General features: G+C 42.5%; 1 protein-coding gene and 1 long non-coding RNA gene across 3 annotated transcripts; both read left to right on the top strand.

Annotated features, from left to right (window-relative positions):
* The first annotated feature begins 11,801 nt into the window (after positions 1-11,801).
* bckdhb (branched chain keto acid dehydrogenase E1 subunit beta) lies at positions 11,802-58,594 on the top strand. Of its 2 annotated transcripts, XM_076096451.1 has the most exons (11): positions 11,805-12,027; positions 12,886-12,963; positions 14,536-14,604; positions 17,796-17,929; positions 20,219-20,374; positions 22,353-22,461; positions 26,245-26,342; positions 27,935-28,045; positions 48,468-48,554; positions 56,416-56,570; positions 58,149-58,594. In XM_076096451.1, exons 1-10 carry the CDS (start codon positions 11,832-11,834, stop codon positions 56,554-56,556), a joined length of 1,179 nt encoding a protein of 392 aa, XP_075952566.1. In that variant the 5' UTR covers positions 11,805-11,831; the 3' UTR covers positions 56,557-56,570; positions 58,149-58,594. The 2 variants fall into 2 exon arrangements, with proteins under 2 accessions (XP_075952567.1, XP_075952566.1); XM_076096452.1 differs by lacking the exons at positions 56,416-56,570; positions 58,149-58,594 and adding an exon at positions 29,318-29,359 and having other exon boundaries at positions 11,802-12,027.
* Positions 29,369-48,235, top strand: LOC142955094 (uncharacterized). The gene is made up of 2 exons (XR_012955791.1): positions 29,369-44,580; positions 44,677-48,235. It is a non-coding gene; the product is annotated as an uncharacterized LOC142955094 (long non-coding RNA).
* Positions 58,595-72,089: the final 13,495 nt, after the last annotated feature.

A 72,089-nucleotide genomic window follows, 5' to 3' on the forward strand; every position in this document is an offset into this window, starting at 1 on the left:
CTCCATCAACCTGCACCGCTGCCTCCTCTCCTATCGCCATGTGAAGACCATAGAGGAACAGTAGGGACCGATGAGGACGATCCCTTCTACCAGAGCTGTGTACCAGAGATGCTCCATCCTCCTCCACATCCTGCACATTCGCCACCGACTCCTGCTGCTCCTCTCCCAAACTGAGAGCGCCCCTCCCTGTCTCAATTCCACCACCGCCAGATTAGTGGAAGTCTGAAGGATGCAGAGACGGCCATTTAGCTCGCTCTGTTACTGTGCACGTGTAAACCTTTTCACTGTTGCTCAATAAATGTCCATCATTCTCTGCAGTCATCAGATCAGTCGTTTGTGTCCACAAGAGTTAACATAAAACAGACACATTCATATTTGAGATCATAGTCAGTTTTTTATGTTTTCTGTGAAAACAAAATGGACGTGACGGATTCCATAGTTGCTAGGTTACGTCTCAGCCCTTCATTAATATACGATCATCATATAAACACAGAAAAGTGTCTTCTCAACTTTCACCCAACGATCTGTTGCAAAGTGTCGCTTCTACTGACAACTTGGTACATCCTGACAAGAACTAGACTCACAGAGACTGACGGAAGAGATACGTCTGACTTCCATCATGGAAAATGTGAGATTTAAACACTTTGAGAGGTTTTTAATGTGTTTTAGCGTCGAGACGTTTAGCTAAGCTAACGTTTTAAGCTAGCTAGCTAGCTAAACTAGCTTAAAATATAACTTTTAAGCTAGCTAAACTTTAGCTAAGCTAGTGTTTTAAGCTAGCTAAACTTCAGTCGGCTCTGCCATGAACTCTCCCCCACTGAAACAAAAAAAAATAAAAATGTACATTATCATTAATATGATTCATATTATCATTATAAACATTGTAGGAGACGCTGGTTTTTACTGTAATGAGGCACACTGTTTGGCTAATGGATCAGGTAGACTACAGTACTGTACCGACTCAGTTCATCTAGTCATTATAAATACATTAAAATCACTGACTTACTATAATGTTTTATCATATTATTATATGTCTTTTATCAAATAATTCTTATCACAAATTCATATCAACCAGCTCCAAGCTAACACATTGATGTTGGGTGTGTAAATATAGCCATTTAAAAGTAGGCTCTCAACTATAAAGTACTTGAACTTTTATATTTTTTAATGTAAATATTATCTGATAATTATATTTTCCTACAGTATGGAAATACTATATGTATAAGGTTATATATAAGGAGGGTCCTGCTTTGTTATCTGACCTTGAGGAGGCTTTAACTCCTTCACTCTTCCAGTTCTTATGAGAACATGCTGCATATTCCTGTAATCATGTTTTTAATGAGGCTACCCGCAAATCTGAAACCAGCTAAAATAAAGCACAGAAAACCCGTCCACACTGTGTCAGAGTGTGAGGATCAGGGGTCAATAGGGGGAGCAGCTCATTGTAGCCCTGGGGCCTCCTGCTAACTTAATGTGGCCTCCATGAACTCTTTCAAGGGTTGAATGGACTGATAGGCTCGTTATGTTTGTGACAATAAATGTTATTATTCACTTTATTTAATGCCAGATGTTTCTTTGACTGTACTAGTGAAGCCTCATTCTAACATGTGTGTCGTTGCAGTGTGATGTTCCTGTCCACCTGCAGGACAACCAGAGAGGAAGGAGAGTCTCCGCACGCAGACAGTGTCCATGCTGCAGGGACGACCAGGTGACACATTTAGATCCTCATATTCAAATAGTTCAGTGTGAACCCTCCAGAGAGTATTAGACAGGTTTTAGTTTGACATCCTCTCATGTGCTGCTCACCAGGTGATGACTTTGACCCGCAAGCGCCAGCGCTCTGCTGCTCCTGGAGAGCGACCCCAGAAGAGGAGGAGAAGCTCCGTGGCCCGTCCTTCTCAACCTGCTAAGACTCCAGAGGTGTTGAACCGGGTCCCCTCTCCCTGCACCACAGCTCTTGACTCTCCTGTCTCTGTGTGTTTTCTTCCAAAGCCTCGGGACTCCATCCGGCCTGCAGACCTGCCGGTTGCCTCCAGTGTGGCCCCCGGCCCCCGGCCCTCCTCGACTCCACTGCACCACGACGGCCCTCTGATCCACAAGCGCTCTGAGGAAGAGTACCAGCTACTCTACCACCAAGTTGTGGACAATATGCTGAGGTGTGTTATGTCAAAAATCGATCTGATGATTATCACATTTTCCAATCACTTTACTTTTTCACTCAATTTATTCCATGTATCAAATTTTGAATCTCTTGTCTCGTTATGATTTAATCTCTGTGTCTTCCTCTCGTCACAGGTTCAAGAACGGCCATCTGCGTCCGCACAGCTTACAACTGGGACGTCTCATCAAGCAGAAGCTCTGGGAGAGACTGGACCGTCCCACGTTGACAGAGACAGCTGACAAGGACGGACAGGTGCATGTGGACGTCTCATACGGGGTCGGGGTTTATCCTCCTCTTTATTTTCTGGACACTTCGGAAGAACCCATGAGCTAAAATAATGATCAAATATGATCAGACCTGTAAATATTATTGTAGTAAATGTTTAAATATAATAGTTTAGGTTAAGTTTAGGTTAAGTTTAGTTATGTTATGTTATGTTATGTTATGTTAAGTTTAAGTAATCTTCTTCACAGCTGAAGAATCCTCTTTTTGTTTGAGTCGGTAAATGCAGTCTTTGTCCACAATCTTTTTATTCAGCTTCAGCCTCAACAGTTCCTGAAATCATCTTCTAGAAAACAAACAGCCTCTGACAACCAGCTAAAGCACCTTCCTCCACCCTCAACCTACAACCTCCACCATCAGCCTAAAAACAAACCATCCATCTTAACCTGCTGCCTCTGAAACAACTAACCCACCTCCACCTACAGCCTCTGCCAGCAATCTGCAGGTGCCGCCTCCACCTGCAGATTCTGGCAGACAGCTTAGGTCACGCCTCCACCTATCGCCTCTGCCAGCAACCTGCAGGTGCTGCCTCCACCTGCAGATTCTGGCAGACAGCTTAAGTCATGCCTCCACCTACAGCCTCTCTCAGTAACCTGCAGGTGCCGCCTCCACCTGCAGGTTGCTGGCAGGCAGCTTAGGTCAAGCCTCCACCTACAGCCTCTCTCAGTAACCTGCAGGTGCTGCCTCCACCTGCAGGTTACTGGCAGACAGCTTAAGTCATGCCTCCACCTACAGCCTCTGCCAGCAACATGCAGGTGCTGCCTCCACCTGCAGATTCTGGCAGACAGCTTAGGTCACGCCTCCACCTATCGCCTCTGCCAGCAACCTGCAGGTGCCGCCTCCACCTGCAGATTCTGGCAGACAGCTTAAGTCACGCCTCCACCTACAGCCTCTCTCAGTAACCTGCAGGTGCCGCCTCCACCTGCAGGTTGCTGGCAGGCAGCTTAGGTCAAGCCTCCACCTACAGCCTCTCTCAGTAACCTGCAGGTGCCGCCTCCACCTGCAGGTTACTGGCAGACAGCTTAGGTCACGCCTCCACCAACAGCCTCTCTCAGTAACCTGCAGGTGCCGCCTCCACCTGCAGGTTACTGGCAGACAGCTTAAGTCATGCCTCCACCTATAGCCTCTGCCAGCAACATGCAGGTGCTGCCTCCACCTGCAGATTCTGGCAGACAGCTTAGGTCACGCCTCCACCTATCGCCTCTGCCAGCAACCTGCAGGTGCCGCCTCCACCTGCAGGTTACTGGCAGACAGCTTAAGTCATGCCTCCACCTACAGCCTCTGCCACCAACATGCAGGTGCCGCCTCCACCTGCAGATTCTGGCAGACAGCTTAGGTCACGCCTCCACCTATCGCCTCTGCCAGCAACCTGCAGGTGCCGCCTCCACCTGCAGGTTCTGGCAGACAGCTTAGGTCAAGCCTCCACCTACAGCCTCTCTCAGTAACCTGCAGGTGCCGCCTCCACCTGCAGGTTACTGGCAGACAGCTTAGGTCAAGCCTCCACCTACAGCCTCTGCCAGCAACCTGCAGGTGCAGCTGCAGCTGCAGGTGCAACCTCCACCTGACAGCTGCCATCTTAATATCCACCTACAGGCTCTACCAACAACCATTACCTCTGCCTCCACCTGCAGATCCTCGCAGACACCCGCCATCTGAACCTTCACCTGCAGCCATCAACCTCGGCCTCCACCTGAAGACGCTGCCAGATGACTCTAGCTCCACCTGAAGCCTCCTCCATCAACCTGCACCGCTGCCTCCTCTCCTATCGCCATGTGAAGACCATAGAGGAACAGTAGGGACCGATGAGGACGATCCCTTCTACCAGAGCTGTGTACCAGAGATGCTCCATCCTCCTCCACATCCTGCACATTCGCCACCGACTCCTGCTGCTCCTCTCCCAAACTGAGAGCGCCCCTCCCTGTCTCAATTCCACCACCGCCAGATTAGTGGAAGTCTGAAGGATGCAGAGACGGCCATTTAGCTCGCTCTGTTACTGTGCACGTGTAAACCTTTTCACTGTTGCTCAATAAATGTCCATCATTCTCTGCAGTCATCAGATCAGTCGTTTGTGTCCACAAGAGTTAACATAAAACAGACACATTCATATTTGAGATCATAGTCAGTTTTTTATGTTTTCTGTGAAAACAAAATGGACGTGACGGATTCCATAGTTGCTAGGTTACGTCTCAGCCCTTCATTAATATACGATCATCATATAAACACAGAAAAGTGTCTTCTCAACTTTCACCCAACGATCTGTTGCAAAGTGTCGCTTCTACTGACAACTTGGTACATCCTGACAAGAACTAGACTCACAGAGACTGACGGAAGAGATACGTCTGACTTCCATCATGGAAAATGTGAGATTTAAACACTTTGAGAGGTTTTTAATGTGTTTTAGCGGTGAGACGTTTAGCTAAGCTAACGTTTTAAGCTAGCTAGCTAGCTAAACTAGCTTAAAATATAACTTTTAAGCTAGCTAAACTTTAGCTAAGCTAGTGTTTTAAGCTAGCTAAACTTCAGTCGGCTCTGCCATGAACTCTCCCCCACTGAAACAAAAAAAAATAAAAATGTACATTATCATTAATATGATTCATATTATCATTATAAACATTGTAGGAGACGCTGGTTTTTACTGTAATGAGGCACACTGTTTGGCTAATGGATCAGGTAGACTACAGTACTGTACCGACTCAGTTCATCTAGTCATTATAAATACATTAAAATCACTGACTTACTATAATGTTTTATCATATTATTATATGTCTTTTATCAAATAATTCTTATCACAAATTCATATCAACCAGCTCCAAGCTAACACATTGATGTTGGGTGTGTAAATATAGCCATTTAAAAGTAGGCTCTCAACTATAAAGTACTTGAACTTTTATATTTTTTAATGTAAATATTATCTGATAATTATATTTTCCTACAGTATGGAAATACTATATGTATAAGGTTATATATAAGGAGGGTCCTGCTTTGTTATCTGACCTTGAGGAGGCTTTAACTCCTTCACTCTTCCAGTTCTTATGAGAACATGCTGCATATTCCTGTAATCATGTTTTTAATGAGGCTACCCGCAAATCTGAAACCAGCTAAAATAAAGCACAGAAAACCCGTCCACACTGTGTCAGAGTGTGAGGATCAGGGGTCAATAGGGGGAGCAGCTCATTGTAGCCCTGGGGCCTCCTGCTAACTTAATGTGGCCTCCATGAACTCTTTCAAGGGTTGAATGGACTGATAGGCTCGTTATGTTTGTGACAATAAATGTTATTATTCACTTTATTTAATGCCAGATGTTTCTTTGACTGTACTAGTGAAGCCTCATTCTAACATGTGTGTCGTTGCAGTGTGATGTTCCTGTCCACCTGCAGGACAACCAGAGAGGAAGGAGAGTCTCCGCATGCAGACAGTGTCCATGCTGCAGGGACGACCAGGTGACACATTTAGATCCTCATATTCAAATAGTTCAGTGTGAACCCTCCAGAGAGTATTAGACAGGTTTTAGTTTGACATCCTCTCATGTGCTGCTCACCAGGTGATGACTTTGACCCGCAAGCGCCAGCGCTCTGCTGCTCCTGGAGAGCGACCCCAGAAGAGGAGGAGAAGCTCCGTGGCCCGTCCTTCTCAACCTGCTAAGACTCCAGAGGTGTTGAACCGGGTCCCCTCTCCCTGCACCACAGCTCTTGACTCTCCTGTCTCTGTGTGTTTTCTTCCAAAGCCTCGGGACTCCATCCGGCCTGCAGACCTGCCGGTTGCCTCCAGTGTGGCCCCCGGCCCCCGGCCCTCCTCGACTCCACTGCACCACGACGGCCCTCTGATCCACAAGCGCTCTGAGGAAGAGTACCAGCTACTCTACCACCAAGTTGTGGACAATATGCTGAGGTGTGTTATGTCAAAAATCGATCTGATGATTATCACATTTTCCAATCACTTTACTTTTTCACTCAATTTATTCCATGTATCAAATTTTGAATCTCTTGTCTCGTTATGATTTAATCTCTGTGTCTTCCTCTCGTCACAGGTTCAAGAACGGCCATCTGCGTCCGCACAGCTTACAACTGGGACGTCTCATCAAGCAGAAGCTCTGGGAGAGACTGGACCGTCCCACGTTGACAGAGACAGCTGACAAGGACGGACAGGTGCATGTGGACGTCTCATACGGGGTCGGGGTTTATCCTCCTCTTTATTTTCTGGACACTTCGGAAGAACCCATGAGCTAAAATAATGATCAAATATGATCAGACCTGTAAATATTATTGTAGTAAATGTTTAAATATAATAGTTTAGGTTAAGTTTAGGTTAAGTTTAGTTATGTTATGTTATGTTATGTTATGTTAAGTTTAAGTAATCTTCTTCACAGCTGAAGAATCCTCTTTTTGTTTGAGTCGGTAAATGCAGTCTTTGTCCACAATCTTTTTATTCAGCTTCAGCCTCAACAGTTCCTGAAATCATCTTCTAGAAAACAAACAGCCTCTGACAACCAGCTAAAGCACCTTCCTCCACCCTCAACCTACAACCTCCACCATCAGCCTAAAAACAAACCATCCATCTTAACCTGCTGCCTCTGAAACAACTAACCCACCTCCACCTACAGCCTCTGCCAGCAATCTGCAGGTGCCGCCTCCACCTGCAGGTTACTGGCAGACAGGTTAAGTCATGCCTCCACCTACAGCCTCTGCCAGCAACATGCAGGTGCTACCTCCACCTGCAGATTCTGGCAGACAGCTTAGGTCACGCCTCCACCTACAGCCTCTCTCAGTAACCTGCAGGTGCCGCCTCCACCTGCAGGTTACTGGCAGACAGGTTAAGTCATGCCTCCACCTACAGCCTCTGCCAGCAACATGCAGGTGCTACCTCCACCTGCAGATTCTGGCAGACAGCTTAGGTCACGCCTCCACCTACAGCCTCTCTCAGTAACCTGCAGGTGCCGCCTCCACCTGCAGATTCTGGCAGACAGCTTAGGTCAAGCCTCCACCTACAGCCTCTCTCAGTAACCTGCAGGTGCCGCCTCCACCTGCAGGTTACTGGCAGACAGCTTAGGTCACGCCTTCACCTATCACCTCTTTCGGCAATCTGCAGGTGGAGATGGCACCTGCAGGTTACTGGCAGACAGTTTAGGTCAAACCTCTACCTACAGCCTCTGCCTGCAACCATTAGAGAGCTTTGCGTGGAGGAGGGATATTTTGAAATATAGTATTTATAATTATACAGTTGTAAAATAATTAACTAACTGTGTAAGATGTTGGGATTTACTCTAACCTCCTACATTAGGACAGTGTTTTCATGCTCTCATTCACTCACTCTTTGTACATTCTCTCACAGGCTTCTATGGATCATCGTTATATCTGGACACTGGTCTTGCCTCTAACGTAGTTGTGACATATGCAAGAGTAATATCCCTGGTTGCCCTGATCGTGACAGTGAGCGTGAACTGTCGGGGAGAGACAGTCACGTATCTCCTGAGTGAGAGTCCTGTACGGTGACATGTCGCTGTGTTGGGCTGCTGTTTCAGTAGTATCAAAAAAGGGGATGGCCAGTCTTCAAATCATGTGCCAACATGCGTTAGGGTACTTCCGGTGTCCGATGTACGATGATGGGGTAATATACTCTCACCAAACTCCTGTCGTGTAAACCAGTAGAATATCTGACCTGTAACATTGGATTCAGAATAGATTTTGTCCGTTAGCACTTTTCGTAATTTAGCTTAGTATGTTTGGTGCCACTATAATAATTTAAGGATTACCAAATCCCTCCTTGAATATCAAATTGTTAGCATTGATTATTTACTGAGAGTTAAGTACAGTACAACTTAGAGGAGTGATATTTTGAAATATAGTATTAATTCATTTACAACTGTATGATTATAAACTATGTAAAGTTTGGGGATTTACTCTAACCTCCTACATTAGGACAGTCTTGTTATGCTCTCATTCACTCACACATCTCTCTGGCTCTCGCTCTCTGGCTCCTACTCTATCAGCTGACAGTGGGCGATTTCGCCACGGCCTCCCTCAGCCAATCATATATTTCCCGTCAAACTTTAAAGACCTGTTCTCTTCTGTGCAGTCAGCTGTCATTTCAGAACCGATGTGACCCTCCTCCCCATTCATCATCACATCGGTGCTCAAGGTTTCTTCCACTGAGGTCAGTCCCACTCAAACATGCCGTCATCTAGATCTTCAATCTGCCCCTACTGTCTTCAACAACTCCACAGAAGACACCTGGAAAGCTCTGAGGCAGGCCGCGGCAAAACCACTGGTCATAGCATCTGCACAGTCAGCATGCTGCGTCTGACGACAAAGCATGGCGCTAATGATTTCTAAAGTTATTTCATTCAACTGTGGTCAGGCTTCCTGGGGGGGCTCCCCACCCATTGCAGTTATGCTGGGATGGTGAACTTCTGTTGAGGTGAAGGTCTATCATCTGGCTAATTGACTGATGAACTTACAAGCTTTTCAACCAATTTCAGTCGGGTGTTGTCCCATCATGTTAGCAGATACATGCTCATTGTGTTGAGTAGATTGGGGAGTGTCCTGCAGAGTGTAAAGATGGTCGGCCAGTCTTCAATGCTACCAGGGGGCAGGAAGCCTGCGTGCCAGTCTGCCTCAGAGCTCACTTCAGGCTTCCGGTGTGACGATGTAGGCAGCTGTGGTAAGATACTGGCACCAAACTCCTGTCGTGTAAACCAGTAGCATATCTGACCTGTAACTTTGGATTCAGAATAGATTTTGTCCGTTAGCATTTTTCGTAATTTAGCTTAGTATGTTTGGTGCCACTATAATAATTTAAGGATTACCAAATCCCTCCTTGAATATCAAGTTGTTAACATTGATTATTTACTGAGAGTTAAGTACAGTACAACTTAGAGGAGTGATCTTTTGAAATATAGTATTAATTCATTTACAACTGTATGATTATAAACTATGTAAAGTTTGGGGATTTACTCTAACCTCCTACATTAGGACAGTCTTGTTATGCTCTCATTCACTCACACATCTCTCTGGCTCTCGCTCTCTGGCTCCTACTCTATCAGCTGACAGTGGGCGATTTCGCCACGGCCTCCCTCAGCCAATCATATATTTCCCGTCAAACTTTAAAGACCTGTTCTCTTCTGTGCAGTCAGCTGTCATTTCAGAATCGATGTGACCCTCCTCCCCATTCATCAGCACATCCGGTGCTCAAGGTTTCTCCTACTGAGCTCAGTGAACTCAGTCCCACGCCACATGTCATCATCTAGATCTACAACCTGCCCCTACTCTCTTCAACACCCCCACCAGTGTCGACTCTCCAAAATCTTTACTTTGCACAATTTAATAAATGTATTTGTTCACTGTAAATTAAGTTTCTCCTGATTGAGCAACCTTTGCCTACCTGTATAAATGTGTCAATTATCTCCAGTTTGTTTCAGTTCTCATATTTGTTATGTTTTATGTTATGTTTTATGTTATGTATGCTATTTTATTTCAAACTAATTTGCAATCATAAGAAGGTTGGTCTCGAAAATATAGTAGAGAAAAAAGTATTTTAAGTGTGTTTTCTAGACTTACACTGGTTATGAAAAAAAGTAGGAAAATAATCCTTGTGTTGATTTTGGAAGTTTGACCAAGCTTCAAGATCTGAGAGACAATCATGATTTAAGAGTCTGCTTTTGAACAGCAACCTCCTGGCTTCCGTGTAGTATAACTCAACCTATCCACAAACATTTAATTAAACGTTGGAACGCCTCACCTCTACTGCAATGAGTTCGGTGGTATGGGAAGTAAGGGTTGTCTGGGCCGGTACAAAGAACGTAGATGCAACAGCACAATACTGTGGAAGAATAAATATCAGTGCTAACAGCAACAACTCTGTGAACACAAAAATGACTTTGATTAAACTAAATTACAAACTGTATCGCATCAAACAATGAATTCAACAAAATGGAAGTTGGATGTTCATGTGTGTACTGAGGAAGCTTTAGACGCTGTTAGAGACGTTAAATAAGGAAAAACATGAATTGAGTTTGTTTTACCAGGCTGCTGCTGTTCTTCTTTGACTGGTGCCATTTCTCCAGTAGTTCTCCTACTAGAGAAGAAGATATTCTATCTTCTGCTGACAATATGTTAACTTATGGTCACAATATAATTGATCTATCTCGCGCAGGAAGAGTGTAAAATCAAAATATTAAATCTTTCAGGACGTGCAGCACCTGATGCGTCCACACTGAGCATGAAGGCATCATGTTGAGAAGAGCCAACTCAAAGTGAACCATGTTAACACAGTGTGACTGCACAATAACCACAGAAATAGAAAGTTTGACTCTAGAATATTCTGATTTTTCTGATTGTGGTGTTTGCAGATGGGATGGGGTTATGTGAATATAATGTGTATTGTTTTATTTTAAAGAAGATTATAAACTTCATGTCCTCACAGTCTGCCATGACACATTTTAATTTCGACCTGTAACATCCACAGCTGATAGTCTTTGTGACGTGTGACAGTTTATTAAAGAAAATGAAATCTACTCAAACTGAGGATAGATAAAACGGCGCTGATGCCAACTTAACAACGTAAACACCCGAGAATGAAACTGCTGCTTGATGAAGACGTGATTTGGCCACTGCCATGAAAGTGACCGTATCCAACACCGCCCTCCTTTTTGACCAATCACGATCTGCGCGTGGAGGCCGGCTGGCATAGAGAAAAAGCAACAGGGGGTCTCACTCTGACCCTATTCCTGGGTATCACAGAGTGCCGACGTTCCTTCTCTTCCGAAACTTCTCTTTCCACTTTTCGATGGTCTCTCGGCATGATAAAAGGGATTTCTATCCCCAATCATCGCAAAATATGCATGTACTTTAATAGCCAATACAATTCTATTTCAAAGATATTGAATTACATTTAATTTGCATAGCCCAATAAAAAAAAAAAATCACAAATTAGCATTGGAGGGCTTTCTATCCGTGTGATAGATGTCATGTGTACAGAATGAACAACACAATAAAATAACAATATCGAATCCAAAATGATACATATAATAAGAGTATTAAAAGCAGTAGTAGCACAAATATTAGCAGAAATAATAATAAAAAAACAATACAATAATAGCAGCTGTGGATTAATACAATGATAATGACAATAAAGGTAGCGATCTATGTTACAAAATATATTGTTCATGGGATAAAATTGTTGAACGAGTATTATATTCTTTTGTTTTGATCCGGTACTGAAATATAATTTGTGAATCTAATTTAGAGTACTGATAAAACCCGTGTATCATGTGTCGGATGTAAGAAAGATTGTGGGCGGGGTTACGGCTAGATAGCCTCTATTGAGAGTGATCCCCTCACTTTAATAGACGATCTTCGCGCTTTGCCCTTCCTGGTTAGTTATAACAACAGCGATGGCGGCTGCTGCACGGTTCTTCGTCCGAGGCGCACACTCGAAACTTTCCATCTCTGGCGTTGGCACCGGCCCTCAGAGCTCTTTTGCCGCCACCCTGCTGAAACTGTCGCCGGGCTCCAGCTCCAGTACAAAAACACAACGGAGACATGTCGCGCACTTTACCTTCCAGCCTGACCCCGAACCCACACAGTATGGTGAGTGGCTGGTTAGCCGGCTAACGTTAGCTACTTTAACAGGACATACTTGTGTAGCGCTGGAGGTTCTTCACAGTTTAACTGTTAAGAAAGTCAAGTGACTCGCCAGCATTGAGAACTAGATGTGAAAGGGTTGTATTTGTGATGTTTACTCAGCTGTCAAACCGGGAAAGAGACACATCTGTCACGGCATTTGACCGACCTGACGCGGTGTGTAGACAGCGCTTCTCCCTGTTTCAAGATGTCAAGTTCTAGGTGAACGTGCATTTTGAGTGTCCTCGTATGACCTGTGTGAGTTGCACGTTAGACCATGATTGTCTCCAAACTAGCTGCGATGTCCCAAAAACCATCAGGTATAAACAGGTGTTCAAGGTGAGCGCAGAGAAACTTTCCCCCGGATGAATGTGGAAACATCCCTCTACTGTCAAAACTCTTCACATGTCACATGTGTGTGTGTATATGTGTATATATACACACATACATATATACACACACACATACATATATACACACACACACATACATATTTACGTGTGTACTCTCATAGTGTGAGACGGTCCCATGAGCTCATTGTTTCCTCTACATTTCAGTTGACCAGGATGTTGGCACTCAACACATTGTTACTGGATCCAGTCAAACAACCTGTTGGAATGTCATCTATTCCTTTTCTATAACAAAGAATTGTTTCTTTGATTGAAGGCAGTTTGCCAAATTATCTCAATGTGGTTTATTTCCTGCTATAACTGGTATGGTCACTTGCAGTTTGTGTACTTTTGTTTGTCAAATGCAAAATAATGAATTATTGCTTGTGTTAAGTCCTTATTTTAAATGTGTTTTCTCTTTCTTAAAACCTTTTAGGCCCCACCGAGAAGATGAACATGTTCCAGTCGGTTACAAGTGCTTTGGACAACACTCTGGCCAGTGATCCGACAGCAGGTAGACATGTTACAGTGTTTATTAGATGGACATCTGTGAAGGGTCAACCCTTTGATCGCTTTTTAAATCATTCTCTTAACCTTGTAAGACGAGACACACGCGAGCCATGCAGAAATGTTGCACTACAATGCCTCACATTTGAAGTATTTAAAGGTTAGAGATGTCTAATAAAACATTGCACCTTTTAAAATACTTGATTGTCCTGCTAAATTAATCTGAATCTGTGTCGCAATGGGATAACTGTGTGTCCAATGATGTATACATCACTATACAAATACTAGATATAATAAGATATAAGAAATGTGAGCATCAGCCCAACAATTAAAAAATAATTGGGATGACCTAGTAAATATGCTAACTTGAGCCTGTTGTACAAAGTATGTCACCCATGACATCCAGGTCTGGAAGAGGAGATCGCACGACAAAGTGCATTCAGCCCGTCAGCAGAGTGGAATATAAGTCCAGTTCACATCAGACAGCTACACACTTTATTTCAGCAGATTCTAAGAACCTATACAAGAAGGGGAACTTATCATACCATTAGACTATAATGGAATTTGATGTAACCGGTTGTGGGGTCATGTTTTATTCAGGAAATGTTCAAATTCTTAAATTGCATTCTCATAGTAATGAGTCCTCGGTGTTACTCAAACCAACGGGCCTCATGCGAGAAACCACTCGTCAAACACAGCAGCCACTCTGATTAAGTGGCTGCTGTGAGGGATTTAAGAGAAGTTGCTGCGTTCACTCATTTTCTCGTTTTTAATTTTCTCTTGGGTATGAACACGATTAACGAGTGGGCGAGACTTGTCTTAATAGCCTTGTGCAAACAGTCTGCTCTTATCCAAGCTTCAGTTTGTCACTAATGGATTGTATATTTTATACAGTTCTAATTATAATACAATTCACAATTGGCTATTGATGCTATTGTATGATATCAATATGAAGATCTTAAGCTGTAAAACCACTTCAATTCTGCACTAGCTGAAGGTTAATTTGTCTCTTTATATAATAAGATCAGTGAGAAGTGTAACCATGGATGCCTTAGCGCGTCCGGCCCTTGATAAGAGAGAGCTTGTGTTTAGACTGCATCCTGATATTGGCAGAGGCGGATGGATGCTTCTTCATATGCAGGTTTATGTACGTGGGATACACAATGCCTGACAGTGCAACATCACCTATTATGACACGTGTTCTGTAGTCTATCTCCGGGATGGAAACCTTCCCTTTACCCCCTCCCGTTGCAGACGTTTTTTTCACATCGCAGCATTTCTTTTTTTTTTTTCTGCCAGTGACAGTATGACCCTCAGGTAGACGTAGCATTGCAGCGCTTGTTATTTTTCCCCATTCCTTGAATTCAACAGGTCCTTTAATTCCACTGCTGACGGTGTTCAAACATAGATTTTCCTTTATGGATCTTCCATGTTGCCGTGTTCATGAATGAAGACGTCTAGACATGTAGGACAGGATGCGTAAATGGTGTCATTGAGGGTTAATTGTGCTCATTTACACTTCTGGTGAACGTGCACTCATTTATGCATTCACAATCCTGTGTTGTGTGTTTCCCTGCAGTCATCTTCGGGGAAGACGTTGCCTTCGGTGGAGTGTTCCGATGCACAGTGGGTCTGAGAGACAAATACGGTAAGATGATCTGTTCTCTGCCTGCATTAGAAGAGTTTGCCACCAGGTGGCAGCAGAGGACTGTGAACAATCTCGCCACTTCCTCTCTTGCGAGGTCATATCCCCGTTCACTGTTCACCTCGAGGACCAGAAGGATCCGTTTGCACTTATTTGTCGTTTGTAGCAGAGGAGCCTGACCAACGAGACACAGTGAGCTGGTGAGGAATGTCAATGCCCACGTCTGAGTTTGTTTTAGGAAACTGCTCCTTTTACTCTGGTGTTCAAATGTTGCTCGAGACGTTGCTAAAATCAGGCCCACCGAACTAGTTTAATATGCCTCATGTGAATATCATAAGTCTTTTAAAGGGTAAATCAGCTCTGAGTTACACACAGAAAAGACTGTTCTCCATGGATTCATTCTTTCCAGCAGGTAGCAGTCGTGGTACACGTTGGCTTATTACAGATGTATCAGAGTTGGCGCATGTGTCGGCTAACGAGTAGCAGGAACCGGCAGTGCAGACGTGCCGGAGATGTGTTTGAGTTCATTTAACTGATGGGCCTTTTTCACAGCAGACATTTTGACTTGTCACAGTAGGAAAAAACAGCGCAGGTGCTACTTATAGATTTAACAATGGCTCCATTCAAGTGTCCCGAGTGAGCGGTGACATTGAGCCGGCATGCACGATACCAGGAACCTGAAGCTGAAGCAGCTAAATGGAATTCAGCCATCAAATCATAGTTCCTTGCATTAGGATGTTAATAATTAACCGTGGCTATCAGAAACAGTTACAAGAAATATTAAAGATTTAAAAAAAGCTGAGCAAAACTCAGAGGAGCGGCTTGTCACATAAAGGAGAATATTATGGTCCGCTTTAAAGGTGTGCACACCTTAAGTGCGCCTGAGCTGGAGCTGTTGCTAACATCGGGGCTAACCCGCTTCACTTCAAACGTCAGCTGGCTGACGAGCAAGACACGGGAACTCAGCTTGGGTCTCCTCACGATTCTCGAGGAGCGGTAGCATTTATTCACCAACAAACAAACTGTACACACACACTGCACTGCTACATTCACAGCTGGAACGTTACTTCACACGAGCGGACGCTCCCCAACGCTACGCTGGGGTTGCAATAAAGATTATGCCAGGCAGACTCCCAGCTGACAACCTCTCAGCTGAACTAATTGATGAGGTGGAAAACTTGCTGCCTGTTTTTGCACAAATGCTGCAGCTGGCGAAAAATGATGGATACAACCTGTTTGCATCAGGTGAAGTTCGGGTCGCGTTGCTGTAGTGGTATTGGGTGCGGTTGTATCAGATGTAGTTTTACAACCATGAGCACAGTATCGAACCCGTCACCCAAAACTGGTATGGGTGCATTCTTAAGTCTGTCGTTGACAGACAATGAAAAATCCATGACAAGACATGGCAACAGCATTGAGCTGTTTTCTATATAGAATAGGCTATGGGCAGGCTCAAGCTGGATGCCGAGTAGACCATATATATATATATATATATATATATGTATGTATGTATATATGTATATATGTATGTATGTATATATGTATATATGTATATATGTATATATGTATATATGTATATATGTATATATGTATATATGTATATATGTATATATGTGTATATGTGTATATGTGTATATGTATATATATGTATATGTGTATATGTGTATATGTATGTATATGTATATATATATGTATATATATATATGTATATATATATGTATATGTATGTATGTATGTATGTATGTATGTATACTGTATATATATGTGACCAATTTTCTCTTGATTTATTGAAAATTCTGTTATGTTTTGACCCAAATGATTTTTGTATTCAGTAAATCTGGGAACAGCCATTTTGCAGCCCGATGTGTCTTCAGCTAAATTCCGATCCTCTAAAACTAGATGACTAACCAGAGCACAGAAACGCTGCAATGAGGGTACTTAACTGTTCTTTCCTTGTTTATCCTGGCATAAAAGCAGCATCGCCTAGATGTCAGTAGATTGACTTTTTTGTGTGCGCGTGTGCGCGTGGAGTGTCGAAACCACCCCACAGTAGCTGGCTTTGCCTTTTGTTTTCATTGACGTCAGAAGTGTTGACCTTTTTGGAGAGGGATCATTATTTTCCATCTCGTCCTTGTGTACAGTGACGAGCGCAAATCTGTTTTTATCCCCCTCACCGCTGAAAGGGATGGCGCACACCTTTTGCCACTCGCATCCATTATACATAACAGAGGTTAATGCAGGGCGGACACTATATGAATGGCTTTTTACGAGGCGGATGCATTCGCCTTGGTGATCCAGCCCTTCCGACGCTGGCTGCCGGCTGCCTCTGACGGCCGTTTCTCTGAAAACAACCGCACAGATTGACCCCATACGCTCACGACGTGCTCTCCCTGATGTGTGCAAACATTTTGACTGTTAAAATATGCATTCTAGACTCGTGTGAACAGCTGAGGCGCAAGCGTCAACCCAACGATGCACGTGATATTCACACATTGTGATATTGTTGCATCCCTTGGTTGTGTTTTTCTCGTCATTAACTGATTTATTTCTCATTGTTTTGATGACACAGAACCACACACACATATTAGTTGGTGTCACTTTCACATGGAGCTGCATATTTGAGGCAAAGCACAGTATTTGGATCGCTTCATTGTTGGTTCCTCGCAGGGTTTTGGGTGCTAATCGAACCCCGGGGCAGAGCAGGGCACGTGAGCGCAGAGTTTCACTGCTGAGAAGACGGAATCTTTTTCGCGAAACCGAAAAAGACTGGATTAGCAAATGAGATGAGAGCAAAAAATAACAACTCTCGACCCAAATTTAGAGTCCCACTCTTGCGGCTCTTTTTCAGATTATAGGGTGGAGGATGGAATTTTTAATTTATTTCTTTTTTCTGTGGATGGATTTTCGGGCTGCATGGCACTTTGAGAGAGTGTTCTTTGCAGTGTCATTACATGTGCAGCGTGGGCCTTGTTCTGTTTTAAGAAGAAAGAGAAAACCTGCTATTCCTTAGACACCCTCTAGAGTTGTGGTCAGTGTTCTCAATTACATGATGAAGTACAATGCACTGTTTGGTGATCCCAGCCTGCAGTGATCTCTTCCTCCCTCACCCAGCAGCCACAGGTCCACTTCCACTACTACCGCTTCATTTACTTAAAAGTGTTCTCCTCCTCTCCACCACTGTCTCCCCCCCCCAGGTAAGGACAGAGTCTTCAACACTCCCCTTTGTGAGCAGGGGATTGTGGGATTTGGCATCGGCGCAGCTGTTGCTGGGGCCACAGCCATTGCCGAGATCCAGTTTGCCGACTACATCTATCCTGCTTTTGACCAGGTAAGTCGGGCGGCAACTAACGATTAATCTGCCGATTTTTCTTTTTCTTGATCGGTCTCTTTGTCTGTTAAATGTCTGTGGAAAAACAAAAACTGTGAAAAGTGCCTTTTTCTTAATTTCTTAAAGCCCAAGGTGACGTCTTCAAATGTCAGCAGTCCAAAAATCTAAAGATCTTCACTTTACACGATTTCATTTCTTTCACATTTTGGAAGCCCAAACCATAAACGTTTGTCCTTTTGCTTAAAAATTGACTGAAACAATCTAATAATCAAAGCAGTTAAACTTTCTGTCAATCGCCTAATCTGTAAATCGATCAATCGTTGCAGCTCTACAGGTTCATGCTGTCGCAGATTAGTACAGTGCAACAGAACTATTGATGTCGTAGAGACAAGAAGTCCCCTAGATATTTGTACACGCTGCAAAGTGCCACCTGCAAGTTGAAATGTAATTATCTTATGCGTGTTTTAATGTTGACGAGGTCCAGGAAGAAGCTCTCTCTTTGCAGCGGCACGTTGCATGTACTCTCGTTAAAGGGTTAGAGCGGTGGAAAGTACGCTGACGTAACTCCTAAAGCCGGCCTCGTGCACCAAAATCCTTCTCGGAGTCATAACTTGGACTACGAACTTGGAAAAGCTGGACGCACAGACATCATGCAGTTATTGTTGGATCAGAACACTGTGATATATGATATGGCTCAAGGAAGAAATTAAATATAATGGAGCCCCTAAAAACCTCAGATTATTTAATGAAAAAAAAACGTCCTGTTTGCATCCCCCAAAGCATGATGACAACTGCAAAAATCTAAATATATGAATCACTAATGGCAAAAACGCTGTGAACACATTTTATGTTGGTACGAAGGCTCAGAACAGCCCATCTACATGGTTTTTAGATGCAGTTCCCTCACACGCTATATGATGGCATATCTGAGTGACCTAACTATTCCTATAAAACACCAGCGGATGGCTGGCCAAGACATCGAGTGACTACGCCAAAGGCCAGTGTAAAAGCAGCTTTTTAAAGGCTGAAAATGTCAACAGAAATATACTGTGGCAGCTGTCTCTAATCAGAAGGTTTCATTTATGTGTGAACGATACTACTACTACTTCTTTCTATGCCGCGAGAACGTAGAGCTAAGTTGTTCTCTTCATACCTGCCTGATGTACGAGAACACACATCTGCAAAGGCGCTGGACTGAGAGCACGCAAACAAACCTGGTCCAAGTCGGCGGAATGATGAATCGGTAAAGAACATGGTTGTGTAATATATCTTTGCATCCATGTGACGCGTACCAGACCAGTCCTATGTATGTGATAACCCCCTATGCAGATGCAGTTTTATTTGAGGAGGGCTGAGGCTTCCTTGCAAAGGTCACAAAATTCCGTATCTACAGAAACACTTGAAAGAGAGAAACTGCTAATCCGGCAGCCGCTTATGTTCTTGATTTTATTTATTGTTCCGACTCGTCTTCTGTCTCGTTTGTACATCATATTCCCTGTTGCGTGCAGGTGTTTGATAAACAGACCTCAAATTGTCTATCGTCTCATGTTCTACAATCTAACTCTGTAGATCTGTTGACAAAAGACGCCCGTTCTGTGTCTTTCCCGAGGAAGGTTAATGTGGCGTTAACAGGCTGAGCAGGACATCGGGCGGCGCTGCTGTTTTACCGTGCACAGCACACATGCCGAGTATCCTTGCCCCTCCACAAGATGAATGTGAGCCCCCGCTATGTCGAGGCAACATAACAGAATGTGTGATAATGGGGCCAGTTTCTAAGAGAAATCCTGCTGCGATGCAGAGCCACAGTAGATCAGATCTGGTGCTGCTCTCCTTCTGTGTTCTCACTTAAAAAAACGGCGCCGTCCAAACTGACCTGAGAGAGGCATAAAAGCTGAATTAACAGCCCACCTGAGGTTCAGGGTGGAAAACTTGGGACACCTTTTTGGAGGATGCCCAGTGTCAGAAACTGTAGAAGTAGGTAAAAACCAGACACTTGAGGTTATTGTACTCGTTAAAAATATAATACGGTTTGTAAAAGCTTTAATAAGGGGAACAGCAGAGAGAATGGCTCGGCACATGAAGTACCCACAGGTGTGGGTTTTTTATCCATAAACATCTTGTAGGGGGCTTTTTTGCTAAATAGATCTGCAATTGATTAAACCAGGATACACTTGAAAGAACCTCATAATGTTTACGACCCAGATGTCCCATAAGGATCACTAACGTTTCTTCTTCTTATGTCAACCAATAATGTGTGGTTGTGTTAACCTGAATTACATTGGTCTCCAGATCGTCAATGAAGCAGCCAAGTACCGCTACCGGTCTGGCAACTTGTTCGACTGCGGCAGCCTCACCATCCGAGCTCCGTGGGGGTGTGTCGGCCACGGGTCACTCTACCACTCCCAGAGCCCCGAGGCCTTCTTCGCCCACTGCCCTGGCATCAAGGTCAGCCATGTGGTTCATTCCAGATTCTCTTTTCTATTTGATTTCCTTTTTAGAGAATTGTTGTTGTTTTTTCTATTTGTGCAAACGTCTTGCTCCAAAACATGTGAAAGAAGGTATTCTGGGAGACCATCAAGGTGTATACATAGCTCTGATTCCATTTGTGAAGCGCACTCCCAATTTGAAGTCCTCAGTTAGAGTCACGCTAACACAACCACAATACTGAAAGTCACTCGACAGAGTAAATACAATCCGTTCTAATTATATTGATTGACAGTGTTCCAACAAGTAAAAACACGAGAAGAACGTCTTCAAGCTGAAACAACAAGTTCCCGGTTTCTCATTTTTCCCCGAAACACTTCACATATGGTCGGCACACAAAGAGGAAACCTGCTGAACGTTCGGAAAAAGTAACAGGAGGACTATTTAATCAATGTATTACTTTACTACTTTATTCAATCACATTGTCATTGTTTCAAGAAGGGACTAAAGAAGAGCAGAACCAGGGCCACCAGACGCCTAGTGAATAAAACCTGCACCAACCATGATCTAGAAGGACAACATGTTGGACAACTAGAAATAGTGAGGAGATGAGATGGGGGGGTCAAGGTGACAAGGGTGAGAGGGAACCCCAGGATTAAACCACTATCTAATCTTTCTTCACGTCAAAGCTTACATTTACTCCCAAGAAAAGGTGCTCTTGCTCTGTATGAACAGAAAGTACTGTGGCTCTTCTCTCCCCCACAGAGCATCTTGGTGTGTATATACTTATTTAAAAAAGAAATGCTTTCGCTGAGACACTTTGAACCGTAGAAGCAGTTTTTACTACAATTCCTTGTTAGAACTGTCCACTCAACCATTCATTGCCTTCAAAACTCCTCCAGACTCAAACACTGGAAGTGTGACACGGTGTTGGTAATTCCTAATAACAAAACCTTGAAAGAATATTTTGGAAACGCCCACGGCAACTTCCAAACCTTATCTGGAGACGACCTGTCATGTTTGTTTTCATTTGCCAATGGAAGCTCAGCTGTTTTCTGCTCCATCTCAGCTAAGTCAAAGTTCTTCAAAACAAACTAGAGGATTTGTTTCTTCCCCGTTCACTCTGACCTAACAAGCTACGGGGACTGGAAAAAGAAAAACGGTTGGTTGTGCACCATTGTGGTGGCAACTGGAGAACAATAACTATCCAGTCACATAAATATAGTTGTATCTAAAGTTCATGCTCAATGCTAAACACACCTGTAAGCTTCAGGCTTGTACAAAGTCAAGAGAGAGCTTGCTACTTTGATTCTGTGTGAGAACAATAACTCACTCACACACAGACGTCTTAACTCCTCACAGAGATTTGATGCAGGAAGTTTACTCTGAGTGCTGATAGTTTCTCTGAGATGTGCTCAAAGTAAACAAGTTTGAATGTCAAGATATAAATTCCCTTCCTGCTTTTAAAAAAAGGAAGAAAAACAACTAAGCATACATATAATCATCATCAAAGTATCTCGCTCACCACAGAGCGGGAATGACTGTATGGTTTACGGCTCCAGTTCATCCACTGTGAGTAACCACCACTGAGGGCAATAAACATGTTCTTCTGGCAGCGTCAGGCGGATAAATGTTAATATTTGTGCAAACAATCGTCTCTGTTCGCTCCATCTGAGAGTCGGTCCCACCACACAGTCCGACAGGCTTGATGCAGCTTTGGACCAGTGTTGTCCTGATGCCCCAATTATGACCGAAATACCATTTAAGAGATTTAATATCCGACACAGAGAGACGCGCGTTGATGTGAAGAGTCTTAGTCCACTCTGTACATTAAGCAGTTCAGCAGATACTCTCTTGCTCTGGAGCCCTTCTACACTACACACAATGAAATGAGATGTGAACAAGTTACATTGTAAACATCCGAGTTGGTTATGTTTCATAAGTAAGATTGTTTTAACATGGTTACTGGTTCTAATACAGTGTGCAATGTGTCCCTCAGGTTGTAATACCTCGTAGTCCAGTGCAGGCCAAGGGACTGCTCCTCGCCTGCATCGCTGACCAGAACCCCTGCATATTCTTTGAGCCCAAGATCCTGTACAGATCAGCAGGTAAGCACGGCTGTCTGCGAATATGGATCTTAAGTCGACTTCAACTGAGCTCGGGCTGTTGCGATTTTGTCGACTAACCGATTTAGATGATTTTAATCGAAAGATCTGTAAAACTGAGTCCCCCCAAAAACAATCACATAAAAACAGCTACTTTAAACCCTGTGTTTACCAGAGATGTGCTCACGGCTTTCTTGGAAAGCCATCGTGCCTCGGTGGACTTCGATCCGTTTGTGCAGACCCCTTATTGAAATGTTCTCCCCCCTTGTGAGGCAGGAAAACAATCAATATGCCTGACTGCAAACAATGCGAGTTACATCAGCGGGGACCACGAGTGCGAAGCAGGCGCTCTCAATGGGCTGTGAAGTGTTGACGGTGCCCAGCTGAATCCTCCTCCTCTGCGGAGGGAACATCAGTGTTGAGGCCAGCATGGCTCTGGGCAGGCTGCCTTGCGAAACGGTGTCCAGCAAAGTGGTAATAAACTCTTAACAGTTGTCGGCAGCTGTTGCAAAACAGTGCTGCCTTAGCTACATGATGTTAATTTGGTATGTACGATTAAGACAGCGTTGGAGGCTCCTAGATGATGACCGAGCCTGTCATGGTAATGAAAGACAGAACTAGGAACAGATTGGTACGACCAGCCTCCAAGCAAAAATATCAGTTTTCACAAGTTTTTGTTAGTTTTCCCGCTTTCATAAGAGCCAGATGAGATTGGGAAATATTGCAGCCAACTGCTGCGATTGTTTCAATTATGGCACTAGGTTGGTGATCATTGTCCAAAACATTTCTCATGTCACAGTGCAGTCGGATATTAAAACCACTCCTCGGCTCAAATGGAGTGACTCCAATCATCGCGTCTCCTTCGTTTTTGCTTGAGTTTTTTTTTATTATCAAAAAGCAACATGATGTATAAGTTTTAAGTCCCAATCACAGCAAAATTCATTTCCACACCCTAAATATTTGGTTCTACTGTAGAAGCGTAAAAAAAAGAAACTCTACACAATAGGTTGGTAATAGGCCAATAAGTTCACATAGTTCATAGACAGTTACATAGACAAATGCAGTGCTCAATCAAAAAGTGCTTGCCCGGAACCGACCGATTGCCTGGCCTCCGGTATTGCTGTTGCAGCTTTCTCAAGAACCGCTGATCCAAACAACGTCACACTCGACACTGAGCTTCCTTGTGTCCTCAGCAATGCACATGCCAAGTTTAAAGTCGATCGGATAAATGGTTGTCCAGAAAATCACTAACAAACACGTCCCGTAGATGTCGGGTCCGTCTTGCTTTGTCTGTTCTTGAATGTGCTGTCGTGAGCCATTAGGAAGAGTAAGAGTGAATAGGGGGCCCTCTCTCTCTCAATACACTACACAGTGTGTACACAAAGCACCTCCATAATCCTAAATATGTCCCGTAGATCTGAAGAGCTTGCACTTCCTTGTGTCCTCAGCAATGCATCCACCAAGTGTGAAGTGGATCAGATGAACAGTTGTCGAGGGACAGACATAAAGACAGAGACTCCTTCCACTTTAGTTGGCTGTATCTGTACCACGACTCCTGTGTCTGCAAACCATTCCTCTTTTTGTGGAGCAGTTTATATTCCAGAGAAGCTTGACGAAGACTGGATCGTTTAACGGAGATCATAAGTTGCGACAGCCTTCATTTCTTACTTTTACTTTCTGGCTCAACATTCCCTCAAAGGTCAGCACTGTTTAGACAGCTGGCTGTGGATCAGTGTTGAACTGCAGAATGAAATGAATTAGCCGGGATTTACTTGGCACCTGCGAGCAAATACTTATCGCAGTGAGTTCGGTGGAATGAATTTATTTTGCTTTATTTATTTTATGAATTTAAATTCCTGTGTAGCCTTTAGATTTATAGACTACTAGTTACATGGTAATACATGATGTCTTGCCTTTTTCCTACTGTTACGAAACACAAAGTGTAGCAGTAGAATATATGAGAAAACATAAAGGCAGATACTCCATGTCGTTAATACCTCACAGCTGTGGTGGACTAATAGACTTTGACTAATCTGTCAAAGCCGTGCATGATTCAGAGACTGGGGGGAAAAAAGAATGAGCTGACATTTGATCGGTCCATTTGTGAAAATGCACAGCGCGGTGGCAGAGCGAGTCACTGGGCATGATACCACGATACAAGAATGATGCCCGAGACTGATGTGGTTCAACAGGGCAGCCGAGAGCAGGTGTGAGTTCTTGGCAGTGTTGTTGTTCGTATTGGCACTCGGTTGATATGGATATTGTTTTATTTGCCTCTCGGGAAGTGATGAGATAGCACATGAGTAATATGCTGTATGTAAGAGAGGTCTTGCCTGCCAGGTTATTTCTTCCAGCATAGAATGAACATATCGCTTAATGCTTAACATGTGGTTTTTTTTTCTGGATGTTTTTTTTTAAGGTTCTTTATGTTTTAAGAGCTGTGTGACAAATCACTCATCTGTCTGACACAGGGGGGCTTAGTGCTGGTAGCGTTTCAGGAGTTACTTTGGTTTCCTTATGGGTCAGAGCGAGCCAGCTCCCGGGCCAGGTCCACATGCCTGTAATGATCTCTGCCTGGATTCTGAAGTCATGCTTTTAATTGCAGCAGCCTCTCTTTTCTCGTGCAGAAGAGGATAAAAAAAACAACACACATTTGTCTCATCAAGCCCACACTGTTTTAGCGAGGCCTGAGGTTCCACTTATTAAACCCAACCTAGTTTTCATAATTCAATTTTGACGTTTCTGCAAAATGCTATTATTCCACTCTGAGGGCCTATTTTCTGTCTCGTCTGGACGCTTAAATACAGGCGTTGCGTGTGATTCACGCGAGCCCTTAATGTTGTTTTAATACAGTCGTCCGCTTAGGGCAATTTTTCTTTCCTCTACGGCTTCTGAAGTCATTCAACATTTCCAGAAAGGTCTCAAACCCAGCGGCTCCCCGGAGCAAAATGACTCTGATTAATTGTAAATTTGACTTCATGCGTTGCCGTGTAGGAATGCTTTCAGCAGTTCGGCTCAAAGTCCTCTCACAAATGAAGATCCCATGCGCTGCGTGTTTTGTGCAGCCAAAGCCATGATGCTGAATGAGATTCAACGATAGTTCAAATCCTGCCGTTAGTGATAATCTGTTGTCTTGGCACCATGAACAGCGCTAATGAGCTGCATGTTTAGAAGTGATGGCAGTTTGAGTTTATGATAAGTTTTTGCATTGTAATGATTTCCAAGACCATGCTTCAGTTTTCCAAGACATTATTATTGAAAGCGTATAATTACATGCACTTTGTCTTGGACTCTGGATCAAAGAGAGGCCGGCCGCGAGGCCCCCCCTTTTTGGACCGAGGCCTCGTTTATGTGGCCGCTTCTCTGATTGATATCCCATCCCACCAATGTTTTGTTGTCGGGATTAATCAGGGTTAGGGGCTCGCAGCTGGCAGAAGATACCGTTAGGTCATGCGTATGATTGTGCTGATAAAAGCACACTATGTCTCTCTCTGGTGGGAGATGAGGTCCTGGAAAAAGCATTTGTAATAGGCCAGATACAGTGTTCTAGAGTGGGAATTGTGTTCTTTGGGGGAATGACAGACCGTCGGTTTGTCATCGAGTCTATCATTTAGGGTCCGGTCAGTTCGGGATCTGAATATTTTACATGAAAACCGCAGGGTGCATAGTGTTCAGAATCGACCTCGGTTTGTTTTGCGTGTGAGCTTGCATGTAATGTGTTTGCCCGTAAAGCGCTGATGGAATACTAATGTGTGTGTGTGTGTGTGTGTGTGTCCGTGTCCTCAGTGGAGCAGGTTCCTGTGGAGTCCTACACCGTCCCTCTCTCACAGGCCGAGGTCCTACAGGAAGGAAGTGATGTCACTCTGGTTGCCTGGGGGACACAGGTAGGCGTTCTTGCGTATTACGTTGTCCTCTATCTTTGGATCATTTTCCATGGTCACAGGAAGAAAAAAAAAGGAGTCTCATCTCCGCTAAATGCCGTTTAAAGCCAGAGAGGCGAGCAGTGGATTAACTTTAAGTCCACCAGAAGCCCCCTCTGTCTCAGTCGGCGGTCTTTGGCTGTATCTGCCCAGACATCTCCACTTCATCAAGGCTGTTCTCGTCTCTCTTTGTGTGTTAACGCCGCACACTTTCCATTGTCGCCCTTCTTTTCATCTGAGAGATTCTATTTTCTGCAGCTCTGTATCAAGCGGCCTGTAACTCGGCAGGTGTCGTCCCCGACTTTGATTGAACCCGGCCACTTTAACAGGCTTATCCAGGCCGCAATGGACCCGGAACACGGGAGGGGGGTCGGAGGGCATTGAAGGAAAAGGTCTCCATCAAAGCCAGTATTATCGTTGAAGGGTGGACTGAGAAGAACGGGGATCCAGTGAAGTAGTGGAAAGCACGGCTCTCCTTTTTTGAAATACCAGTCTTCTCTCACCTCATTACTCCCCCCCCCCGTCTGTCGGGCCTTTGCGGACGAGAGTAAAGAAAACAATTTTCACAGATCGGAGTGAAAGGATTAGTGCCCAATCTGCAGCTTCTGATCGCCCAAACAGAGGAAGTTATCCCCCGTAGTCTCAACAGTCCCTCCATTAATGATTTCTCCCTCAGGAAGATCCTCTTTATCAGCTGGAAATAATGTAACGGCAGCACCATTTCCATCATGAATCTAAAATAAACTAAAAGTTATTGAGTTTATTTTGTAGCTTGAGGGACAGTGCCTGTATCTTTCAAACTGGCTTGACTGTTGAGTGTTGACGCTTTAGTTGTGACGATTCAGATTTAACACAGTTATTATTTAGAAGCCATGAACTCAAGTACTTTATTAAACAATTGATGAATTAATGGGAATAACTTGCACGCCATGTTTTTTAGGTTTCAATTTTTTAATTGGTTAACTTTCAGTTTATTATGCTCTGATCTGCAATCAGCCTGCGAGCCTCAGCAGCAAGTACAATAAAGAAACAATGATTTATTATTCTGTTCCCCCTGCGTACCAGCGGAGCATTTAAAAAGTAGCTCATGTGAATGTTACGTCACAAAATACCAGTTTCAACAGTGAGTTTTAATATCTTTTTTTTATGTTATTATTGCTCTATTTAATTATTTATATATTACGCACGCGCACTAATATCTTTACGTGTAATGCAGTGCCAATACTTTACCGTGGACATGTGGAGCAATTCTACAGCAGTTCTGCATGTCATTGATGGTCCAACTACATAATTGCTTGTTTGTGTTTTTGGGGATTTTGCGACAGCATTTTGAGTAAGAACTAGACCGCTTGAGTTCTAATAAATATCGCAGCTCTGCAGCAGCTGGAGGTAATCAATCACACTAGATATGTTAGTGCCTATTAAAATTGAAACATGTATAATGCAGAATAGCTGTTGGACTATTTATGTAGCAGCAGGCATGACATCCTTGCCAAATTGTAAGCTGCATCAGCACATTAGATTTAGAGGTTTTCTTTTTCTTTTCTTCCATTTAGATCCACGTGATGAGGGAGGTGGCCAATATGGCTCAAGAGAAACTGGGAGTGTCTTGTGAGCTCATCGATCTACAGACCATCCTGCCCTGGGATGTTGAAACAGTTTGTAAGGTAAGAAAAGCACGCATGCGATCGCACATTTGAATCCTCATTTGGCATCAATACTGTTGCCATTGAGCAGCTGTTCGTTGGAATCACCCTCCTCCCGTAGATGTTTTATTGTGGTACAGAGGCAGGACTCTGTGGTTCTCTTTGGTGCTTGAACCAGGATTCCTTCCGCTGCTGGCAAGACTTGACTACTAGTTTATGTTGCCTCAGCTTAATGGCACTCACCAAAACAAAATATTTAATTTGGGAGGGCTTTGAGATGCTTTCCAGTGGGTAGTCCATCTTTTTGATAGGGGGGAAAGGAGCACAAAGCAAGACAGTTTAAAGAATAGTGGCGTCTTTCCTGGTCACCATTGGCGAGTGTCAGTAGACCAAAACAGCAGGAGAGAGTCTGACGTTTTGAAAACCAAGGTGTGTGTTCAGGCAGACTTCGAGGAGCTTCAAAGTCGTATCTACATCCTCTGCACTCTCAGGACGCTGCTTTGTTTTTTTCCAGTGGCCCTTGAACGTGTCACAGTCTGTCAAGCAATACGTTTTCATCTAACATATTTATCGTCCGATTTTCATGCTCCTCTGGTGAAACCTACAATGTTTTCAGTGAGCACCACGCTGCTCCGGCTGCCAAGCAAACCTTCTAACCAACAGTTAAAGCCCAGGATGAAACTGCGGTAGGAGAGCAGTAATTTAACAGGGAGTCAATTGTAACGGATGGCAGAGTCTGTAGTGTTGTGCTGCCACTGAAAGATTTGCAACTCGAAGTGAGCAGTAGTCAGTCACACATTGTTTGCTCAAAAAGGAGACTTCTCAAGTGAATGTGGTGATTTTTTTTTTTTCTGATTTTTTTTGGTTGTAGTTCCCCATTAAAACCACTGCCATGAAATTGAATAGAGTGTTTATGTGCTGCTTAGTGGGCCTAATGCCAGGCCTGCCACCTCGGGCTTGTCGACAACATCTCTCCTTGTCATTTCCTCCAACCAAATGCCCTCTTGAATGTCTTTCCATGTCAAACCCATAAGCCAGTTTCTCCACAACCCTGCTATATACACACACACACTCGCATCCTGTGCCCTCTGATTCTCATCACCCCAGCTAATGCATAGGAATACACATTTAGGGCCTTATCTTTTAATTAATCTGAAGTGTGTGTAGACAAATATCCGGATGAGTATTAGTCAGAATGAAAACCAATGTGAATGCTCAGTGCTGTCAACACAAAGAAAGGTGTCTGAATCGACACAGTACAATATCTTGTTCTGTTCCTTTGGTGCATTAAAGGTGCTGATTGCGTAGCGCTGAGAGAACCTCTGGTGTCCAAAGGTAGACGGGTCTGCCATTGTTAATTTGCGACGCTTGGCATGAACTTTGCCTGTGCTGCATTAAGAATGAATGTTCGCGGGTTACAGACGCTCTTTGACTTGCATAAGAAGGGTTTGTTTTTGTGCCTTTGTGTTTCATATTTAGAATATGATGGAATTAGCTTAATTTCTCTGTTTTTATATATTTTTAAATTGAATGTCTTCTTGTTTTGGACTGTTGGTTGGACTGGGCCCTGATAAATTGTGATGGGTATTTTTTTCCCATCAATTTATAGACCAAACAATGAATCAATCAATGGGCAAAATAATTGGCAGATAAGATAATTGTTAGCTGCAGCCCTAGAATGAGTGCAATCTGCTTCATTCATACAGTGTATTTCTTACGTATACCTGTGTATATTTACAAATGACCAAACTGATTATATTCTGTCATTCAAAAATATATATTGTTAATGTATCAGCCCCAGTCTAAAGGATATACTCCAAATGGACATTAGTTGCAAATGCGCGTGGTTCTGTTTCTACTACACTGAGCATCTGCACAGACGGAAGTGTTCATACGTTTGCCTGTACAGTTCTTTGCAGCCATGCACATGCCGAAAGTATCGTGCATAGAATGAGAAACGCGGCCTTGTGCGTCCTCGGTGACCCTTCACAGTGGTGCCCTGACTACTGGCTTCTGCTGCTGCTCGGGGCTGGCATGGCATCTGGTTGGTTCTGTGGCTGCAGCTTTGCTGATGCTCAGATATTTAGAGCTTTGTCATACAGCAACCCACCCATGCAGATACACTGATGGCCATAATAAAACAAAGTATTGCCAGGAGCCTAGATTATATGTTTATCTCTGCATATAATAGCAAGTGTGTTGTAATAACCTCACAATAGTTTAAAAGCCTTTTGGCTTTTGTAAGTAAGGAGTTTGTGGAGCCTTTTGTAAAGGTTACTATCTTCTGATACATATATTTTTAGTGCTATCCCGAGCTGTAGGAAGGGAGCAGCCGTAACATTGTGTCAACTTCTTAATTCAAAAGATTGGACACCTGGTGTCGAGCTTTTTCCGGCCAGCGCACATCTCTGTAGAGCCGGCCTTTTTTTCTGTAGCGCTTGTTAACGGTCCGTCAGATGCGGTGAGTGTGCCGACAGTGAGATAAGCCACAGACACACGTCCGCCCACTGGCAGCCAATTAAAATTCCATGTGAGTCACATTTTACCTTGCGCATCTTTCAGTCAGGGATGTGTTGATGAGCTGATTTATATGTCGCCGGCGTGTTGTTTTTTTGAGCGTGTGTTTATGTATAGCATGAATGAAGAACGATGGGTCTTTCAGCATGAGAGATCATTAAGGCGGCGCTCTCGAGGAGCACGCCATCTCTCTGTTTCCTGAGGAATCCATTCAGCCACCAGCTATACTTGGATCTAAATATATCCAACCCTCTCGGTGACGAGGGGGAGTCACAGGCTGAAATTGCTGTAAACGTGGAGAGAAAGTGAGTGACTTTTCCTTTGACCCGCTGTCTAGAGCTGAGCAGTCCAGTAAATGTAATAGTTGTTCTTTTTGGGATGAATAAAATGTCTGGTTTACCTCTGCCAGACCAATGGCTCAGATGATATGCTGTGGAAAGTCTCCCTGTAGCGGAGATGTAGCTGTGTAAAGATGCTCACAGGCACACATGGCTGCAGAAGAGCTTTTTCATTCCTCACTGAGTGGTCTGCTTTACTCACTGTTGTTTAATGGCTTTTATTGTTGTTCAGATGGCCAGTGAGCCAACGTTTCCGTCCGTTCCTACATGTATCCACATTTGTAAGAGTTCGCAAGTCAGCCGTATTAAAAACATCTCTCCTTATTGTGTTAGTTCCATCGTTGCTGATTCAGCCTCATTCTCAGGTTTTCCAGATTCCAGATCAGGCCAGCGATGAATCAGAGTGGCTCACCAGGGCCGGTCCGTAATACAGTCATCGCTTCTTTAACAGTGGTTGGAGACGGCACTTCCCGCTGCACCACACACGGGTCCCACTGGGCTGCAGCTCGTGGACCTTCAACAAAAATATTAAAAAAGCTTCTTATTTTCCCATCAGTCGTTCTTAACCGACTGTAACTTCTCGACTATGTGACTGCTGTTTCCACCTTCAGGCACATCTGTCCTGCTAAACATTGCCCATCAAAGACAAACCCACGAGCATCAGTTGGCTGATGAAGTATTGGTCTCCCACCTTTATCCCACCTGGTCATTTCTTTTCAAAAAGTCAAGTTTGAACTAATTCAAACTAACTAATCATTCAGATTAATTTGAATGAAACCCATGTAGCATATTCTGACAAGGGTCCTGAGGATGAGTGTGGCAAAGTAGGCAGGTTGATAAAGAAGTACAGTTAATGTCACTCCACTCATCTCTGTTGCCTCCCCTGTTGGCAGCAGGCAGGTGAGTGATCAGATTTGTTGTCTTCGTCTGTGTTTGCTGTCTGCGGCGTAGAACCCAAAGTGCTTTCACACACTGCTTCTCAGTTGTTTTATTGTCGAGATAATCCGATCAGCATGGCATTCCCTGCTAGTTTCCTCTATTTTATTTAAACGCTTAGTTCACTGATAGTTCATGCAATAGGTCGAGCTGAGCATTTGAAGAACACCTTTTTGGTATTGTGCTTACAAACAAATGTCAAGTTACGTAACTCATAAAACACAGTGCACGAATAGATGCTGAGTGATATGATAATCTGTGCCTCCAATTTACAGCTTGTTTTTCCTCATTTGTACACCAACTTAGCATTTTTCAAAGGAAATATATTTGCCGAGTTCCCGCCTACTTGTGTGGATTCCTTTGAGACCGTTTTACCGTGCCGTTTCACACAAAGTCCACAAACACTGGGAGCATGTGACTCGTAAAATGTCACGTGACTTGTTTCTCGTACAAACACGATGCACAAACGCGTGCAGAGTGATCTGTAAATCGGTATCTGTGCCTCTAGATTCACAACTTGTATATCACCATTTGTAAATAAACACAAAACGAATGCATTGTCATATTTTTACTAGAATGTCACCATTTGCATGTCTTGATGACATTCACTCAACTTAGCGTCTTAGAATGGAAATGTGCTTTTGGTTGCTTTGGCCTACTGGACCAGCGCTCTCCAGTAGATGATAGTGATAATGCAACATTTATGGATGCCAACTGCTGTAAAAAACTTAAAAACTTTATTTACAGGGATGCCAACTTTTCAATTTATTTGGAGCGAAATTCGGTACGAGTAGGTCCTATCCTTCTGTTACCCACGGCAGGAGTCAAGGTCTTCACTTCTCAACCCCTAGGGATTTAGCAAATTCTCAATTTTAAAGCATTTGATGAAAAGCCAAGTTAATAGTCATGGTCAATGATGAATAAGTATGGTTGATCAGCATACTTGCCAACCTCCAGCCATCATAGCCTAGTTAACTTAAAAGGTTGTTACCGACAATGGAGAATAATCAGCAATGTTATGTTATTTTTAGTAAAATGTGTGTATGTGCTAACGTGCTGAATTCTGTTTGGTGCTTCACGATGCTTTCCCATCATTTCTGTTTCACAGATTCTATTTGATGAAATGGATTTCTGATTTCTGACAGAAACCTGAATTTGCAGACATGAAGTAGTTATGTAATTTGTAGAATTTACCTGATTGTTGTGACAGCAACAGTAATAACTCTTACAACATGATCATGCTGTGTTTTAACCAGCCATTGGCGTGGCATTAATACCAGCTAGGCAGAATTTTAAAAAAGTATTAATAATTGGCTGTATCCAGTTATAGCTATAGTTGAGTGATCGGTTCTACATTTGTTTTTTTTCTGCGCCATCCATAAATGTTTCATTACCGCCATCTACTGGAGAGCGTCTCGTCCTCCCGTCACCTTTTGTGTGACACACAGCGGTGAGACCAAACCATCCAAGATTCACAAATACCTCACGATTCCCAAATGAATATGAGGAATCTGAATGTTCTTGAGCCATGCAAATGGGGATGATTTAGTAAAAATGTGACAATGTATTTGTACAACTGTGTGTGTGTGTGTGTGTGTGTGTGTGTGTGTGTTTATATTAGTGCTGGGCAACGATTAAAATATTTAATCGCGATTAATCGCATGGATTTTTTGCGATTAATCGCATTGTTATGGCAAAGTTCAATAATTAATTCAAAGGTAGTGTATTGCGCACTTTTATTTTAAAAGTACTGCTATATGAACAAAAGGGCAATAACATTTGGTTCACGAGATGCAGGTAGCATGTTTTATACTTAATGTGAATATAATTCATACTTTGTTGGCATCTTATTCTGAAAACCGGATGTTCGTCTGAAGAAACCGGATGTTGTCTCACGTTAATGTTTCCGCTAACTTTCAAAGTCCTTTGCTCGCTCCCGATCTGTGCTGTTTAAATGCGTTTACCGTGAATTTCAGCATATAGGTGCACTAAAATGTGTCTGCTGAGTTGACCACAGAGATCTGAGTGTCTGCTGACTTTACCGCAGCGATGTCCAGTAGTCTCCAGGGAGAGCAACAGCTGGTGCAGCTTCTCTTTATTTCTGCCCGCCCCCCCCTCGACCAGAAGCGGAAGTTGCCTTTTCTCTACGGCAACCCTGAAGGGACTTATCTCCAATACAAAACGATAAACATGAGACGGTCTGTTACAATAATAATACATTAAAAATACTTACCTGTTTTTTTTGTTTTTGTTTTTTTTAAATTATTATTATTATTATTATTATTTTTTCCCATCTCAAAAGGCTCAAGGACACACACACTCACTCACTCACTCACTCACTCACACACGACTATAGGATGTTTGCTGGCTTTTATCCCACTGTTGTTGTCATCCTCTTGTTATGTATATGTATTGTCTCTTGTCTTTCAATTAAAAAAAAAAAATAAATAAATAAATTTATAATAAATAAAAAAATGCGTTAACGTGCGATAAAGTAATTGTCGGCGTTAATTAATGAATGCGTTAACGCGAAATTAACGCGTTAACTTGCCCAGCACTAGTTTATATACAAATGGTGATATATAGATAAAGAGATCTCGATTTTCGGATACAAATCACTCGTTTATTTCTGCATCGTGTTTTACAAGTTCCATAACTTGACATTTGTTTGTGTTTTAACACCATAGCCCTCTGCTGGACTGCATGACAAAGTAATTCAAATGGTTACAGGGCATTACAGTTCCAATATTACATTTCTCCCATGTTCAAATGAAAGTTGTAATATTAAATATAAGGTGACAACCCTAATTCCTCTATCAACGTTTTGCAGTGCTGAGTGAGCTATAAACACTGCATCTGTGCATTATTGTACAACAGCCTTACAATAGAGAGTTGAAAGAGTACTTTTGTTTCCTATTTTTCTTACTTTGATGCATTCAAAGGGTCACCTTTACATCTCTAATACTTATTCTAAAAGGTCAGCGCACAAGATGCAGCGAGCCCAGAGTGTTACTGTAAGGAGTGGTACAAAGAAATCTGTTTTTACAGCCTCTGTAGTGTTGGTATCTCTTAGTTACTTGCTGAGCACAAAGCTCGGCCTGTTGTGTTTTTTTTTTTTTTTTGTTTCTCTTAATCATCTCTGCCTTTTACTCTCTCTCAGCATTATTGGACTCATCCCTCAGATTGTTGTTCATTTTGAACCTCAGAAAGTCGGAGCAAGTCCGTGCGAGCCTGTGAGTGTGGAAGTCCCATCTGCGCCCATAAAAGACCTTAAATCATAATCCATCAACAATCCGTCTTAAGTATTAAACACTGTTCCCCTGCAGGCTTGAACGGTGGATGGTGAACTTTGTAGGTTGTATCCCTGCGCCAGCTCGATTTGCTCAAACTAACTACCGTGTGTGTATATTTTGGAGCAGTTCTGATGCTATTCTATCAGGACTTGAGCTGGGCCTGCTGGGTCCCCCCCCCCCCCCCCCCATTAGATGCGTCTCCTGGCCTGCGCTCCAGCTGGAGTCTCGTTGTGACTGCAGCGCTGCCTGGATCTCGGCACTCGGCGTGATGCAACCAATTTGGCCGAACCTGTTCAACCCTTAAAAGAAACATATGCAGAAGGGAGGCACTTAAGGACTTGAAGTGCACCAATATGTCAAGTCTTACAGCATAATAAGAAACTGTCTGAGTCACAAACAAAGGTAGAATTTAGTGGATGGTTGATAGAGAGGGGGGGCAGGGGTAATGGGGAGTGTGCAACATCTGTTCTGATTCTTGGAAATGTCTGCATTTTCTGAGTGCTCAGGAGTCTGTTGACTCACAGATAAGACCTCCTTATCAAGGCCCCGCTCACCCCTCTCACTTTCTCGTAATGGGTTCAAGCTGTAATGTGTGTCCCGAGCCCAAGACGGCTGGCGAGTAGAGTGTTTGGGGAGTCGGGCAGGACGCAGAGCGCCCGGACGTGTTTGTTTGTCATGCGTCGAGGTGGAAACTGACGCGAAAGCAAACAGAGCCAGGGAGCCGGCAGCAACTTGTGCTCGATGTCAAGTTCAACCTGTTGTTTTAGTCCTGACGGCTGTGGTTGTTGTTCTTTTAATACCACTTACCGTAATTATATGGGGTGAATAATCTGTCACACGAGGTTGCCATTAAGAGATTTTAGCAGAGCAGTGCCCCATGGGCCGACGGAAAATATTCCAAAAATTGCTACCAAACCATAGATGGTACATTAGAACATATTTGATTGTCTGTATTTATGCAAAACTGATTCAGGCTTCCTCAGATGGAAACAATCGTTTGATAATGAATAGAAACTTGCTTTTAACATTCAAACCATAATTTAAATATTTATGACCAATAAAGTGGTCTGTCTGTTGCTTTCAGAGGGAAAATCAAACGAGTAATGGTGATGAGGTTTACCCCCGACCTCTCTCTTCTCAATTAAAATGTTCAAGTGTCGGAGTTATTGTGGTTGAAGTGAGCTTTCAAATTGACGATCAGTTTTCCTTTGGGGGAAGAATCTGCCAGGGGTTTTTCAGTTTCCCCAATCTTGACACAGGATTTTTCTGGCACATCTGGCAGTAGCGTTTCTTAATAAACATCAGGTGTTTTGCTCTGTTCACAAGAGACCCTGAGCTCCGTTACAGATCAGTTGTGATGATGTCAGCTATGATTCCACAACTTGAAGCATTTATTTTTTGTCATTTGGTCAAGTGTGAATTTATTTATTTTTTTTTTTCTGAAAATTGAAAGGTGAAAAGTTTGTTTTTCAAGAACTGGATACTTTCCTTAGCCCACCACTCTGCTTTGACATCTACCTCATGGCAACCTAATTATCCTTGTGTTTTAGCTACAATCATTCCAATGAAACCAAGTTTCTGAACGGCCACATGGAAATTTAACAAGTCCACTGGCAAATGCTGGTTCAGAGCACACTTCCAGGTTTGCATGTTTGAACATGGCCCAGCAGCTTTTATTTAAAGACGAGACCACACTTGAAAACACAACTTTTGAACTTGTTCGCCGATTGTACTCCACCAGCAGAGATCAATCTCTCCTCCTCAGTTAGGATACAGCAGTGTCCCATGACATGACCACTTCTCATCCTTGTTTCAGGCACAGTTTCCTGTGACCTTTGCATTTCCAACTGAAGAGCACACAGTAGAAATGACGGCCAGTCCTTTCTGCCTCATTTCCCAGTAAGAAAGATGAGCCTTAAGCTTTGTCTTTGGGATCATGGTTTAGAACAGTAAATTATGGCTTCCAACAGGTGGTCTCCAGATGATGGCCTAGGAGCTGCCTGTTTCTGCTGTGAAGAAGAAGAAGGAGAAGGGCTGGTTTACACTGAAGTGTTATTCAAATAAGAGCAAGGCTACAGCAAAACGATCTGGACAGTAATAGCAAAGTAAATGAGCTTCAGGGAAATTTTAAGCATTAGTATGTCTGATACAAATACATTTTTTTCTTGCAATAATTGCTGAGAATTACACAATTGTAATAGACGATCCCTATCGGAACAATAAAGTTGTACTGTTAAAGCAATGAATACATATAAATAACAGAATAAATCATTGCTTTAATGTCAGTCTAAGAAAAACAGGTAATGAGGAAATATGAAACGTTTTGATGTTAGATTAAATTGTGGATACGTTTTTTTTTTCATTATAGTATTATTTTTAAAGGAAGGGTTGGTAATCTTGAGAAACTAGCAAGATTACGCTAGATTAAAAAAAATGTATCGAACCTAAAAACCCAACCCAGGGTTGACAACTCTTTTCCGATGAAAGTAGCTTCCATTGCTAGCTCCTAAAGTTGCTAAATCTAGCAAGAAAGTCACAGACGGGTAGCCAGACGGGTAGCCAGACGGGTAGCCAGACGGGTAGCCAGACGGGTAGCCAGACGGGTAGCCAGACGGGTAGCCAGACGGGTAGCCAGACAGGTAGCCAGACAGGTAGCCAGACAGGCAGCCAGACAGGCAGGCAGGCAGCCCGTCCAGTCATTGCATCTGAGAAGATTGGACGAGCACATTACAGTCCTGCGACAGCCACAGGTTTTGGTGGTGGACCGTAATGTCTAATACTCCTGCGTCTGTGCGCTATGCGTTCTGTGCTGGCATCCTTTGCCCACACCAGGCATACACTGCGGCAGACATGTCTAGGATGTCATTTCTTTTTGATTTGGACCTGTGGTTTTTAAAATCCTTTTGTCAAGCGGTCTTTGATTTATTCGATAGGCGTGATTCAATAGCTCCATACAAGTTCGTCCCAACACAATTCCAGGACTGGAAAGAAATTGTGGAAGAGTTGGATGATGCCTAGAATTAATAAGATGGTGGCTGTTGTTGTAACAGGATGCGGGGTACTTATCTAGAAAACCCATCTCTGCGGCTCCGCAGACGCTCTGCGCAGGCTTTTTTCGCAGAAGTATGAATTAGGCATTAGCATCTAACTGTTCTCAAGGTTGGCTATTAGCATGTAAAATGCTTGCAAATTCAACAAATGACAATTCCACATAGAGAACGTTGTAGGTCTGCAGGATGTTGGAGATGAAAAGGAAAAATATTTCTTGAAATGATGGGAACTCCTGCTGTGTGCCAGACACAGAGAATCCAAAATGGATTATTTTTTTTAATATATATACATAAAAATAAATAAATAAATATAAAAATGTCATGGAATTGTGTTGTGCGCCTATAATATATAGATTCCACTGCCTTGATTTGACACCCAGCACGGTGGTGAGCAGACGCTGCCTTTATCTGAGTCTGTGGTCTGCAGCCGAGCCAGGGATGGGCCAGGCAGCCTGCTAGCGATTAGCACACAGACGGACCGGGCTCCTGCCTGTGTTGCCCTTTCAGATGTGGCTACTCTGCCAGTATCTGCTCACTGGCCCACCACAACACTCCTAATAGCTTTGGCCTGCTCTCGTACACACGCACGCACGCACGCAGGAAACAATCTAAAGAGGAAGAAAATTGGCACAGGAAGAAAGTGGCCAGAGGTTTGGGCCGCACTCCCTGTATTCTTATTATTGTAGCCCACGACTGTAATTACAATGTTAACACGGAGCTCTTTGGACCAGACCCGCAGGACTTTAGAGAGAGAGAGAGAGAGAGAGAGAGAGAGAGAGAGAGAGAGAGAGAGAGAGAGAGAGAGAGAGAGATCAGTGGAAAATTACTCATGGTTGTTTTTCTGTGATGGGTCAGCTCCTCTGTCTGTCTCTCCTGGTGTCGCTGGTGAAAAGTATGGCGTAATGCAACACTGCAAAAAGGATAAAACCTTGACCAGCACTTCAGTTTCCAGTCATTGATCTATAGATTAGATGTGTACATCACCAAGTTTGTGGTTGATGAAGCCCATTTGCGGTTCACCCCAACTTTTTAAGGTAGAGTAATCTCCCCCTCTGTGTCTCCTCAAATCCCCTCCACCCCCCACTTGACTGTCTGCTACTGACTTCTTTTCCATTCTTCCTCCTGGCAGTAGCTCGTGCTCACATTGCACCGCTAGGCACTGGAGATTTCTCAAATTCTTCCACGTGTCACTCACCGGAGTAATGTGGCCAAGCCCACACCTCCACGCATTGAAAAATCATATCGGCTCATGATGGACACTGAGATATCGGACGCATTGTTAATATTAGCCAGGGTTGTTTTTGTAAGAGACACACTAGCCAGTGATTACCACACATCAGCGCCCTGTGTCACTCATCTCAGGTCTCCCACACAGATCAAACGGATTAGATTAATTACCAAACACTGTTGAAAATGGGCTAAAGCATCAAAATGAGTCAGAGAAATCACACTTTTTGCTTCCATTTTTCTCATGAGGTGATAATGGCCAAACACAATTTTTGGTTCCTAATGATAATGATGATGATTTTGATTATGGCAGTGGCAGTTTTTGTTACGAATCAATCTCTCTAAAAGCAAAAAAACCCACTTTGGATTGGACCGGTTGTTGTTTTTTTTAGGCCAGGTCGCCAGTTTTCCACTGCAGAGGACGGGTTAGTTAAAGAGCCTTGGCCAGAGGTGTGGCAGATTGAGATCATCGAGGTCAGCCTGTAGGCCGATAGCAGGACCGAGTGGAAAAGGCAGTGTCTGAGGTCATGAGGACACAGAGACATCCAAGAGGTCCGCACACACACACCACATACCAGCTGATAGGTCTGTTGCCCAGGGATTCTCCAGGTCCGTTATAAATCATGGAGTCTGTTACGTAACCTGAAACCAAACCAAAAAGTAATGGAGCTTTTTACAGCAGCTCTTAAAATTAATAGAAAACACATTTGCTAATAATGCATTATGCATTTCTTATTTAAACTCTCAATTATTTGTTCATGTTTTTCTTAGACTTTCCATTTAGCGGTTCTGAACTTTGATATCTATCTATCTAGCTATCTTACATTTTAATACTGTAATTGGTGATTAACTTTATTTATGTTACCTTAACTTGCTCTGCTGTTAACTAGCTAACCTTTCTAAGGCTAATTGAGCTCGAGCTAGCTAACGTCACAGAGCTAGCTTCGCCAATATTAGCAACTTAATGTAATGAAACAGACCAAATGAAACATTATCTGAGATGTTAACAGTTCAATAATCATGAAGACAAAACAATACTGGAGACTTAAAAATATTCTATACCGTCATAACGGACACATTAACCTACAATAGACAGTACAATGTAGATGGATTGCGATTCACTGAACTTGTATAGAGAAGCGTGTTTCCGCCACTTCACAAAAAATACTGTATTATGCTGCTAAATTACAGTAGTCTGCTGTTATGGTTAATTGACGGCATTAACTGTTAATTTACATGTGAGGGATGAACATTTAACTGTATGTTACAGTTATTATGAAATACTGTGAGATACTGTTTTAAATCCACCGTCAATTTACAGCAATTCATTACAGTGTATTTTTTAATAATAAAAAAAATGAAAACACAGTTTTTGGACATATTGTTGTAAACCACAGGCCTCTTGGTGAGTGTTTCCCACAGCATCGGGTGACTGACATTTTAGAGCGATTGTTTTTAGGAGATGCCTGTCAAACATTTGTCCCTTTGCAACATTTAACATTTGGAAGGACCCATTGTTTGGATAAGTTTGTTTTCCACTCAGAAAGTGGAAGCTAGCCAGCTAGGCTAACTAGCTTCCACTCGGAAAGATGAAGCAATTCAGCCGAGCTTGCAAACATTTGCACTGATTCCCACCAGATGTTACTTTTTGAAGAAAACGAAAGAAAATAAAACAAAACAAAGCTCTGTTGGCTGAGGGTGAAAATTGTGTCGAGCCCATGTACTGTGTATCCTGTCGTAGCACATGGCGCTCTGCAGCTCTTATATTGTGTTAAATTGTTGTTGGCATTCGTCAGACCAGTGTTTGTCGCTTAAAGTGTGTGTTCTGCATTGAATTTCTGCTGCAAAATGCCAGGGTCGTTTTTCTTTTTTTATCCCAGTCCATCACTGGATACGGCTGTGATGATGGCAAATTAGCAGAAAACACTTGTGTATGAATCCCCCTTTTTTCCAAAAAATGTCATGGTAAATTATTTTGACTGTTTTGAGACTGTCACAACTGGATTAGTAGTCACTGTTATAAAAGAGACAAATAGATTTGGGACATGAAATTCTTTTTTTTCCCCCAAACATCACTTTGCACAGTATTGATGGCAGCCAGATGCAGTCGCCTCTGTGATGTCCTTATGCTTCTGTAGGAATGTCACGGGCACTGGGACCCATTAAACAAGCTTCCTGTTGTGGAGGTTTGTGTTAGTCGTCATAGCTTCCTCATGTTGTATTGTGTCTTATGGTGACTTTTGAGGTGGTTTAATGTGGTGTTGTATTTTGATGATACTGCCACCATAAAGCACCACTGTATGCTAAGTATTTGATTTTTGATTATTGTTTATTATCCAACACTGTATTATGAGTACATAGGCAGGAGACATTCTTTCCTTGTCTTCGTTGCTTAGAAGTATTTATGAGGTACAATGTCAACAAAGTCATAAGCTGCAAAGCCAAAGCAGGTTATGATGTGAAAATTGTACAATATGATGTAGGCTTGTCATCGTAGTAGAATTTCTGACACCGATGTAAGTTCTATCAACTTTCCTCAAGGCAAAGAAAACTGTCTTTACTTGTAGATTTTCATATTTCAAACAGAAACACAAGTTTTAAACACAAAAAGGAAAAATTACTAGAACACAGCCAACCACAGTTTAATATTTCTTAGACGGTAATTAATAACAACAGAGACTCCAGAGATCGCATAACCACAAGCACTAATTGTCAACATCGATTAAGTGGCTGAATTTCTCAAGCAATTGTTCGGTCTATGAAAGGTAAGGAAACAGTTTAAAAATATCCATGATTTCTTTCCAGAGCCCAAAGTGACGTCTTCAAATTGATTGTTTTGTCTGACCAACGTGACCCAAAGATATTCAATGAAAAAACACGTCACAGTGAGCGAAACTGCTAATCCTCACATTGGAGAAACTGGAGTCAGAAAACATCAATTCTCTTCGTCTAGTAGAGTCGAATCAACACGGTCACATGACTTTAACACAACTTGGCACTGTAAGCTCCGCTACGGTCATTTCTATTGTAGGGCTACGGCAATGGATTACGTCATACTCGGGGATACTATACTATAGAGTACTATAATATTTTACTCAAGTAAAATGAAAGTACAACGTTAAAATGTTGTCAGAGTAAATGTTACTGCTGTTTTGGCTCCTTTTTCTTTTGTTCATTCTCACACAGTTTATCAGGACTTGTTCACGTGGCTTTTGTTTTTACTCTGACGGATGCGATAATATTATAAGTAATCGTAAAAATCGTGGATGCTTTGGCAGTTTTTGACACCTGTGATATTTTCTAGCAAGCTTACCTGAACCCGAACGACGCGTGGGTCAACTCGCGTATTTATACCATATATGTGGTACAGCCTATATATTTGTCATATATCAGTTTTACGTATGCAGGGCCACATGGAGGTGGCCTCTGGCCCATTGGTGGCCTGCAGGCCGCTAATTCAATAGGCGGGGTATATACTTTTTTTATAGGACCTCTGACAGTAATTGAATGATTTTTACGACCTTGCTGTCCGCTCAAAACATGCAGCAGAGCTGTCACCAAGTTCGAGTGTGTGCAGTAGCAGTCGTGTGTCTGTGTGTACACACCGATGCAGTCGGTGGTGCGGTGTGGTTGCAGGGCATAAAGGTAGAGAGTGTGTGCGTGTGTCGGGGAGTAATTGAGATGAATTGGTTTTGATGGGACTTTATGGGATGTTTGGAGTTATTTCTGTCTGAGGTCTCCTCTGGCGTCCTGGCTCCTCTGGAGGATGGCTTGGCCCTCCGCCCAGCGCCGAGGCTGTTCTCCCCTCTCTGCTCTGCTCTGCTCTTTCATCCTTGCACTCTCTCACCCTCGCTCTCTCTCTCACTCACTCACTGGTTCTCACTTTCCTTCTCTGTCGTGAGAGAGAGAGCGAGTGATTGTATGGCAGTGAGTAAGTGAGTGTTTGTGTTTCCTCCCACCCTGCTTCCCTCCCAGCACTGTGATTTTACAGGGCCTCCGGTTCGCCGAGCACTCACCCTTCTCCGCTAATCGCAGAGTGCCACTTTAAAGGCCCCAGCCAGTAGTCAAGCCTCGTCCCGGCTCTCATTTGTCACGGAGATCACATGGTGGCGCAAGAGTTAGGACCCTGTGGTGGCCGCGCAATTACAGGGTCGGCGAAGCCAGCGGATCCAGCGGCAAGGACGACTCCTCGGTGGCGGCACAGAACTTCAACTTCCTCCTCGTGTTGCGTTTTGATGGACGGCCTGGAGAAAGAAAGGAGGAGGCATACTATATGGGAAGACGATGTGTCACTTACAGTCTAGCATGTGTGTACGTGCGTGCACCCTTACAGTAAAAGCACAGAAGATTTTGTTTTTGTCATCACCGCTATTTTAAAGTTTTTCTCGACCAATTTAGTGGCGTAAAAATACAGATCCAACAAATAAGTGTTGGCAACTTCTTCTGGAAGGAGTCTCGTGTGTTTTGAAAACTTTGAAAAACACATTATGGGATTCTGCACCAGTCAAACCGCGGCCCAGTTTAGCCTCAATTATGGACTGTTTTTATTCACTTCTCATCCCCATAGTCTGTACACTCTACAATAAATTAGTGCTCTGTATATTATATACTCCATAAATATGTCAGGGTTTTTTTCCCCCCTATATATCCGCGTGTCCTTTTTTGCTAAGATGACACTTCAATGCCAAAATACCACAAGAGCATTAGCGGCAGGAAGCAATCTGTGAAAGTAACTCGCTGTCACTATCGCAAAATGTAAATCAATCAATCCTGAGTAAGCGGCATGTATGAAGAGCATTGTGTGTCTGCTCGTGTGGTGTACTTGAGAACACATACACGTGCATATGTGGCTGTGTGGTCTGTGTGCACATCTGCACTTATGTGTGTGTGTGTGTGTGAGTATATATGCCATGGGAGAGTGACAGCTCTGACTTGAGCCTCTGAGGTTATGCCAGGTCGTTGGCCGCTGGCCTCAGAGTGGTGAGAACGCATAGTGGGGAGCACTGGGACCGTGAGCATAGGCTTTAGAGCAGAAGGATAAATGGAGGGTTTTAGGGATGGAGGGAGGGAGGGAGGAGCAAAGAGGGAAAAAAAACTATTGATGAGGATGAGACGAGCCACAGCATGGAGCAATGACGGAGTCACGAGAAACAGGACAGAAGGAGCCTGATGGTGGAGGAGACAGATTGAAGTAGGTGAGGACAGAGTGAATGCAGGAGGACGAGCTCGACGTCGCTCATTAGGTTTGGGTGTGTATGGGAATGGCCGTAAACATGACATTTCCTCTGCAGCCAGTGGAACAACTCTGGCATCTAATGACAGCCCTGCAGCACAAAGAGTAGTGAAGCTGCAGCCACCAGAGCTGTCGCCAGGCCAAACTACCACCAGCAGCCACCAACTGGGAGTTTTGACTTGGTGCCCGGACCGGGTCAGGGAGGACGATGTCTCTGGCCAGCAACTTGCAGAAGTGTACATACAGAATCGTAACTTACCTAAAATATTCCACCAACTAGGAAAAGGGTACAATCTAATGTTTTTGGGGACACAAAGTCAGATGCTGAGTGAAGCAATTAAAAGTTTATCAACTCACTGGCAAGTGTCCCCCTCCAGTGAAAAGAAGCTGGTGTCATTGAGGGGATGCCACAGTGTCCTAGCTGGCACTTAAATCAGGCAAGGCTCTGGGTGTGTATCTTTTGTTTTGTCATGTAATTATTGTCTGGGAAAAGGTTTAGTAGTAAATGACAAGTTGACTAATTTATGGCCTGACTTCCTTGGATTTTGTTGGCTTTTCTCAGAAGCTAGACAGCGTTAGGAAACATTCAAAACAGATACTTGACTCAGTCCAAGAATATTGTGATATGATAAACTCATCAGGCACAAGGTCATGGTGTTAAACCATAATAAAGAGATCCCCCTTCCAGCACGTCTTCCTGAGGTTGCATTGAAAGATTCCTGACATATTTTAATTGTTCTGTTCTCCCTCAAGACACATAAAATCTCTCCTTGGATGCATCTACCTGATCATCTCCTTACAGTGTCCAATGCACTTCATTTGGTTCCATCGCTGTCATAAGAGCAACTTCTTAGTCATTTTACTGACATGAGAGCTTGCTGTCGTGGGCAAAAAGATGACTTTTCAGAAAAGGGTCAAACCTAACAATGAGAGTGGATGGTTCTGTCTCCTGAAAACCCATCCGGCAACCTGAAGCAACTGGGTTAAAGACTACGGCCACAATTACTTTCCATCTAGTACAATCATCAGGTCAAAATCTGTATGTCTCCAATACTCAAATATGTTCTCATCAGCCTACCCGGCACTTTGTGTTGGGTTCTAATTAGCCAATGTTCACATGCTGACACACTAAACTAAGATGGTACACATAATAAACCTCCACATCTTAGCATTTTCAGTCTGAGCACACAGCATGTTTAATTCAACGCATTGGCTACAGTTTATTTGAAGAGTGAGAAAGTATAGTGAGAAAAGGTCATTTTTTTAATGTCACAGTTTCTTCGTATTTCTCTGTGACTGAAATGCAGTTACTTCAAATCACCATATGAGCTGCATTACCTACTGTACTAGTGCACCAGGTGCCACACTGTGCATTTTGCCATTTTTTGGAACATAATACTGCAGCGCCCGTTTGGTGCAGTATTGCTGCTGGCAGTGTTGTTGGGGGCAAGTGGCCATTCGGAACACACGCCTGTTAGGGGTGCGAGGATTGCTTGACCCCCGGAAGAGCTGCTTGCAAAACGACAAAACCACATCCAGCAGCAAAAGTGAACACGACCATTAACGTTTCGTTTCCTCCTGGCGTATAGAGCTGGATCGCCAGTTACGTAATTGGCCACCTCAACTTGACATCGGGTTGCGGTTCTCCAGAAGTTGATTCCGTTTTAACGTTCTGCCGCTGCAGTTTTATCCAAAGTTTATTTAAATTGCACGTGTCGCATGTCCACATTGCACCAAATTTTACTCTGCACGTCCTGAAGCCCCCAGCATATCTTGCGATATTTGCAGAATATGCACATACAGACTCCTTGCTTTATAGTTCACTTGTCATATTATGCACGACTTACAATAGCCTACTGAACTAGTGCCAGCAAGTGGGCACTTTGCCAGAGACTGTCACTTTTGTTTAAGCAGCAGGGTCATGGGTCAAGTCTATTAACTGGAGCACACGCTTTCCCCTATCCAGGCCCCAGAGTCTGAAATTCTATCCCACAGTATTGTAAAAACAGTAGCAGGCTCCTTTTGTGTCAAAAGCATGTAAAGAATGCAATCCTGATGCAGCGAGCAGTATGTCGGGTCTCCCCTCAGGGAGATGAGCCACAGGGATATCAGGGTTAAGCCGGTGTCACGGTGTAAATTGGAAGTTATGTTGGTCGTCTTTGTGTAGTGTGTCTGTACGATGAGGACTGAGTTCAGCATCAGGGCAGGGTGGAGGATTGGACAGCACGGCACCTGCATGAGTCATCACGCTAAGGCGACAGCAACATGACAGCAACATGTCATATCAAGCCATCGCCCTGCTCTCAACCCCTCGCTTGATTCCTCCTCACTCTGCCGATTGCCAGCTGTTGTCATTGTCTTCCAGTGTTTTTATTAACTTCCACATTCCTGAAGATAGTGTCATATAATCTGATTTTTGCGCACTGAACTCATTCACCTCAACTGGTCAAAGATAACAAAACATGTAGCTTCTGCCAACTGACATGAGCTTTTCTACAATAATGTTTAATGGAAACAGCTTTTTAAGAATCATTGCATTCCAGCTTCTAACTACAAGGTTTTTCAATATGCCCCACCAGGAAGAGGCATGTTGGCTTTGCATCAAGTATTAGATCCCTAGAGGGACACAGTGCTGACTCATTTTAGCCCCCACTACTAGTGTGTGACAGTGGTACAGTTTGCAACAAGTATTTAGTGCCTCACAGCCAAACCCGGGACCTCAGCAATGTAAACATCTTCCTGTTTAGCATCAGCATGAAGCCTCGGAATGACCCTGTGTTTGACACTTTGTGGTCCTGTTGGAGGGGGAAAAAAATGTCTGGCCTAATTTTTACAGTACCATATGGACACGTGATGCTTATTTTCAGTGGGTTATTTAGTTTTGATTGCCGTTTTGCTTTGTTTGTGGCATGAGTGTATGGAGAGATGTCTGATATTTACCCAACTGTGTTCACATGAAGAGCGTATTGTGCCGTTATTTCAGTGGACAATTAATGTATATTCCTAAACATGGACCATGGATTTCACTCACACATATCTTAAATCGTATTGAAAGTTTTAAATTCTCAAAATAATGTAGAAAACAACATGTACGTTGCTTTTGGTGATGATTCTGAGTTGAGTTTAAGAGGTGTTTACCCAATTTATTGCTGGGAACAAATAGAAATCCAACAACTGGACAGAGGTTTGCTGAAGTTGCATAGAACAGACATAGCTTTGGTCTGGACCAGTGGGCAAGTGGATGAGATTATAGTATAGTATTGGTTTTATGCTGTGGTAGATAACGGGTGGAGCAGCAAGAGGCATCCTTCTGCTCTAATGTCAGGTTGCAGAAAACCCAAATGCAAATGTCTGGGAGGCTGAGACCTCTAATGTCCATGATTGTCCCGTTGGCGCTGTATACCAGCCTAGATCAGCCCTCCAGCTCATAGTCTTGTGTCAGATCCATTTTGTAAAAGCACACACAGCGACACAACCAGACATGCATGCAGCCTGAGGGCAGCAAGCAGATATAGCATACCACAGTAGGCAGTATGAACCATCCTTACTGGGTAACCGCTACATTGCAGAGACTGCAACTGGTCCCAGGTACCCGTCAGAACATTAAAAAAAAATAAGTTTTTTTTTTATTTGTGATGGTTGGTGATATTCATCCGTCCCGATTAGCAGTGCAGGCGCTACTAACAATGTTGAGTCTGAACTCCGATGTACATGAATTGGCCAACTTGCCCTGTTTTTATTTTAGCAAATAATGTCAGCAACACAATGTAAGGTACTGCTGCTTTGAAACGATGACAAAGGAGAACGCTGAACCTTCTTAAATCGTCTCTCTGTGTCTTTGTTTTTCAGTCAGTGGTGAAAACCGGACGTTTGCTGATCAGCCACGAAGCGCCAATAACCGGAGGCTTTGCTGCTGAAATTAGCTCTTCAGTACAGGTAAGTGTGTGCCGTCTGTGTCTCAGAACACAGTGTCTCACGAGGGTTTATTGGGAACTGTAGCTCCCATGGGTAGGAGGTTCAAAGCTATTGGTCTTAATAGGTTGCAATGGTTTTGGCAATGAAAGTCCCACTTTGTAATAAAGCTGAAATAGCCTTTCACTGAGTGCCCCTAAGCTGTGGGTTTGAAAACGGTGAAGTGCGTCTCCCTGGGGAGGGCCGCAGGAGAGTTGAAGGGAGGCACCGAGGTAGAGATGTGAGTCAAAGATTCTGAGTGAGTTGAAAAGGACCGGTGAATGCCAGTATTAAAAAAAAAAAAAAGAATCATACTCCTTGTTTGAGCTGTAACTCAGTCCAATCTGAACACATGGACGTAATACACGTATTTGTAGGTGCAGTGTTACTCCCCTTTTATTATACCTTTGATGTCCATTGCGAAGAGGCTGTACCAGTAGGTAACTGGGATGTTTCATGTGTCGTATAAACTCCTGCCCTGAAGTAATATAGGCATTTTGCTACCTGCTGGTCCGGAGCCATCAACAATAAGCTGAGCAGAAAACAGCTAATGATTCAAAAGATGACTGTATACTAGAGGAGTATATGAGTTGTCTATTTAGCTGCACAGAGGATCTTTTGTGAGTTTATACTACTCATAGGAGACTGTTGATACAGTGGGTCTAGCTATCCATATAAGGTTTACGAAATATTGCTTCTTGCTGGCAGTGCAACAGGCCTGGACACGGTAACCAACACATGCCAGAGACAGCCGATGACAAATTGTGAGCTAAATCTGATGCATGACTAAATGAAAAGTCTTCCACTTCCCATCGTCTTAATTCTGTCCGTGAGGCTCTCAGCAGTGGGTACGTCTCTCCAGCGCTCCCCTTCATACCCGTTTAGTCATCGGACTAATTGTACGCATGACACGCAATGTGTTCCGTGGAGCAGTGTCCTTGTTAATGTTCATGAGTTGAAGGAGTGAAATCACTCGATCCTCTCCACTTTTACTGCCAGTCAGATGTTGCGCTCTCTCCCCTCTCAGTGAGGTCTTGAATGTCCGATGACTCATCCCCCTAATTTCCATGTTTTCACATTGTGTACGGGTGATGTAAGTTGTTGGTGAGTTCACTGATTCCCTTGATCTGCAGTTTTCACATGGCCTCAGGAGATTTGGATATCCTCTCTGGAAAGAAAAACCTAGACGTGTTCATAGTTGTGTTTCAAAAGGATGCAGCTTGACCTACAGGCCTCGGTCACACTATTAAACCCTACATTATATTACAGTTATCACTTCTTCAAAGACAAAGGAATATGCTTGTTTTGGCTTTCTCGCAAATATAAGGTATGATGGCCCACAGTAGCCTATAATGCCCAATAGGCCATTCCTATTAAGTGATGTTTAATGCCATTAAGGGTTTTTAAGTTACAGCCAGTTACCAGCACATAGGACTACAGCATTTCTTATTAATAACCAGTCTGTGTTCCCTTTTAGTCGATATCAGGCTTTGCGTTGTGCCAATACTGTACAGATGAACATGTCTGATTAATGTCAGAGCCTCGTTCTCAACTGAAGTTGACAGTGCAACACAAAAGCCGTCTTGTATGTATCCTGCATCAAAGGGTAACGAGTGACTGACTCAAACAGAAGTTTGGCAAAACTACTGATGTTAAGCGGACAATAGTTTTGTTTTCCCTCACCATGAAACTGGGTCACCATTGGAATCTATTGTTACCACTGTCGAACCAAGCCGACTGCAGACACCACAATGTGCAGAAAGACCACACACACAAAGAGAGAGGGGGAGGGGGAGAAGGAGGAGAGTGAGTCACGACGACAAACATCCCTCAAACTTGCGGTCATTATTTACTTCTATTGTACTTTGCGATTATTGTCTAAAGAGAGATGAGGACTTCAAAGAGATTCCTATTTATTAAAACAAAAATAAAAGAGCAATAAGAGACCTGGCTTTGTTGAGACTGTCCGTCTATCGATTCTGAAAACAGTACAGACATTATGCCCCTCTTTCATACACAACACCACCATACCACAGTGTATGTGCCATCAGACAGTGATGGATATCCATCTTCCATAAGCAGCCAAAGACTGTCCGTAAAGCCGTTAGCTGTGTGCTACTCATTTTTAGTTTTGTAGGTCAACTCGGATGCAGTCTGTTCAGACTGTGTGGAGGGCCGAGTCTGACTGCTGAGCCCCTGAATAAGCCAGGAAGTGTGTTGCATTACTACGACAACAGGCAGAGTTGTCATGTCAATAGCTGCGGCAAAACTGTATATTAAACGCAGTTTTCAATATGGCGATCTTTATTCTGTTTCAATAGGTATGAAAGCGCAACATAAAACATAGTTTATGTAAATGTTTCACACATCAAATAATCTTGCCGCACTATCGACATGCCGTAAAATGCACTTTGGGAGCGACTGCTGTAACGCAGCCTTCTCATTTGTCGATGCAGCTTGAGGTTACGTGCTTGGTTTAATGAGCTAGCTTGGCTAACTCGCCGTCTGGACACCATGCAGCAGAAATGTCTTGTATGAATGTGATTACTCTGTAGCATAATACAAAATGGCAGTTTTAATTTTGTGTTGCAATCCCACTGGGAAGCGAGTAAATATGTAGCTTTGAGCAGGAAGAGTCTGAGACTAATTCAGCAGTGTGGTTGTTGAAGGCTCTAACTTGTACCACGCCTCCTTGTTTTCTACCCCACCCAGGCTCAAATCAAGGTCCAAAAAGAGAAACTTGTTGTCAGTAAACCTGTATAGTCTAGGCACTGTTGTCTGAGAGCGCTTCAGTCTATTCATTTGTGAGAGAGTGGCTTTACCTCCTCGCTAACCACCTCAGGTCCTTCCTTAAAGATCCATTTATGCTTGTTTCTTTTTCTTCTATGAAGAACAGAGGGGAGTTTAGTTGGGCTTGGCAGGTTTCCTTTGTCGAGCTTTGGCTTCAGCCCTAGTGATATAATAATGTGTCATTGGCTGGCCCGGTCCCGAGTGTTTGGCAGATGTCCTGACGGAGAAGGGATGAGATGTGGAGAAAGACAATGCTTTCATGGACCTCAGGGATGCACAGAGAGAAATGGTGAATCACCCTCCTCCTCTCAACTCCAAACTACCACAGACTCCACTCTAGTACAGAATATTCAGATTCCAAAGGAGGACACACTTTGGCTGATCATTTGGATTTAAGTTAAAAAAGAATTTCATTGGTTGTCAAAGTAATAATTAAATGCTGTTTAACTGCAACTGTTACAAGAACGTTTAGCTGCTTTGAATAATTCTTTTAAAAAGTGCAAATGACATACCAAGTGTAGATACAGTATACTGAAGATGGTAGTCTGGCAGCTAAAGTAAAACGACACTTTATTCTCTAATCATATTTTACATTGCATGTAATCATATAGCATTGTCACCCACAGATTTCTGTGAAGCCCTTGGATTGGCTGGTTCCAATTCCACTGATAGTGCTTTTCCTTATTTGTATGCAATTTAAAACAGAGTCCAACATCCAACCCAGCACAGCCCCGCTGAGTTGTGGTACTTTTCTGGGACGTGGTTCAATGACTACGGACTCGACTCAGGCTCGACAGTCTGTGCCTTCATGTGAACCTAAAGCCTGGTTCACTCATTAGCCATTTCTGACCTTTATCTAACTGCAAGGTGTTTTGTAAACTTCTGATATAGTGCATGTGAATTTGAAACCAGACTAAAAATCGACCTGCAATAGCAGCCCGATAGGAGTCATTCATACACGAGAGAAGATAATTGAATGTATGAGAAGTGAAGGGAGAACGTGTTTGGGTCAGGGGTAGGGAAATGTTGTTGTTTTTTACCTCTTCAGTGTCCATCAGAAATGTCCACCATTTCATGGATACCCTGGAAAAATACCCAAGGGCCAGTTAATAAACAAACAATAATGTTTATTAGATACAATGAATAAACATTAAAAGACCCATAACTCATCAAAAAAAAGGGGGGACTTTTCAGTCAAGTCTGCATAGAAGCAAAATGATAGAAAACGCGTTGATTGTGTGTTGATCTAGACCTGCAAAGACGAACCCTGTAATGTGTAATTCCATCTATCTGCCTGTCAGTAATTCGAAGAAGATGACATCCAGATTTGCTCCAGGCCTGTTCAAGCACACTCCTGTTCAACCTAAACATTCTTGTGTGTGTGTGTGTGTGTGTGTTTCCACACTGAACTTGGCCCCCGAAATCACCTGTTGTTACCTCGACTTAGCTCGGGCCCAGTTATGGCATGTATTAATGATGTTTAAATGATCTTTAGAACAAGGCTGAACCGTTTTAGTGAGCTCATGGGTATGGAATCCGTCCTTTTTTAAAATTAATTTATTATCCACTTCTGAAGATCATGACCCAAAGAACCATATGACACAGTCATGGTGTTGCCTGCCGGAGGCTATGTGAGCAGAAACACAGAACATGTTTGAAAATGTGAGGCTGATTGAAGAGTGACGCTACATCATGTCTCAAAGAAACTTTCTGAACTCTCTACTCGCATGTACTTTTAATACACAACTGACTTTTACTGTGCTTCATAGACCCCAAGGCCATGGACATCTGTCAGCACATGACAGCGATTGGAAAATGTTGAAAATGCAAACATTAGGCTTTTATTTTTAGTGGCTGTTGGAGAGAATCACTCTGAGGTTGTTCTGAAGTCTACAAAGGAGGAAATAGAACTTTGTTATATTCCTAAAGAATGTAATACTATCAAACCCCTTTTTTGATACGATTTATTGTTAGCATGTTTTCAGCAATAGCTATTCATTGTATTTATTAATCACCTCTCAGGTTTCTTTCATTCCTGCGCTGGAGTTAAATGGCCCTCATACGAAGCGATGCATCTATGTAATGTAATTATATTTCATTGACATTAGTCTCACTATTAATATATTTGATTGTGCATTTTAGTAAGATGCCTCCATTGTTTTCTGTGAAATAGTTAAAAGTACGAGTATTAGATTATACAATGGAGAAACTCGAAACAGCAGAGTGGTGATACGGCACGGCTACGCTGTGTGTTAAAGCCAGTATTCAAATGATAGCCAGCGCGAATGAATAAAAGCTGGTCACTAATGAAGACAAGTGGGGAAAAAATGGGATGGAATAACTTGTCGACTTTCTCAGGGTCCGGCTCTAAGACCACTGCAAGTGTAGGTCATGCGAGTCATTAAGGCCGGTAAGGGAAGCCCACGCAAAAGATAAACTTAAAGGTAGGAGTTTTATTTAAGTTTTGAGTTTTATATAAGGTTGAACTACTTTAACTAAAAGACAAACAACACAACTCACGCAAGCCCTGTTGGAGGCCCTGGGACCATCACACCTACGATAGCAGTTCACAATTTAGTATAAATTATAGAGCTTTAGAAGAATGTAGAATCAAAGCGAGTCTCGGCTTGGTTCTCAGTTGAAATCAGGCTGGTTTGGATGCCTGGCATTGACTTTTTTTAGCTGATACAGCAAGTGATATTTGCACTTTCTCACCCATCTGACTGCAACCCCAAATCTGTGGGTGTTTCTGACAAACTCAAGATTTTTGTGTGACAAGAGACACAATATTGCCACAGCAACTCCTAAGTCCCCGCTGCAAAGTATTTTAAACGAGCGTTTTGGCACTGCCAGGTTGACATATATCTTCATTCTGACATTTAAGTATATTACATATAATGATGCACTTCCCAAAACATAAACACCGATTTGAATGAAATCTGAGTTGTGTGGCCGTTCTCTGTCCAGCTGTGGTGGCAGGCAGTCGGACTCCTGTACTTTTCTCCCACTTCCAGTGAATGTATTTAGAGGAGATTACAGATGTGATCCAGACAAAAGAGCAAACTCCCTGGTACTGTCTGACTTGTTGTCTGTAGACAGACAATATATATTTGAAGTTGTAATCTCAGTGGACAAGGATCATCTTATTGTCACTTTCATCAATAAACGTGGCACAAGGTCAATCCTTGTCCACTTCATAATGCCAGTTCATGAAGCGTTTTGATGTCCGATACATCGGGTATTTTACTGCATTCCATGTCACCAATGGCACAGTGCTTGTTGTCAGTTACTGTTGCAGAGAATCTGTCTCAGGTTGTTCTGAAGTCTACGAGGAATGAGGAAACCGTTGTTGAACTAGTTGTCTGCATTCAGTGTGCGTTCATTAAAGCTAATTATAGTTAAATAGCAGACCCAGCAAGTCCAAGGCTGCGAGAGTCCAGCTGCCAGGCAGACAGCAGTACAAGCAGCAGGTCAGGTGGAGATCCCCCTGTCTGTGGAGTTTCATTCTTACTGGCACCTAAAGAGACGCACCTGATGACTACTGGGATGGCCTCTGTTCACAAGCTTTTTGTGTGTCAAATAATCTATTTGAAGACATTACTGATGTATTTTTCAATTCCCTGACTTTCCAGCAGAAGGCCAAATTCTTAATTATCTCAACATGTATTAAATGCATTGTCACAACATTTGTTACAGACATTCATGGTTCTCAGATGATGAATCCTATATACCTTGGTGATCCCCAAGTCCCTTTACGGTTTTGAGTGATTTGTATCAACAATTATTGGATGGAATGTGAATTTGGTACTCGCATTCACGTTCTCTTCAGGAGGATTTTGGTGATCCCTTAACTTTTCACCATCAGGTCAACATTTTGATTTTGTCCAATCATTTTTGTGTCTGGAAGATGTGAAAGATTGCAGGAAGATTCAGGTCATTTTATCTGAATGTTATACTTGGAAGTCAAACTTTTGTTTTGCTTTGTGCGCCACTGAGCAACTTTCATAGGCAAGAAAAGGGCCCCGCCTGTGTTCAATTGTCTTTATGCATCCATGCTTGCTACAGCCTCATAGAACAGCTGGCATGGCTGTCGACTCTTGATCATCCTGGATTTTCCATTCTTGATCATTCTGGATTTTGTCACTGTACCATGTCAACTCCGCAGGCACACAGAGCTGCAGTCTCTGTCTCTTGATGTGTTTTGATTTTTACACACTTTAAAAGTAGCAAAGCACAAGAAGCTCCTCATCAAGTTTGACACTCCCCTGGATTCTGCCAGGTGTTGTATAAGACATGAAAAACATAGTGTGAAACATGCATGTCCTGCGCTGCCAAATGCCAACGGCAGATTTCTGGTGGGTTTGTAATGTGGGATTATATGGGTGGCTGAGTGTGTGTGATGCTGTCAGTGTCGCAAGACACGGGTCAAAATCCGTTCAGTGTCTGTCAGAGACGGGCTGACAAAGAGGGTGCTGTGTAACTTCCTCGGAGTCGCCTCGTACGCTTTTGTTTTGGTCGCTTGAGTTGTTTGCAGTTCACTTTCCTCTGGAAGAGGGTACTTCAGGTCTGTTGCTGCAAATCTGTGCTTGCGTCCAAGTGTGCTCATTTAACTCATTAGGGGGTTTGTCCCAGTTGGAGTGTTTTGGCCAACTTCTTTCTGCTTTGTCTCCATGGGGAGAGGTCAAAAGCCAATATAGAGACACGAGTCATGGCTTGTTTTGCACTCTGGCCAAGAGCACTGGCCTGCTCTGAGGAGTCTGAATGAACCATTTTCACTTGAAGCATATAAGTCAGATATGGCAATCCAGAATATGTTGTCAAGTTGTTTGATCTATTGATAGTGTTGGATATGCCCAAGCATGGAAAAGCATAAACCAAACCAAGCAGACTTGTGACATGCAGCTGCTTATACGAAGCCTCTTCCAAGCATCAAGCACCGGAGCTGTTGTAGTCTGAACATGTTTAACTGCCTGAATGAATTATGTTTGAGCAATGCAAGCATTCAACCAAATAATGAGAGCGTTTGTCCTCATCTGTGTTTTCTTTTTCCTTGCAGGAGCAGTGCTTCCTGAACCTGGAGGCTCCCATCAGTAGGGTCTGCGGTTACGACACCCCCTTCCCTCACATCTTTGAACCCTTCTACATCCCAGACAAGTGGAAGTGCTTTGATGTAATTAAGAAGATGATCAACTACTGAACCCCCCCTGTCAGGTAGGAAAGATCTGACGGCCTCCTTTTGAAGGAAGGAATTATGTAATTTTCCAACACTTAATGTATATTACGGCCTGTCAACCATAACCCTATAATCTGCATTATATATTCCAGTAATGTAGTTATGAAGATATGGAAACGAATAATGACCTGCCATCAGTAACAACCATCATTGCAGAGAAAATTAAATTGCACTTCATATCTTTTCCTACACACTCTTTTACTTAGCTGTCTACTGTAATCCTCTGCTAGACGTATATAGTTCATTCTTATCCAGACATCAAACGTTTCCAGGGCCCTGTTCATCGTGTCTTTTACATCTGAAATGCAGCTCTCGTAACCAAGTGGGATTTTATTTTATTTCCCAGCTCACATTAAATCTGATCAGATGGCTTCATCGTATACCTAAAAAAAGATTACAGCAGCAATTTGCGTTCAGGCTACAACAACGATGAAAACTGTGTTTGGTGTTTCAAAATGTATGTTGTTCTACGAATATGAGTCATGGTGCTTATGGGGCGACTTTGTTTATCCACCAGCAGTGAATAATGTAAAAAAAAAAAAATGATTGAAGTTTCTGGGAGTCATGCAACATGTTGTCCAGAATCCAGCATAATGGACTTAAGCACACCATTAAAGGATTTCTGCAAGATGGAGAAATCAAATACAATTATAGGATAAAGGAACGAAAATAAGTAGGGCAGCACAAAACAAAAGGATCAACATTGTTTCTGCACTTAAGAGTACATGTTTGAACTACCATTAATGTAAAAAAAAAAATGTTTAAATATGTCAACCTGGTGCGCTAGAAAAATAAAATGTCCATTTTCACAATTGTTGACTCTAAGTGATGAATTGATAAAGAAAAGAATCAGCAGATGAATCGATGAAAATTGTTGGTTGTAACCCTAAAACATTCAAAAGCACATCAATCATTGTGACCGTTTATCAGAAACAGACCCGGTCTGACTCTTACAGTGACTGAGAACAATCCTTGAAGCGCCAATAAAGCTCACCAATGTAAGTCCAAGTTTTTGTTCGGATACCTGGTGGCACAGCAGCACAGACCTGGCTGTCTCTAATAAGCACAACTGGCAGCTTGAGGATACTGAAGCAGCTGTTTAGGCTGTATTTAGACCTGTATTTAGACCTGTGTTTAGACCTATATTTAGAGCTGCTGACCTGTAATCAGACCACCCAAGACTTAATGTGGTGCAAAGAGTTTACTTTACTTGCGTAGCCACATGGTGCTCTCTAGCACCGTAGATATGTTACAGCCTTTCATTGGTTACAGAAGTGTTGAATAATTCTTTGATAGGACAGTCTCTTTCGTAATCCCTTAATAATTGTCCAGTCATCTTGAGTTATAGCCACTTAAATGTTGGCGTTGATTAATAAGGGGGAAGGAGCCGTTAATCAAATATTTAATTGAATCCAACACGTCACCTCTCATCCTCGCTGCTCAGCATCTCCATCCAGCTCTGCTTTTCCTGACACTGTGGACCGCCAAGTTATTCCCTTCAAGTTATTCCCTTCAAGTTATTCCCTTCAACTTATTGAACCTCTCTCCTCTTGCAGAGCCAACTTCTGGTAGCCCTGAACTCCACGCTCTCTCCTTTTCCTCTTCATTTATCAAATCAGTGGAACGCATCCAGGAAAGGACACTTTGTTGACCGTCCAATCAGGAAGCAGTATCCAGATGGGCTCCATGTCCCTCATTGTCTTCCAGCTAAAAGACTGTTACAACACCTCTGCATTTGGGAACTTCATTGGAAAAAAATGATATATATGGTGAAACACTGCTTTGGTATCATGTGCACATAATTTGACTTCCTCTTAGATAAGTGTGGGATACTTCGGGGAGAACTGTCAGCGTATTTGAGTGAATTTATTGTGTTTGACTGCCTCTCTGCTGTTACCTTTGCTCTAATCTTTATTTAGTTTGACCTTGACTGAACCATGTTGTATTAATATAGTTGATCTGTGGTTTTTATGGAAAATAAAGTAATGAGATTTGGTGAAAACATTTGGTGTGTTGATTTGCATTACGTTAGATTTGTTGGGATTTGAAAGTGTCATTTTGTCGGTTACTTCAGGGTTGCCACTGGTCATTGTGGCTGAGGGAAATCTATACCACAATCGTAAAGTCTACAAATTTGATAAATCATCTGATGAAGTTTGGCAATTTTTATATAACGCCCACATATATTTTACAACATTTATATTTATATTTTTAGGCAAAACAGAAACATTTTTTTTCAGTTATAGTAGCACTTTGATTTAAAATTGTGTAACTACCGAAAAGGCACAGGATGTTACATCATGGCCACTGTGCGAACTTTTGTTCTGCTGCAAAGTTTGAAGACTTTTCCATTATATCAGTGCTTCCATGAGAAAATTGTCTGTCCTTGTTAAACGTCTCGTTCCATCTCTTACCATCTAAAAGTTTGATATGGAATCAATCTGGACCGTTGTTGGAACTCTGTGTCCTTCTAATGCACGTTTGAGAAACCGTGAGTCATTGCTCAACTATTACCTTAACGACGATGAGAACATCAAAAGTTGAAATTCTGCCCGTGACTCCATTTGGAGACGGTGAGAAATGATTGTGTCCTCAACCGTGCTGCCATTCTGACAGCTTGTGTGTGTGCAACGGAAACGCAAGTGTGTCACGAGTGAGATCCCGTGTAAAACATGCCGACCTCGGGAGGCTACAGAGTTTACCTCATGGTGACAGAGTTAGATGGAGTCGCTACATACTGACAAGAGTTCTGGTATTCTTAGAAATTTAAATTTAAAGTTTGACCCTCGGGGCGGATTTAGAGAGCAGGTCACAGAATCCTAAAGGACTCTGACTACTTGGTGAACCTGTAAGATTTAACAATGACTTGTGTACAAAGTGTAAGTTCTGGTCTAAGGGTGGTCCAAAATGCCAAAACTCAGTAGGGTTCATCCTTTTTGGATCATGATTATTTAAAGCATTAACAGCCATTATAATCAACCATTCATTAGTAACCTGCCTGGTATAGAAGGTCAGAGTTCTTCTGGGGAGCATGAGAAGTGTTCAGTAAAACTCATTTGTAATCTGCCAAATACGTTTTCAGGCATGTTAAGAATGCCCGCTACAAAGTTAAACCAAACTATTATTTTGTGTACAAAATGAACATCATCACCTGAAGGTGTTGCTAAAGAGCGGCTCAAAACAATGAGCTGAAAGAGCCCAAAAAGGTTGCATAGAGCAGTATCCGCTTTGGGGTTAGCAAAACAAGCTGTAAACACAACATTGTTGTACAGTATTATCACTTTATAAGGTTGTCATGACTGAAGTTAGCAAACTGGTGCGTTATCACACATCCGGCAGACACAAAGCAAAGTTTGTGTGTCCAATATTCGCCCCTCCGTCACTCTTTTTCAGTCTCTGCCAGTGCCTGAGAGAACTGTCGGGCTCTTCAGCTTGTAAATGCTCCGCCAGCTTCGCTAGCTAGTCGTCTACGTGCCTGCCTGCCACGCTGGGTAGAGAACACTCATTGAAGACAGCCGCCTGCTACTGCTGGAGATGGTGTCGATGCAAGTGAACTACATAAGCTGAAAAACGTTAAAACACTCCGTAAATGTGAGAGAAGAATGCGATGCTGAAGGCAGTGCATGGTAACAATTCAATTCAATCGGCAGACTTAACCAAAACACCATAAGACCTTCTTTTTTTTTTTACAACTACTGTATATAATGACATTTCCCACCTAGTTGAGACGCAGCACCTCAACCCACACAGTACTGCAGCTATGTCATATTTCTGGGTTCTCCTGCACTTTTTAACCACATACTGACGGCATACAACAAAATGCAAACGTTCTGTGAAATGTAAACCTTAAATTACTTATTTATTCCTTATTGTGGTATTGCCCAATTCATTTATTTGTTTTTGCCCAAGCATGTTAGTTGTCGTATATACAGTATTGCTGCCTTTTGGTCATTTATTCCTCAAGCAGTTGTAAGCCTGTGGGGATGGAATAACCAGCCTGCTAATGAAACGTTTACAGCGGAGCCACGAGACGGACTAGAGCGGATGGCCTCGTGCCTCAAGGCCTTTGCTTTTAATTTGCGTCTCAAGGGCTGAACTCGACCCATCAGTTGAGTTTAGGAGAAAGGTGAGAACGACTTCAAAGTGTGACTAATGATTTAACGGGGCTTTTGAAGAGCAGTGGAGTACAGTACAGACGTCCTGCCAGGACAATCTGGACACCAGAGAGAGTCCCGTGGTTTGATCCCATCCCATGTTACATAACCATCAGGAACATCTTCTGATCAAATCACAAACATTACAACGTTTGTACTTTTGGCTATTTCTTGTGTGTTATTTGGAAATATTTTACAGTGTAGAGATCAAGAAGTGTGCCGCAGTGCGCTTGACTTGCTCTGCTTTCAATATGTCACACTGTAAACAATTTGTGAATGTGATGGGAAGGGCTTTGAGTGCAGTTGAAGAAAACTGCATCACTCATGTTTTGTTGGGTATCCAAACCAAATACAACCAGTTGGCAGCAAGAATGTTGATTTGTGGCTTGTAAAGAATAAATACATCTGGAATGGTTGTGATAGAACTGAGCTGTTGAATTTCATGCTAACAATGACCAGACCTTTTTCTGCTGGGCGTACGCCGGCCTATCACAATCTGAACTTTCAAAGGGAGACATTTGTAAATGGCTCAAAGCTGGAATGTACCTCGGCGCCAAATGCTCTCCCTGTTGCTCGTAATCTCTTTTACGTTGGACTCCCGCCTCCCTCTCACCTTTGCCAGTGTGACACCTATCATAACTTTTGGGCAGTTCGGAGCAACTGGAATCAGCAGTCACAGACGGAAGAGAGCAAAGATGAGATGGTTAACCCAATGTAACAAAAACAAATATGTAAACAATACCACTAATCGGCACGTATCTGCTAAATCCTTGTAACCTTTCAGATCGGATTCTCAGCACTCTCCTCCACAAACCCTGGTCAAAAAGCAAAGATAAAACCGTGTCTGTCATTTTGGTCTGGGTGAAAGCAGTGCCTTAAAACCACGGTGGTGAGGCGGCCCCTCTTTTGGGCGGGGTGGCAAAGATGACCTCTGCTTGGTAGGATGGCCATAATAGCATCTGTGTTCTGACAGTGTGTCATTACACACTATATTTACATGAAACGCAAGAAACAGGGGTGGTAGGTCACGGCGCGAAGCAACATGGGGATGAAGATGCTCTGGTGCATGTCGAACCGTACAACCAGAGATTATAGAACCGCTTAGCCTGTAATGTGGCCTGTTGTGCATTTTAATGGTTGTCGGGGCACGTCTTACAGCATCATTACACGGATTGTATTTATTCAACATCCATCCGATGTTTTATTTTGATAGTTGATTATAATAGGTACAGCCTGGGATAGTTTGTCCTGTGGTCAAAGTGGAAAATGATGATGATGGTAAAACAAATGACGTGTGGTGGACAGTAAAAAGAACGCTCGTTCATTTTAGTTCAGCATCACTGAGGCTCATTTGCCTTTTTCTTACATTGCGCTGTCTAAATCTAATCTCAGGCGCTGTCTGTGTCCGTCATTTACAAATCAAAAGCCTTGCAGAGATATCCTTTCTTCCTTAGTAGCCAGCTGCACAAGCTCTTCATGAGTTCAACTGTGTCCTCGTGTTTTATTAGTAGATGTATGCGCCGCTAAATTAACACAGGGTGTGCCACACAAACTAGTTTAACTGAGAGGTGTAACTGTTGCACAGATCACGATTGTTCTGTGGTTTCATGTCTTTTAAGTTGTCATCTACTGGCTTGCTAGTTGATTCTCACAGCAGTGACGAGCTCGGAGCACACAGAAGACCCGAGGCAGAGTCCAGTTTAATGAAACACACGAGTATATATGGTGAGGTACATACAACGTACATCCTACAGCGGTTGAGTTTAATGCATCGTTTTCACCCATAAATTGTCATTTTTGGCAGTCATGCTAAAGTTTGTGATGCCAGTGTCATCCTGTTTGCAAAGTTGGTTGCTTTTGATTGGACAGCCCCAATATACACTTCCTAGCAACTCATTTACACATTAAGTCAAGGTTTTTAAATTAACTCCATTTAGTAAATCGCTAATTTGAAACCAGTTAGTAAAGCTAGTTTAGTAAAAACGTAGTAATGGCTTTAGGAATTGCTGGTGCAGCCTTACAATGACTACAACTTATCCTTCTTGTCACCCTAAATATGCCATTTCTCTGCTTCTCAAACTAAAACCCTCCCACAGAGTCTTGTGGCCAGTGGCCACCCTGTCTCAGTCCTCACAATCCGGTTCCGATCTGCAGGTTTGTGGAACTTAAAGTTAGGACACACTAACGCGAAACAGAATGCATGCTTTAATACTTCCTTGTGATGGGTAGATATGATGCTCAGTCTTTGTTGGACTTTTTGTTCAGTTCCCTGTACTGTGGTCTATTCTTCACATTGTGTTTTGTAGAAAAGAAAATGATGATGTGTTAGCAATCTTGAACCCGATGCGCCAGATGTTTGTTTTACACAGAACCATCTGAGAAGCCATCATTGGAAACTGTTTGGAAAAGGGCGGGCACTTTCAAAAAGAATATCTGGCAGGGGATTGGATGAACCATCTGTCAATCAAAACTCTTCCCAAGCAAGTTGGGAGAAAAGCAAAAACAACTTTTAGATCGAGAAAAGCCTTCATTGCTGTTCTTTGCTCTTCTTTCAATGAAGTTCTGAAGAATCCAGTTCTGACATAACTGATGCTAATGCAGCATCTACGCTTACCAGAGAAGCAGCCATTGTTGTTTTTAAACAAACAGGCGTCTCTCCATGTTGCATCACACACACCTAAACTGTCTGTAGCTCTTTACAGGATGCTGATTGGACACAAACGCACCGCTTAAAGCTTGACCAGATGGATTTTCGTGTCCTCTTTTAATATCGAGAGAATCCAGCTGCTTTGCAAGGTTAAGGTTAACCTTCAGGGCAAAACTTAAAATCTCTCAGAAACACCAAAGATGATATATTGAATGTACATGTCTTTAAAGTACTGCTGTTATGTGATGTGTATTTGCCTTTAAAAACACAGACTCCGGTGTTTGTCTACTAGAATCACAAGGGACGGATGGAGAACACACGGCTGCTTTTGTTCCGTTTACCCAAAGCTTCATTACCCCATCAAACATTTACCTGCAAGCAGTGTGCTTTCACGAGTTCACACACACACACACACACATAAAGTATGCGTTATGCATTAGTCCACTGATGCCAAAAGATTGAAAGAGCTCACTGCACAGCATATACTGTTCGGGTTTCCAAGCTGTGGTCTACTGCCTCTTTAAGCCCGAACGGAGCACTCACAACAGCACTAAAACACGAAACACATGTAGGCTACATCTGCATGTCTGATCATTAGATCTTTCCCTCACATACAAATTAGCTGGGTATTATGAATTCGTATCCCTTCTTAAACAGAATCACGTTTCTTTTAGAATAAATTGATTCTTACTGTTGTGGCCGACAAATGGTTGCTAAGGCAAGAGGGTGGGGGGGGAGAGAAAAACACTCTTAGTCCAACGGCGGTCATTTTGCCGGGTCCGCCGACTTGGCGGGGTGTTTGTGTACCAATCACATCCTGTTCAACACGGAGGGTGGTTTAGTCTCGTATGACGTAAATGGTGCTAATTTGTGTGGCAACGGAGTCATTTCCAGCCCTAATTGACGGAGCATTGCATGTCAGGCTCGCACTCTTTCACCCTCCATTGCAAACAGGGAGTCTATTCCTAATTCAGGGGGGAAACTCAGATGGGAGAAACTCGTTGTCTGTCAAAGTTGATACGACTCAAAAGTGTACCGTCTGTCCTACGTTCTGACTGTGAAGGGAACATGATGTTTGTAAAGCTCAAGCTCGCAGTTGACTTTTGTAGACCCAAAAAGCTTTTTTGGTGAAGGAAACATCATAGTTATTGGTGAGATTATGTCATCATCGGTTGCAAGAGAAACAGATTCTGTTCTATTTTTGAGCTGGGTTCTTTGGGAGAGATCATTAAAATGCAGATAGATGAGTGGCCAGATTGCTGTGTACTGGAGGCTACCTACAAAGGAAAACATGCAAAGCCTCTGGCTGCTGGCTTCTTGAAAGCAGCTTTTCAAGCAAAGCTTGTTAGAGTTGGTTTCATTTCCTCTGCCCAGTACTTTCACTTTACCCATCTTTTAAATGCACTCCTTAGAGAACTATGAACGAGTTGGTGTCGAGAAAAGGGCATGAAATATAGATTAGTAAAAAAAGTTTTTAAAAAAAGAAGATAAATGACTATGGGTGCTTTCACATCTAACCCGTTAGGATCGGTCGAAACAAACTCAGGCCCGTTTGTTTGTGTTGGTGTGACAGCTGTGGATCGAACCAAACAACTGAACCGATCTGCCTGAAAAGGTCCGCTTCCAAGCGGACTCTGGTGCAGTTTGTTTGTGGTGTGAAAGCAAAACCAACCAGTGATTTCAAAGGCTAAACTACTCATAAATCCATCTGCTGATCGTGAAAGCTGTCAAAGTGTTTGTATAATGAATCTGTATAAATCCTTGTGTATAGGCCTATTTGTACAAATCAACACTTATGCACACCAATGTGGGTATTTTTCCTTAATTAATTAGTCAAAACCTGTTGAAAAAGCAGTGCTTGTATCCGACTCTGTGTACCTTGTCAGTTCATTAAGTCCATTAAAAAGGGTGTGAGAGCGATCCACACAGTAATACGCCCCGAATCATACTCTCTCTACTTGTTGGTCATTATTCATAACATCCGGTTGATTTGCAGACTAATTCTATTTAGATATTTCTTTGTGACGTCTTGGTGACACCAAAGAACATAAATATACACATCAGAAGCATTAAAGTGCTGCATAACTTTCTGTCAGTCACCGGAATTTGATTTCCCCACGTGGGTCCTGATGATGCAGGATTGACAGTGGCCAAAACTGTCCAATCAAGGAGCTCCCTCTCAGTCTGTACAACTCCATGTTTACCCCTCTTGGTTAGTTTATTAAAAGTCAGTGTAGACTGGAAGCAAACCAGAACTAAAATGCAAAAAATATATAATTTTTTTCTTTTAGTTTGGACCAAATTAACCAGACTACAGATGTGAAAGCACCCAGAATTGGGTTTGAGTCAGTGAGTTACACACAGATCCAGGTCTGCGTGGTATTTTCCACTTGGCATAGCACAGCTTTTGTTTGCCTGTGGCAGTTGAAGTGATGTCGGATATAAATCTAAAATAACAATTCACTATAAGACTAAGATCATAAATCTTTGGTGTGTAAACAGAGTTTCCATGTTCAATCGGTTGTAAACGAGTCGGATTGGGTTTCAATAGCCAATTCAGCTTTGTGATGCTGTTCTTGGTTGGCAAAATACCCAGATTCACTCAGACTTTTAAACCTTTCATCTCTAATATACACAACAGTGTATCTCTGCAAGCCGGTGATATTACTCGGTCGAAGATAGTTTGTGGGGGAAAAAATTACAATACGACAACTAATGGCTCGTATTTTAGGAGTCCAGCAAGACTAACAGAGTGTTGAGTCGTTGCATGCAGCCCAATGTGTGATGCAACCCAACCTCAGTATCGGTTAGGATTTTAAAACTCCTGTAGTCCGAGCCCGGCTTTATGTGTTCAGCAGGTTCACCTCAGAGACTTTATAAGCTTTAGGAGACTTCCACTGGGCGGAGCCAGAGCTGGAATTCTTTTTAATTCTACATATCGGGGCTTTAAATCTGATACTGTCTCAATCCGGTTTTCCTACATTTTCTTTTCCTTCCTCTCTGGCCACTTCAACTTTTTTCATTAGACACACAATAGTTCCACCACACGTGCGAACGTCTCAACTTTGGGTGATTGATGAACTGAGCTCAGTGTAAAGATGTAGCGGGGTTTGCCCATCCTGTGGGAGATCCCTTTTGGGATAATGCTATTAAACAGTTTGTTACAATATTGATAAGTAGCTACACACTTTGCCATCAACGCACAACACCTTGGAGTCAAAAGTTAGAAATAGGCAGTTATGCTTTGTAATTGTTGCTGGTCAGATATTTCCACAGTTTTGAACATGCCAGTGCGGGCTTGTGGCATGGCTTCCATTCTTCAGCCCTTCACACACTCATTTTTCAGAAACACTTGTAGACACAGAGGACTTAATCCGCTCTTGGTTCTCAGATGTGTCAGATGTGCCTTTTGAGCGGCGGTGCCGAAGGATCCCAAGCAACGCTATTTTGCAGGGAGGCAAGAGAGGAGTCATTTGAGTTCAGCGAGGGGGAAATGTGTGAACAGTAAAACATTTCACCTTCCTCGAGGCTGAGTCAGAGCACTTCTTCCTGAGCTAGGAGCGACGTAGGAAGGGGTGAGAGGGTGCCATTAGTCAGTTTAGTAATGCGAAAAAGTCATAAAAATATGTGTTGCAAAACCTTGCAATTGTCATAGTATAGCATGTCGAAAAAATCATAATATACTCACAGTATAGTATATCAAAAAAGTCAAAGCATTGTCTCAGTATATTATACCAAAAAATAAAATCATTAAAGATACTATAGTATGTTGAAAAAAGGCTGATAAAGTCAGAGTATAGTATGTTTTTACACCTGCCATTCCATATAGTATGTCGTAAAGATCATTTAAAAAGTCTTAGTATAGTATATCGAATAAAGTAATACAAATGTCATAGTATACTATGTTGAAACCAGTCACAACATAAAACACAACATTAAAAAGTTGCTGTCATCTGGGGAGAAAAGAAGACAAAGAGCACATACGAATTTAGATTAAATTCATGTACATCTGTGCCTCCTAAAAAAAATTAAAATAAAGAAAAAACTGCTACTACGGGCTTTTTCAAAGTTTTGATGATTGAGTGACAATTTATGGAGCCAGCAAACGATTGAGGGTTGCAAACGAAAAATTCTTAATCTACTAAATTATGACATCTTTTATGAAAAACTATGCTGTGACATTTTTGACATACAATACTATGATATTTTTAATGGCATTTGTATTGCATTCTATTTTATAACATTTCTTATAACTATATTATTTTTCATGGCCAACTAGACCACATCATTTGAATGCCTTACCATACTATGACGTTTTTAATAATGATATACTGTATTTATTTTTTTATAGCACACCAAACCATGACCTTCAAGCACTTATTTCATGACATACTAATCGAATGATGAATGAGATCGTAATGGATTCTGTTGCGTTAGCCTGAGGGTGCTCATGTGACTACGTCTGATTTTCAAAAATAGGTTTCCACAGAGGTATATACAAAATACATATATGGAAATAAGATGAAATGGATAACATTCAGAGGAATAAACATATTAGCTGTGTCCTTTACAAATGAAAACGAAAAAAACATTTTGAGAGAAACGTCTTCATTCTTGAAAGACATTTCTGAAATAGCTACATTTCTGAATACTTGAGGTGCTATTAAAATAAATACTGCTCCATAATTCCAAAGAATGATTGAGATGTTTGACTTCAGGACATCTTTGACTGAAATGACTTGAAATCTTAAAAAAAAGAAATGTAGCTATTTAAGAATAGTCTTGACTTTAACTTTGGAAAATCTCTGAATTGATAAAATTCCTGATTTTGTCTGTGCGAAAGTAGTCAGAGATGTCTTCAACTGAGTCATTATGGAAATATTTATTACATTTTTTTTCTGGCAACCAAAAATCAAAGACGAAAGACATTTCCCTCACAATTTTGTGGTATATTATTTTAGATGCATTAGGGTCACAGGCAACATGCTTGTGAATACAATCCTATTCATTGTATTTCCATACATACCCTTGTTAACACCTTTTTTTGAAAACAGGATGTAGTAACACATGTACCCTCTGCCAACTTCACCAAGTCCATCTCTGTCAGCCTTATCCTCGGAGGTTTTGCCCCAAACATTTTAAATAATAATGTGAAAGGACCTTTTGTTTTCTTGTGATAACATATTAATTATCTTGTTATCTCGTAAGAACAAAGCTTGTTTTCTCAAGATAACGATATTTAACAGAAATGTTTTCAATGTTTGATTTGAATCAATGACGGTATAGGGCTTCCGTAAATCTACAAATACTACGTCCTTTTTTTGTGACATGCTATATAACTATTTTTTCATGGCATATTATACATGTTTTATTATGACATACTTTGCTATGCACTTTTTACAACTTACTGCTCTGTGACATTTTTATGGCATATTGGGTTAGGACATTTTTAAGGAATACTGTACAATTACTTTTTCATGACGTCTTTCATTGTTTACGAGACTATATTGTTTATGACATTTTTATGTGACCGTCTCTACCTGCAGGTAAAGATGGGCGGAGCCATCTGATGTGATGTCTTAGGCCTGGGCCGTCTGTGCCTCGATTATTTAGGTTGGCTTCGCATTCTGTGTCGCTCTCCTTCACCTTCATCATCTACCCTTTTGGTTTGGTTTTCCTCTTTGTTCTGCCTTCACAACGCCACACTTCCACATGACCAACACCATTGACTTACAGACTGCAGATTCCTTCAATACAGTTTGGGCTTCAAATAAAATATTGTTTGAATTACTTTAAATCTTGTGTGGTCTCCCTCTTTGTCGAGCTCACTGAGCCTGGGCTGTAACATATGGCACACTGTACTTCAACTTATATCACATACTATACTATGACTTTTTTTAAGAGATACTAAACAATGATCCCTTTTATGAAATTATAATGCCTACTACACTGTGACATTTCTTATGAGTTACTATACCATACAATAGTACAACACTACAGCAACTACTGTCAGTAACTACTACTGCTACTGCAACAGCAACATTTCCATGAATACTACAACAACTATAACTGCAACAATTTCAACCAGTACTACCGCTAGTACTACTAGTTGACTGGATAGTTACCAAATGTTTGTTCCATGCGCTCCACTCACTAAATAGCCTACGGTGTTTCCCATGGGATTTTGTGAGATTGTGGTGGGTGGACCTCAGACCCTCTTGGGGGATGCTGACCTTGCAGGGCGGCTGGATTCTCCCAATGTCTCTAGGTAACGTGAGAACTGTGGGATCACATATCACATGAAAATCCATCTTTAAGTGATGCGTTCGTGCCCGGCAAGCCAGTGCATGGACCAATCAGCATCCTGTGAGCTCTACTGGCAGCTACGGGCGTGGCTTAGGTTTGTGTGAGATGACACAGAAAATGCAACTGTCAGTTCTAAATGGCAATGGCGGATCCAAAAGAGGTCAGCGTAGCTGCTGCAATAGCATCAGTTATATCAGAACTGGAGAGTTTTCTTTCATTGAAACAAGAGCAAATAACTACACTGAAGGTTTTTCTCCATGGAAAAGATGTTTTCGTTCTTCTTCCAACTGGCTTTGGCAGGAGTTTGATTGACAGATGGTTCAACCAATCACCTGACAATTCTTTTTTTTTTTTTTTTTTTAATGCTTGCCCATTTCCAAACAGTTTCCAATGACTGCTTCTCAGATGGTTCTGTGTTACAACAAACCATTTGGCGGATCAGGTGAGGGGCATTCTCCCCCGAAAGAAAATTTGGTACATCTTTAACTGCTCTTGCAAACAACGTTGTGCTCTATATCATTTAATCAAAATCAAATTAGTTGTGCATGGTGATGACACGGGTGGGATGCTGACATCGCCGCAGACCCCTGATGCACTGAGGACAGTTGAGTCGTGCCAGGACCAGGAGGCCCCGTCCCTCCCCGCAGGGAAAGAAGGCACAGCGAGCACTTAGTCCAAGGCCCCGCAAAGCTGCTAGGAGTGGGCAAATGGTGCTGTAAAACTCACGGCCTGAGCTTCACAATAAAATGTCTAATGTCCTCCGTCTTTTGTCAGACATTTATTCGACCTTGTTTCCACTGAAACGGACATGAAGGGTTAACATTATTGCATTGTAGAAATCTGAAACTGGCCGTCTAAATTGAGCCGTTGGATAACAAGAGGAACGTCTGTTTCTTGTGTCTAATTTCTCAAAGTTGCTTCCTCTGCCTCAGTGACAGTGTGACCATTCCTGCTTTTATATATATATATATATATTTATTTATTTATAAGGCTCCCGCTCCACAATCACATTTTCAAAGCTTGTGACCAAACCTCCGACTCACGTCACCGCCGCTCTACCGCTTCAATAAAACCAACACACAAAAAGTCACCTTTCCAGTTACATTTACTTTTTTCCTCCTCTTGACTTTGTCTAAATCTTTATAATTTTCCGTTTGGAAACTTTGTTTTTGTTTTGGTATATTTAGCCGTTCCTCGTCCCGGGCTCAGTGCCTGCTTGACAGACAGTCTCTAATTAGCACAGCAGAAATACATATTTAGAGCCGTGCGGCTTTGGTGATTCTCTTTATTTAAGTCACCGGGGAGAACAATGGAGGAAACAATGGAGGAAACAATGGCGGCCTGCAGCAGGCATGGTCTTCACATCACTGAATCATTGCAGATCTTTTCAATATGACAATTCAAATTGAGATACTCTAAATTAACAACCCACTCATTGCAGAGGCTGAAAAAAAAAATATATATATATATTTTCTCCGGTGACAGGGAGTTGATTGTTGTGCCGCAGGTTTTACACACAATATAAATAGTTGTGGTACCATGTCTGGTAAGGATTTAGTTTAAGCAAATGTTTTTGCCACATTTCTTCCATACATAATAATGAGTCATAGCTTAAATTATGAATATTGTGGCGGCTTGTAATTAAGACAAGTGTTTGTTCCCCCTAATCATGGGTAACACGGGTGATTTATGGCATAATAATCAACATTTTGTGAACAAACTGTTTCAATATCCCTGTGGCAGCGTTGATAAGAGGAAGCTATGTCTTAATAGCAATAGCTCCTTTGGGTTTGTGTCCTCTCTGGAGGCAGGCTTGTGCAGGAGCGTGTGGGTGCGGCTGGCAGACTTTCCTCTTAGCTCCCTGTTAAGGCTTCTTTAAAAGTGAAACGTGAATCAAAGCCTCTACACATTCACTTGTCTGCAGCTCACAAATGAGTAAATGAGTAAGCAGCATGGGGACTTTACTTCTACCGCACTATAATTTTGGGTAATATTCACATCCAAAACTGGATGGCGGCTGTACAGTAAATGATACCCCATATTAGAGCTTAGATTTCACCCTGAAATAAAATTGTGTCAAAATAAGCCAGGTGTAGGTGGCTGCATGACAACAATATTCTTCATTGAGCAGTTTCACAAGCCAGATTATTATATTATTATAATTATTATTATTATTATAGAGAAATCATTGCTTTTTTTCCTACTCTATACATACTTGGAAAAGCTAAGAAAGTGAGCTGGTGGTAGAGCTATTCATGGTGATGGCACTAGAAGAGACGTAACGTTAGTAGGGTTAGTCAGATTCATCTTCTCCTCCATAAATAAGCGCCAAATGTCTTTGCAGTCAATCCAACAGTTGTCAAGAAACTTCACTTAAAACCCACAAATGT

Source organism: Anarhichas minor, unplaced genomic scaffold, assembly GCF_050575085.1.
Source record: "Anarhichas minor isolate MPS153535 unplaced genomic scaffold, ASM5057508v1 ptg000022l, whole genome shotgun sequence".
Lineage (NCBI taxonomy): Eukaryota > Metazoa > Chordata > Actinopteri > Perciformes > Anarhichadidae > Anarhichas > Anarhichas minor.

Bases quoted from the DNA above. Each gene is read 5' to 3' on its own strand.
- bckdhb (XM_076096451.1), top strand. From the start codon at position 11,832: ATGGCGGCTGCTGCACGGTTCTTCGTCCGAGGCGCACACTCGAAACTT. The intron at 28,046-48,467 runs GTAAGAAAAGCA...TTTGTTTTTCAG, and splicing joins ATGTTGAAACAGTTTGTAAG to TCAGTGGTGAAAACCGGACG. The intron at 48,555-56,415 runs GTAAGTGTGTGC...TTTTCCTTGCAG, and splicing joins AAATTAGCTCTTCAGTACAG to GAGCAGTGCTTCCTGAACCT.